The 72089-nt window shown below is 48.2% G+C and overlaps 2 long non-coding RNA genes across 2 annotated transcripts; both read right to left on the reverse strand.

Moving 5' to 3' along the window:
* Positions 1-37796: 37796 nt before the first annotated feature.
* On the reverse strand, positions 37797-53565 carry LOC116969664. Its single transcript, XR_004410888.1, has 3 exons — positions 53555-53565; positions 52512-52515; positions 37797-37960 (listed from the first exon to the last, which is right to left on the reverse strand). It is a non-coding gene; the product is annotated as an uncharacterized LOC116969664 (long non-coding RNA).
* LOC116969663 lies at positions 39811-45726 on the reverse strand. Its single transcript, XR_004410887.1, has 3 exons — positions 45664-45726; positions 40938-41037; positions 39811-40034 (listed from the first exon to the last, which is right to left on the reverse strand). It is a non-coding gene; the product is annotated as an uncharacterized LOC116969663 (long non-coding RNA).
* Positions 53566-72089: the final 18524 nt, after the last annotated feature.

Raw genomic sequence — 72089 nt, forward strand, 5'->3', positions numbered from 1 at the left:
GCAGCTTTCCACTCAGGTGATGCAGAGGCCTACAGAACAGCAAGGTCCAGTCTGAGGAAGGGCATCAGGGAAGCAAAGCACCGCTACACGAAGCGTATCGAGGAGCATTTTAACAGCTCAGACTCTCGACGCGTGTGGCAGGGCATCAGAACCATCACCGGCTACAACAGCTCCACACACGCACAAAGCTCATCCCTCCCTGACGACCTGAACTGTTTCTTTGCCAGGTTTGATTGCGCCGACAGCAGTGACAACACACGGGCACAGCAGGGACCCTCACCACCGGTGCTGACTCTGAGCCCCCACGACGTGAGACGGACCCTGCAGCACATCAACCCCAACAAGGCCACCGGACCTGACGGAGTACCAGGGCGGGTTCTGAAGCACTGCGCAGGGGAGCTGACTGCGGTGCTCACGGACCTGTTTAACACCTCCCTGCTGCAGGCCTCCGTCCCCACATGCCTCAAGACAGCCACAATCATCCCTGTGGCAAAACAATCAGCCATCAGGTCCCTCAACGACTATCGGCCAGTGGCGCTGACACCGGTGGTGATGAAGTGCTTCGAACGTCTGGTACTGGGACACTTGAAGAACAGCATCCCCCCCTCCTTAGACCACCACCAATTTGCCTATAGGGCAAACAGGTCGACGGAGGACGCAGTGTCACTTGCCGTCCACTCCACCCTGACACACCTTGACCAGCGGGACAGTTATGTGCGGATGCTATTCATAGATTATAGCTCCGCCTTTAACACCACCCCCCCCCATAAACTAGTCACTAAGCTGGACCACCTGGGCCTCAACACACACCTGAGCAGCTGGGTCCTGGACTTTCTCACCGGCCGACCACAGACTGTGCGCATGGGGAGGCAGGTCTCTTCCAGCATCACCCTGAACATCGGTGCACCACAGGCTGTGTGTTGAGCCCCTTCCTCTTCTCCCTCTACACTCTCGACTGAAAACCCACCCACGAGGCCAACACCATATTAAAGTTTGCAGATGACACCATCGTGGTAGGCAGGATCACGAGTAACAACGAGGCCGCCTACAGGACAGAGGTAGAGAACCTGGTGAGCTGGAGCCGTGAGAACAACCTGATCCTCAACGCAGCAAACACAAAGGAGATGATCCTGGACTTCAGGAGGAGACCGAAGACCTTCGTCCATCAGCCCGTCACCATTAACGGCGAGACAGTGGAGGCTGTGCAGAACATCAGGTACCTCGGGGTCAACATCAGCCACGACCTGACCTGGACCGTCAACATCACGGCGACGGCCAAGAAAGGACTTCAAAGGCTTCACTTCCTGAGGTGCTTGAAGAGGGCACGTCTCCCACAACAGCTGCTGGTGAGCTTCTACAGGTCAGCCATCGAGTCAGTTCTCACATACTGCATCACAGTATGGTACTCTGGCTGCACCGCAGAGAACAGGAAAGCTCTCCAACGCGTCATTAAAACTGCTGAGAGGATCACTGGCACCCAGCTCCCCAGACTGGAGGACATCTACCGGACTCGCAGCATCCGGAGGGTCAAGGGCATCATTAGAGACAGCACACACCCTGGACACTGCCTCTTCACCCTCCTGCCCTCAGGAAGACGATACAGGACACTGAGCGCCCGCACGACAAGACTGAAAAACAGCTTCTACCACAGAGCTGTGACGCTACTGAACTCTATCACCCTCCAACACTGTTCCCCCCCCCCCCTCTTTCTCACACACCCGCCCATACTCCTGTATGTTTATAGTCTAATTTTTTTATAGTTCTTTTTTTAAACGTATTTTTATACTCATATTCCTGTGCAGCTGGAGGACTGCTCCAACAAAATTTCGTTGTCTTGTACAATGACAATAAAGATTATTATTATTATTACACTAGTCCCACCCCGACCACCATGCCCTATCTACACTAGTCCCACCCAGACCAACATGCCCCATCGACACTAGTCCCATCCCGGCCACCATGCCCCATCTACACTAGTCCCACCTCGACCAACATGCCCCACCTACAGTAGTCCCACCCCAAACAAAATGCCCCATCTACACGAGTCCTACCCCGACCAACATGCCCCATCTACACTAGGCCCACTGCTACCAAAATGCTCAACCTACACTAGTCCCACCCCGACCAACATGCCCCATCTACAATAGTCCCACATCGACCAAAATGCTCAACCTACACTAGCCCCACCCCGACCAACATGCCCCATCGACACCAGTCCCACCCCAACCAACGTGCCCCATCTACACTAGTCCCACCCGACCAACATGCCCCAACTACACTAGTCCCACCCCGAACAACATGCCCCATCTACACTAGTCCCACCGCGACCAACATGCCCCATCTACACTAGTCCCACCCCGACCAACATGCCCCAACTACGCTTGTCCCATCCCGACCAACATGCCCCACCCACACTAGTCCCACCCCGACCAGCATGCCCCAGCTACACTAGTCCCACCCCGACCAACATGCCCAATCTACACTAGTCCCACCCCGACCAACATGCCCATACCTACACTAGTCCCACCCAGACCAACATGCCCCATCTACACTAGTCCCATCCCCACCAACATGCCCCATCCACACTAGTCCCACCCCGACCAACATGCCCCAACTGCACTAGTCCCACCCCGACCAACATGTCCCATCTGCACTAGTCCCACCCCGACCAACATGCCCTATCTACACTAGGCCCACTCGTACCAACATGCCCCAACTACACTAGTCCCACAGCGACCAACATGCCCCATCTACACTAGGCCCACCGCGACCAACATGCCCCATCTACACTAGTCCCACCCCGACCAACATGCCCCATCTACGCTTGTCGCACCCCGACCAACATGCCCCATCCACACTAGTTCAACCCCGAGCAGCATGCCCCATCTACACCAGTCCCACCCCGACCAACGTGCCCAATCTATACTAGTCCCAACCCGACCAACATGCCCATAACTACACTAGTCCCACCCCGACCAACATGCCCCATCTACTCTAGTCCCAACCCGACCAACATGCCGCATCTGCACTAGTCCTACTTCGACCAACATGCCCCACCTGCACTAGTCCTACCCCGACCAACATGCCCCATCTACACTGGTCCCACCCGGATCAACATGCCCGAACTACACTAGTCCCACCCAGACCAACGTGCCCCATCTACACCAGTCCCACCCCGACCAACATGCCCTATCTACACAAATCCCACCCCGACCAACATGCCCCATCTACCAGACCAGAGGGAACAATATCTTGGACCAGGTCTACTGCAACATTGCCAAGAGCTACAAAGCGTCCCCCTGCCTTCATCTTGGCCGATCCGATCACATCAGTCTGTACTTAACACCTGCATACAGACCCCTCATTGCAAGGACAAAGCCAACAGTTCGCACCATCATGGTCTGGCCAGAAGGAGCCATGGACAGGCTACAGAACTGCTTTGAGTACACTGATTGGGACATCTTTAAACAGGCTGCCACTCACAACAACCACACAGACCTCAACACCTACACCTCATCAGTATTGGAATACATCACCTTCTGTATGAACAGTGTCACCACACAGAGGACAATACTGACACTCCCCAACCATAAGCCATGGATGAATGGCATTGTAACTGGTCTGCTGAAGGCCCGGGATGCAGCTTTCCACTCAGGTGATGCAGAGGCCTACAGAACAGCAAGGTCCAGTCTGAGGAAGGGCATCAGGGAAGCAAAGCACCGCTACACGAAGCGTATCGAGGAGCATTTTAACAGCCCAGACTCTCGACGCGTGTGGCAGGGCATCAGAACCATCACCGGCTACAACAGCTCCACACACGCACAAAGCTCATCCCTCCCTGACGACCTGAACTGTTTTTTTGCCAGGTTTGATTGCGCTGACAGCAGTGACAACATACGGGCACAGCAGGGACCCTCACCACCGGTGCTGACTCTGAGCCCCCACGACGTGAGACGGACCCTGCAGCACATCAACCCCAACAAGGCCACCGGACCTGACGGAGTACCAGGGCGGGTTCTGAAGCACTGCGCAGGGGAGCTGACTGCGGTGCTCACGGACCTGTTTAACACCTACCTGCTGCAGGCCTCCGTCCCCACATGCCTCAAGACAGCCACAATCATCCCTGTGCCAAAACAATCAGCCATCAGGTCCCTCAACGACTATCGGCCAGTGGCGCTGACACCGGTGGTGATGAAGTGCTTCGAACGTCTGGTACTGGGACACTTGAAGAACAGCATCCCCCCCTCCTTAGACCACCACCAATTTGCCTATAGGGCAAACAGGTCGACGGAGGACGTAGTGTCACTGGCCCTCCACTCCACCCTGACACACCTTGACCAGCGGGACAGTTGTGTGCGGATGCTATTCATAGATTAAAGCTCCGCCTTTAACACCACCCCCCCCCCATAAACTAGTCACCAAGCTGGACCACCTGGGCCTCAACACACACCTGAGCAGCTGGATCCTGGACTTTCTCACCGGCCGACCACAGACTGTGCGCATGGGGAGGCAGGTCTCCTCCAGCATCACCCTGAACATCGGTGCACCACAGGCTGTGTGTTGAGCCCCTTCCTCTTCTCCCTCTACACTCTCGACTGCAAACCCACCCACGAGGCCAACACCATATTAAAGTTTGCAGATGACACCATCGTGGTAGGCAGGATCACGAGTAACAACGAGGCCGCCTACAGGACAGAGGTAGAGAACCTGGTGAGCTGGAGCCGTGAGAACAACCTGATCCTCAACGCAGCAAAAACAAAGGAGATGATCCTGGACTTCAGGAGGAGACCGAAGACCTTCGTCCATCAGCCCATCACCATTAACGGCGAGACAGCGGAGGCTGTGCAGAACATCAGGTACCTCGGGGTCAACATCAGCCACGACCTGACCTGGACCGTCAACATCACGGCGACGGCCAAGAAAGGACTTCAAAGGCTTCACTTCCTGAGGTGCTTGAAGAGGGCACGTCTCCCACAACAGCTGCTGGTGAGCTTCTACAGGTCAGCCATCGAGTCAGTTCTCACATACTGCATCACAGTATGGTACTCTGGCTGCACCGCAGAGAACAGGAAAGCTCTCCAACGCGTCATTAAAACTGCTGAGAGGATCACTGGCACCCAGCTCCCCAGACTGGAGGACATCTACCGGACACGCTGCATCCGGAGGGTCAAGGGCATCATTAGAGACAGCACACACCCTGGACACTGCCTCTTCACCCTCCTGCCCTCAGGAAGACGATACAGGACACTGAGCGCCCGCACGACAAGACTGAAAAACAGCTTCTACCATAGAGCTGTGACGCTACTGAACTCTATCCCCCTCCCACACTGATCCCCCCCTCTCTCTCACACACCCGCCCATACTCCTGTATGTTTATAGTCTAATTTTTTAATAGTTCTTTTTTTAAACGTATTTTTATACTCATATTCCTGTGCAGCTGGAGGACTGCTCCAACAAAATTTCGTTGTCCTGTACAATGACAATAAAGATTATTATTATTATTACACTAGTCCCACCCCGACCACCATGCCCTATCTACACTAGTCCCACCCAGACCAACATGCCCCATCGACACTAGTCCCATCCCGGCCACCATGCCCCATCTACACTGGTCCCATCCGGATCAACATGCCCGAACTACACTAGTCCCACCCACACCAACGTGCCCCATCCACACCAGTCCCAACCCGACCAACATGCCCCATCTACACTAATCCCACCCCGACCTACATGCCCCATCTACACTAGTCCCATCCCGGCCACCATGCCCCATCTACACTAGTCCCACCTCGACCAACATGCCCCACCTACAGTAGTCCCACCCCAAAGAAAATGCCCCATCTACACGAGTCCTACCCCGACCAACATGCCCCATCTACACTAGGCCCACTGCTACCAAAATGCTCAACCTACACTAGTCCCACCCCGACCAACATGCCCCATCTACAATAGTCCCACAGCGACCAAAATGCCCCATCTACACTAGTCCCACCCCGACCAACATGCCCCATCTCCATTAGTCCCACCCCGACCAACATGCCCCATCTACAGTAGTCCCAACCCGACCAACATGCCCCATCTACACTAGGCCCACCCCGACCAACATGCCCCATCTACAATAGTCCCACAGCGACCAACATGCCCCATCTACACTAGTCCCACCCCGACCAACATGCCCCTTCTACACTAGTCCCACCCAGACCAACATGCCCCATCCACACTAGTCCCACCCCGACTAACATGCCCCATCTACACTGGTGCCACCCAGACAAACGTGCCCCATCTACAGCAGTCCCACCCCGACCAACATGCCCCATCTACTCTAGTCCCACCCCGACCAACATGCCCCATCTACTCTAGTCCCACCCCGACCAACATGCCCCATCTACACTAATCCCACCCAGACTGACATGCCCCTACTACACCAGTCCCACCCAGACCAACGTGCCCCATCTACACCAGTCCCACCCCAACCAACGTGCCCCATCTACAACAGTCTCACCCGACCAACATGCCCCAACTACACAAGTCCCACCCCGACCAACATGCCCCAGCTACACTAGTCCCACCGCGACCAACATGCCCCATCTACACTAGTCCCAACCCGACCAACATGCCCATACCTACACCAGTCCCACCCCGACCAACATGCCCCATCTACACTAGTCCCATCCCGACCAACATGCCCCATCCACACTAGTCCCACCCCGACCAATATGCACCATCTACATTTGTCCCACCTCGACCAACATGCCCCATCCACACTAGTCCCACCCCGACCAACATGCCCCATCTACAATAGTCCCAACCCGACCAACATGCCCCATCTACACTGGTCCCATCCGGATCAACATGCCCGAACTACACTAGTCCCACCCAGACCAACGTGCCCCATCCACACAAGTCCCACCCCGACCAACATGCTCTATCTACACTAATCCCACCCGGACCAACATGCCCCATCTACACTAGTCCCACCCCGACCACCATGCCCTATCTACACTAGTCCCACCCAGACCAACATGCCCCATCGACACTAGACCCATCCCGGCCACCATGCCCCATCTACACTAGTCCCACCCCGACCAACATGCCCCATCTACAGTAGTCCCACCCCAAACAAAATGCCCCATCTACACGAGTCCCACCCCGACCAACATGCCCCATCTACACTAGGCCCACTGCTACCAAAATGCTCAACCTACACTAGTCCCACCCCGACCAACATGACCCATCTACAATAGTCCCACAGCGACCAACATGCCCCATCTACATAAGTCCCACCCCTACCAACATGCCCCATCTACATTAGTCCCACCCCGACCAACATGCCCCATCTACACTAGTCCCACCCCGACCAACATGCCCCATCTACACTAGTCCCACCCTGACCAACATGCCCCATCTGCACTAGTTCCACCCCGACCAACATGCCCCACCTGCACTAGTCCCACCCCCACCAACCTGCCCAACCTACACTAGTTCCACCCTGACCAACATGCCCATACCTACACTAATCCCACCCTGACCAACATGCCCCATTTGCACTAGTCCCAACCCGACCAACATGCCCCATCTACACTAGGCCCACCCCTATAAACATGCCCCATCTACACTAGTCCCACCCCGACCAACATGCCCCATCTACACTAGTCCCACCCCGACCAACATGCCCCATCTACACAAGTCCCACCCGGACTGACATGCCCCTGCTACACTAGTCCCACCCAGACCAACGTGCACCATCTACACCAGTCCCACCCCAACCAACGTGCCCCATCTACACTAGTCCCTCCCGACCAACATGCCCCAACTACACAAGTCTCACCCCGACCAACATGCCCCATCTACACAAGTCCCACCGCGACCAACATGCCCCATCTACACTAGTCCCACCCCGACCAACATGCCCCATCTACGCTTATCCCACCCCGACCAACATGCCCCATCCACACTAGTCCCACCCCGGCCAGCATGCCCCATCTACACTAGTCCCACCCCGACCAACATGCCCAATCTACACTAGTCCCACCCCGACAAACATGCCCCATTTACAATAGTCCCACAGCGACCAACATGCCCCATCTACACTAGTCCCACCCCGACCAACATGCCCCATCTACTTTAGTCCCACCCCGACCAACATGCCCCATCTACACTAGTCCCACCCCGACCAACATGACACACCTTGACCAGCGGGACAGTTATATGCGGATGCTATTCATAGATTATAGCTCCGCCTTTAACACCATCCCCCCCCATAAACTAGTCACTAAGCTGGACCACCTGGGCCTCAACACACACCTGAGCAGCTGGGTCCTGGAGTTTCTCACCGGCCGACCACATACTGTGCGCATGGGGAGGCAGGTCTCTTCCAGCATCACCCTGAACATCGGTGCACCACAGGGCTGTGTGTTGAGCCCCTTCCTCTTCTCCCTCTGCACTCTCGACTGCAAACCCACCCACGAGGCCAACACCATATTAAAGTTTGCAGATGACACCATCGTGGTAGGCAGGATCACGAGTAACAACGAGGCCGCCTACAGGACAGAGGTAGAGAACCTGGTGAGCTGGAGCCGTGAGAACAACCTGATCCTCAACGCAGCAAAAACAAAGGAGATGATCCTGGACTTCAGGAGGAGACCGAAGACCTTCATCCATCAGCCCATCACCATTAACGGCGAGACAGTGGAGGCTGTGCAGAACATCAGGTACCTCGGGGTCAACATCAGCCACGACCTGACCTGGACCGTCAACATCACGGCGACGGCCAAGAAAGGACTTCAAAGGCTTCACTTCCTGAGGTGCTTGAAGAGGGCACGTCTCCCACCCGGACCAACATGCCCCATCTACACTAGTCCCACCCCGACCACCATGCCCTATCTACACTAGTCCCACCCAGACCAACATGCCCCATCGACACTAGACCCATCCCGGCCACCATGCCCCATCTACACTAGTCCCACCCCGACCAACATGCCCCATCTACAGTAGTCCCACCCCAAACAAAATGCCCCATCTACACTAGTCCCACCCCAAACAAAATGCCCCATCTACACTAGGCCCACTCCTACCAACATGCTCAATCTACACTAGTCCCACCCCGACCAACATGCCCCATCTACACTATTCCCACAGCGACCAACATGCCCCATCTACACTAGTCCCACCCTGACCAACATGCCCCATCTACATTAGTCCCACCCCGACCAACATGCCCCATCTACACTAGTCCCACCCCGACCAACATGCCCCATCTACACTAGTCCCACCCCGACCAACATGCCCCATCTGCACTAGTCCCACCCCGACCAACATGCCCCACCTGCACTAGTCCCACCCCCACCAACCTGCCCCACCTACACTAGTTCCACCCCAACAACCATGCCCATACCTACACTAGTCCCACCCTGACCAACATGCCCCATCTGCACTAGTCCCAACCCGACCAACATGCCCCATCTACACTAGGCCCACCCCTATCAACATGCCCCATCTACACTAGTCCCACCCCGACCAACATGCCCCATCTACACAAGTCCCACCCCGACCAACATGCCCCATCTACACAAGTCCCACCCAGACCGACATGCCCCTGCTACACTAGTCCCACCCCGACCAACGTGCACCATCTACACCAGTCCCACCCCAACCAACGTGCCCCATCTACACTAGTCCCTCCCGACCAACATGCCCCAACTACACCAGTCTCACCCCGACCAACATGCCCCATCTACACAAGTCCCACCGCGACCAACATGCCCCATCTACACTAGTCCCACCCCGACCAACATGCCCCATCTACGCTTATCCCACCCCGACCAACATGCCCCATCCACACTAGTCCCACCCCGGCCAGCATGCCCCATCTACACTAGTCCCACCCCGACCAACATGCCCAATCTACACAAGTCCCACCCCGACAAACATGCCCCATTTACACTAGTCCCACCCCGACCAACATGCCCCATCTACACAAGTCCCACCCCGACCAACATGCCCCATCTACACTAGTCCCACCCCGACCAACATGCCCCATCTACACTAGTCCCACCCTGACCAACATGCCCCATCTGCACTAGTCCCTCCCCGACCAACATGCCACACCTGCACTAGTCCCACCCCCACCAACCTGCCCCACCTACACTAGTTCCACTCCGACCAATATGCCCATACCTACACTATTCCCACCCTGACCAACATGCCCCATCTGCACTAGTCCCAACCCGACCAACATGCCCCATCTACACTAGGCCCACCCCTATCAACATGCCCCATCTACACTAGTCCCACCCCGACCAACATGCCCCATCTACACAAGTCCCACCCCGACCAACATGCCCCATCTACACAAGTCCCACCCGGACTGACATGCCCCTGCTACACTAGTCCCACCCAGACCAACGTGCACCATCTACACCAGTCCCACCCCAACCAACGTGCCCCATCTACACTAGTCCCTCCCGACCAACATGCCCCAACTACACCAGTCTCACCCCGACCAACATGCCCCATCTACACAAGTCCCACCCCGACCAACATGCCCCATCTACACTAGTCCCACCCCGACCAACATGCCCCATCTACGCTTATCCCACCCCGACCAACATGCCCCATCCACACTAGTCCCACCCCGGCCAGCATGCCCCATCTACACTAGTCCCACCCCGACCAACATGCCCAATCTACACAAGTCCCACCCCGACAAACATGCCCCATTTACAATAGTCCCACAGCGACCAACATGCCCCATCTACACTAGTCCCACCCCGACCAACATGCCCCATCTACTTTAGTCCCACCCCGACCAACATGCCCCATCTACACTAGTCCCACCCCGACCAACATGACACACCTTGACCAGCGGGACAGTTATGTGCGGATGCTATTCATAGATTATAGCTCCGCCTTTAACACCATCCCCCCCATAAACTAGTCACTAAGCTGGACCACCTGGGCCTCAACACACACCTGAGCAGCTGGGTCCTGGACTTTCTCACCGGCCGACCACATACTGTGCGCATGGGGAGGCAGGTCTCTTCCAGCATCACCCTGAACATCGGTGCACCACAGGGCTGTGTGTTGAGCCCCTTCCTCTTCTCCCTCTACACTCTCGACTGCAAACCCACCCACGAGGCCAACACCATATTAAAGTTTGCAGATGACACCATCGTGGTAGGCAGGATCACGAGTAACAACGAGGCCGCCTACAGGACAGAGGTAGAGAACCTGGTGAGCTGGAGCCGTGAGAACAACCTGATCCTCAACGCAGCAAAAACAAAGGAGATGATCCTGGACTTCAGGAGGAGACCGAAGACCTTCATCCATCAGCCCATCACCATTAACGGCGAGACAGTGGAGGCTGTGCAGAACATCAGGTACCTCGGGGTCAACATCAGCCACGACCTGACCTGGACATCACGGCGACGGCCAAGAAAGGACTTCAAAGGCTTCACTTCCTGAGGTGCTTGAAGAGGGCACGTCTCCCACCCCGACCAACATGCCCCATCTACACTAGAAACATAGAAACATAGAAAGTAGGTGCGAGAGTAGACCACCAGGTCCGTCGAGCCCGCACCGCCATTCGCTCATGGCTGAACACTAAACAGACACACTTACCCACAAACAGTAGACACAAGACACAGAACACAAGACACTACCCTCCCCTTTATACCGCTATCACCCCTCTCCACCCCAAGAACCTCGTGATCTCCTGGGGGAGGCAAAAAAACGGATAAAAACCCAGGTCCAATTCGGGAAAAAAATCCGGGAAATTCCTCTCCGACCCCAATCCAGGCGATCGACACTTGTCCAGGAGATCACTCGGGTCTTACTATACTAACCATACCTAGGTCCATATCCCTGCCCTCTCCCCGTAGCCCCTTATCCCCTTGGCAGCTAAAAAACCATCTATTTTATACTTAAATATATTTAACGTTTCTGCTTCCACTGCTCCCTGGGGCAGTGAATTCCATAAATTAACCACCCTCTGGGTGAAGAAGTTCTTCCTCATCTCAGTTTTAAAAGAGCCCCCCCTTATTCTGCAACTATGTCCCCTAGTTCTAGTTTCCCCGATCATTGGGAACATCCTCGGTGCATCCACCCGATCAAGGCCCCTCACGATCTTATATGTTTCAATGAGATCGCCTCTCATTCTTCTAAACTCCAAAGAGTAGAGTTCCAGCCTACTTAACCTTTCCTCATATGTCAATCCCCTCATTGCAGGAATTAATCTTGTAAACCTTCGCTGCACTGCCTCCAGGGCTAGTACATCCTTTCTTAAGTATGGACCCCAGAACTGTACACAGTATTCCAAATGTGGTCTCACTAATACTGTGTACAGCTGCAGCAAGACCTCCGTGTTTTTATACTCAATCCCCCTAGCAATAAAGGCCAAAACTCCATTGGCCTTCCTGATTGCTTGCTGCACCTGCATACTAACTTTTAGTGATTCATGTACTAATACCCCTAGATCCCTTTGCGTTGCATTACAACGCAGCTCCTCCTCATTTAGAAAATAACTTGCCCTATCATTTTTTTCCCCAAAGTGAATGACTTCACATTTATTAGTATTAAATTTCATCTGCCAAGTTGTTGCCCACTCACCTAGCTTATCTATATCCTTTTGCAGACTCTTCCTATCCTCCTCATCCCCTACTTTTCCTCCCATTTTTGTATCGTCCGCAAATTTTGATATATTACACTTGGTTCCCTCCTCCAAATCATTTATATAAATTGTGAACAACTGGGGTCCCAGCACCGACCCTTGTGGAACCCCGCTAGTTACCGGTTGCCATCCCGAGTATGAACCATTTATCCCCACTCTCTGCTTCCTATTTGTTAGCCAATCCTCTACCCATGCTAATATATTACCCCCAATCCCATAATTTTTTATTTTTAGCAATAGTCTCTTATGTGGCACCTTGTCAAAAGCCTTTTGGAAGTCCAAGTATACCACATCCACCGGTTCCCCTTTATCCACCCGGGTTGTTACTTCCTCAAAGAATTCGAGCAGATTCGTTAAACAGGACTTCCCCTTCACAAAACCATGCTGGTTCTGTCCGATGAAGTCATGTTTATCCAAGTGCCCCGTTAGTGTTTCTTTAATAATTGTCTCTAACATTTTACCCACCACCGATGTTAGACTAACCGGTCTATAGTTACCCGCCTTCTGTTTACTTCCTTTTTTAAATATAGGTGTTACATTGGCCATTTTCCAATCCACTGGGACCGTTCCTGCCCCCAGAGAGTTTTGGAAAATTATCACCAATGCATCCACAATCCCCACCGCTATCTCCCTCAAGACCCTTGGATGTAATCCATCAGGCCCAGGGGATTTATCCTCCTTCAGTCTCATTAATTTCCCTAATACCACCTCCTTGGTGATCTTAATAGTATTTAGCTCCTCCATTCCTACCGCCCCCTGTTTATCCAGCGTTGGAATATTTTTTGTGTCTTCTATGGTGAAGACTGATACAAAATACTCGTTTAATGCCTTTGCCATTTCCATGTTCCCCACCATACAACTCTCCAGTCTCACCCTCCAATGGACCAACGTTCACCTTAGCCACCCTTTTTCTTTTTATATAGCTATAAAAACTCTTACTATTAGTTTTTATGTTGTTCGCTAAATTCCTTTCATAGTCTATTTTCCCCGTCTTAATTAATCTCTTAGTTATTTTTTGCTGACCTTTAAATGCTTCCCAATCCTCTACCCTCCCACTATCTCTGGCTACCTTATATGCCCTTGCCTTCAGCCGAATACTATCCTTTATAGTTTTACTGAGCCATGGCTGACTGTTCTTACCCTTACCCCTTTTTTTCTTCATAGGAATAAATTTTTCTTGAAGGTTATACAGTAGATCCTTAAACGTACACCACTGCTCATGTACCGTCTTATTCTTGAGTCTGCTATCCCAGTCAACTTTGATCAGCTCAGTCCTCATACCTTCATAATCCCCCTTATTTAGACTAAGCACCCTAGCCTGAGTTTCAACCTGCTCCCCTTCTATTTGAATATGGAATTCGACCATATTGTGGTCACTTGTTCCCAACGAGTCCCTAACTATGACATTTTTAATTAATCCTGCTTCATTACACAGGACCAGATCCAAGATTGCCTCCCCCCTTGTCGGTTCTGTGACATACTGTTCTAGGAACCCGTCTCTAATACATTCTATAAACTATTCCTCTAGTCTACCCTGCCCAGTTTGGTTTGCCCAATTAATATGAAAATTGAAGTCCCCCATGATTACAGCAGTTCCCTTTTTACATGCGTCAACTATTTGCAGATTTATGTTCTGACTAACAGCGTCACAGCTATTTGGAGGTCTATAAATTACACCCAATAGTGTTTTTTTCCCCTTGTTATTCTCTATCTGTACCCAAGCCGTTTCACTATCCTGATCCTTCAACGCAATATCCTTCCTCTCTATTGCCGTTATTCCCTCCCTTATTAAAAGGGCCACCCCTCCTCCCTTTCTTTCCTGTCTATCTTTTCTAATTGTCGAGTACCCCTCTATATTTAACTCCCAGTCCTGATCCCCTTGCAGCCATGTCTCCGTAATGGCCACGATATCATAACTATATGTACTCAATTGCACCGTTAATTCATTTATCTTATTTCGAATTCTCCGTGCATTTAGATAAAGCACTTTCAGATGATTTTACTACCCTTCCTTTCCGTTTTTGCCCCTTTTACATCTAGAGCTTTATCTTCACACATTCTGGATCCTCCAGTCACATTTTGATTTTCCGCTTCCCCACTGATACCCTGCTCTATTTCCTCTACCCCTGCCGTTATTACCCCCCTTGATACCTCCCCCCCGCTACTTACTTTAAAGACCTCTCTACTGCCCTAGTTATATGATTTGCCAGGACCCCAGTCCCAGCACCGTTCAGGTGAAGTCCGTCCTTACAGAACAGATCCCCCTGTCCCAGTACTGGTGCCAGTGGCCCAAGAAACCAAACCCATTTTTCCCACACCAGTCTTTGAGCCACGCATTCAGCTTTTTAATTTTACGTACCCTCGCCGATTTGGCCCGTGGCTCAGGTAGCAATCCGGAGATCAGTACCCTCGAGGTTCTGCTTTTTAATTTATTCCCTAACTGCTCAAACTCCTTCAGCAGATCCTCCTTCCTCGTCCTTCCTATGTCATTGGTCCCCACATGGACCACGACCACTGGATCCTCCCCCTCCCTCTGCAAATTTCTCTCCAGCATCGCAGAGATATCCTTAACCCTAGCACCGGGTAGGCAACACAGCCTTCGGGACATGTTCTGCTGGCCGCAGAGAACCTTATCTACCCCCCGAATAATACTATCCCCTATCACAACGGCATTTCTTCTAACTCCCCCCTCTTGAATGGCCCCCTGATCCACGGTGCTGCAGCAGGTTGCTCCTCCCTCCCTCAGCCCCTGATCCCGTCCTCACATTGAGTAAGAGCCTCGGTCATGCTCGTCAGGGACAAGGGCTGTGGCTCCTGCCGCATCTCTCCTGGTTCCCCCTACCTGCCTCGCTTATGGCCACACCTTCCTTTCCTTGCTCACTAACTACTGAATTAGTTAAACTGGTCGGTGTGACCATCCCCTGGCACAAAACATCCAGGTAATACTCCCCCTCCCTGATGTACCGCAGCGTATGAAGTTGGGTCTCCAGCTCATCAATGCGGAGCTCGAGTTCCGCTAGCCTCAAACACTTACTGCAGCTGTAGGGATCATCTACATCAATGGTGTCGACAAATTCCCACATCTCACAGTATTGGCACATCTCCTGGCCGCCCATCTTATATAAGTAATTAACTGGTCCTATTTAAGAATCCCCTACCCGGATTACTGTATTGATACACCCCTTATTTATATAATCCTACCTCCTATAAATGGGAAAGTACTCACCCCAGCCGTAAATTACCTACTGGTTTGGCTGTCTAGTGGTAATTCCGTCCGTCTTCCTGTCTGGTCCACTGCTCCCTTGCAGTGCGTGGCAAACCTCTTAGCCTCTGTTAGCCTCTCGAGCCGCGGCTCCGTCCGTCCTCCCTCGGCGACAGCCCGGGCCGCACCTGTGGCACCGTCCCACCCCGACCAACATGCCCCATCTACATTAGTCCCACCCCGACCAACATGCCCCATCTACACTAGTCCCACCCCGACCAACATGCCCCATCTACACTAGTTCCACCCTGACCAACATGCCCATACCTACACTATTCCACCCTGACCAACATGTCCCATCTGCACTAGTCCCATCCCGACCAACATGCCCCATCTACACTAGGCCCACCCCTATCAACATGTCCCATCTACACTAGTCCCACCCCGACCAACATGCCCCATTTACACTAGTCCCACCCCGACCAACATACCCCATCTACAGTAGTCCCACCCAGACCAACATGCCCCATCTACACGAGTCCCACCCCGACCAACATGTCCCATCTGCACTGGTTCCACCTCGACCAACATGCCCCACCTGCACTAGTCCCACTGCCACCAACCAGCCCCACCTACACTAGTTCCACCCTGACCAACATGCCCATACCTACACTAATCCCACCCTGCCCAACATGCCCCATCTGCACTAGTCCCAACCCGACCAACATGCCCCATCTACACTAGTCCCACCCCGACCAACATGCCCCATCTACACTAGTCCCACCCCGACCAACATTGCCCCCATCTACATATGTCCCACCCCGACCAACATGCCCCATCTACACTAGTCCCACCCCGACAACATGCCCCATCTACACTAGTCCCACCCCGACCAACAGTGCCCATCTACACCAGTCCACCCCGACCAACATGCCCCATCTACCTAGTCCCACCCCGCCAACATGCGCCAACTACACTAGTCCCCACCCCGACCAACAGTGCCCCATCTACAACTAGTCCCACCCCGACCAACATGCCCCACTACACTAGTCCCACCCGACCCAAACATGCCCCATCTACACTAGTCCCACCCCGACCAACATGCCCATCTACACTAGTCCCACCCCGACCCACATGGCCCCATCTACACTAGTCCCACCCCGACCAACATGCCCCATCTACACTAGTCCCACCCCGACCAACATGCCCCTCTACATCTAGTACCACCTCCGACCAACATGCCACCCCGTCTACAGTATCCCATCCCGCCAAACATGCCACATCTATCACTAGTCCACCGCCGACCAACATGCCCCACATCTACACTACTCCCACCGCCGACCAACTGCCCCATCTACACTAGTCCCACCCGACCAACATGCCCCTACTACACTAGTCCCACCCCGACCAACATGCCCCATCTACACTAGTCCCACCCCGACCAACATGCCCCATCTACACTAGTCCCACCCCGACCAACATGCCCATCTACACTAGTCCCACCCCGACCAACATGCCCCATCTACACTAGTCCCACCCCGACCAACATGCCCCATCTACACTAGTCCCACTCCGACCAACATGCCCCATCTACACAGTCCCACCCCGACCAACATGCCCATCTACACTAGTCCCACCCCGACCAACATGCCCATCTACACTAGTCCCACCCCGACCAACATGCCCCATCTACACTAGTCCCACCCCGACCAACAGCCCCATCTACACATAGTCCCACCGCGAATAACATGCCCATCTACACTAGTCCCACCCTGACAACATGCCCATCTACGCTTGTCCCACCCCGACCAACATGCCCCATCTACACTAGGCCCACCCTATCAACATGCCCCATCTACACTAGTCCCACCCGACCAACATGCCCCATCTACACTGGTCCCACCGACCAACATGCCCATCTACACTAGTCCACCAGGGACTGACATGCCCTACTACACTAGTCCACCCAGACTAACGTGCCCCATCTACACTAGTCCCACCCCAACCAACGTGCCCATCTACACTAGTCCCTCCCGGCCAAACATGCCAAATTCACTAGTCCCCCCCCGACCAACAACATGCCCCACCTGCACGTCCCCCCCAACCAAACTGCCCCACACTACACCAGTCCACCCTGACCAACATGGCCCATACCTACACTAAACCCGCCCTGACCACATGTCCCATCTGCACTAGTCCCACCCGACCAACATGCCCCATCTACACTAGTCCCACCCCGACCAACATGCCCATCTACACTAGTCCCACCCCGACCAACATGCCCCATCTACACTAGTCCCACCCGACCAACATGCCCCATCTACACTAGTCCCACCCCGACCAACATGCCCCCATCTACACTAGTCCCACCCCGACCAACATGCCCCATCTACACTAGTCCCACCCCGACCAACATGCCCCATCTACACTAGTCCACCCCGACCAACATGCCCCATCTACCACCAGTCCCACCCCGACCAACATGCCCCATCTACACTAGTCCCACCCCGACCAACATGCCCAATCTACACTAGTCCCACCCCCGACCAACATGCCCCATACTACACTAGTCCCACCCCGACCAACATGCCCCATCTACACTAGTCCCACCCCGACCAACATGCCCATCTACACTAGTCCCACCCCGACCAACATGCCCCACCTACACTAGTCCCACCCCGACCAACATGCCCCATCTACACTAGTCCCAACCCCGACCAACATGTCCCCATCTACACTAGTCCCACCCCGATCCAACATGCCCCAATCTACACCTAGTCTCCACCCGACCAACATGGCCCCATCTACACTAGTCCCACCCCGACCAACAGTGGCCCATCTACACTAGTCACCCCCGACTGAACATGCCCCATACTACACTTAGTCCCACCCAGACCAACATGTCCCAGTCTACACCTAGTCCCACCCCGACCAACATGCCCCATCTAACACTAGCCCACCCCGACCACATGCCCCACTACACGTAGTCCCCACCCGACCAACCTGCCCTCATCCTACCACTAGTCCTACCCCTGACCAAACATGGCCCCATTTCTACACTAGTCCCACCCTGACCAACATGTCCCACCTACACTCGTCCCTCCCGACCAACATGCCCCATCTACAACTAGTCCCACCCCTATCAAACAGTGTCCCACTATTACCACTATCCCACCCCGACCAACATGCCCCATCTACACCAGTCCCACCCCGACCAACATGCCCCAACTACACAAGAGTCCCACCGCGACTAACATGCCCCATCTACACTAGTCCCACCCTGACCAACATGCCCCATCTACGCTTGTCCCACCCCGACCAACATGCCCCATCTACACTAGGCCCACCCCTATCAACATGCCCCATCTACACTAGTCCCATCCCGACCAACATGCCCCATCTACACTGGTCCCACCCCGACCAACATGCCCCATCTACACTAGTCCCACCCGGACTGACATGCCCCTACTACACTAGTCCCACCCAGACCAACGTGCCCCATCTACACCAGTCCCACCCCGACCAACGTGCCCCATCTACACTAGTCCCACCCGACCAACATGTCCCAACTACACTAGTCCCACCCCGACCAACATGCCCCAACTACACTAGCCCCACCGCGACTAACATGCCCCATCTACACGAGTCCCACCCTGACCAACATGCCCCATCTACGCTTGTCCCACCCCGACCAACATGCCCCATCCACACTAGTCCCACCCCGACCAGCATGCCCCATCTACACTAGTCCCAACCCGACCAACATGCCCCATCTACACTAGGCCAACCCCTATCAACATGCCCCATCTACACTAGTCCCACCCTGACCAACATGCCCCATCTACACTAGTCCCACCCCGACCAACATGCCCCATCTACACTAGTCCCACCCGGACTGACATGCCCCTACTACACTTGTCGCACCCAGACCAACGTGTCCTATCTACACCAGTCCCACCCCAACCAACGTGCCCCATCTACACTAGTCCCACCCGACCAACATGCCCCAACTACACCAGTCCCACCCCAACCAACCTGCCCCACCTACACGAGTTCCACCCTGACCAACATGCCCATTCCTACACTATTCCCACCCTGACCAACATGTCCCATCTGCACCAGTCCCATCCCGACCAACATGCCCCATCTACACTTGGCCCACCCCTATCAACATGTCCCATCTACACTAGTCCCACCCCGACCAACATGCCCCATCTACACTAGTCCCACCCCGACCAACATGCCCCATCTGCACTAGTTCCACCCCGACCAACATGCCCCACCTGCACTAGTCCCACCCCCACCAACCTGCCCCACCTACACTAGTTCCACCCTGACCAACATGCCCATACCTACACTAATCCGACCCTGCCCAACATGCCCCATCTGCACTAGTCCCAACCCGACCAACATGGCCCCATCTACACTAGTCCCACCCCGACCAACATGCCCATCTTACACTAGTCCACCCCGGACTGACATGCCCTACTAACACTAGTCCCCACCCGACTAACGTGCCCCATCTACACCAGTCCCACCCCGACGAACTATGCCCCTCTACACTAGTCCCACCGCACTAACATGCCCCATATACACTGTCCCACCCTGACCACACATGCCCCATCTACGACTTGTCCCACCCCGACCACATGCCCCATCTACACTAGGCCCACCCCTATCAACATGCCCCATCTACACTAGTCCCATCCCGACCAACATGCCCCATCTACACTGGTCCCACCCCGACCAACATGCCCCATCTACACTAGTCCCACCAGGACTGACATGCCCCTACTACACTAGTCCCACCCAGACTAACGTGCCCCATCTACACTAGTCCCACCCCAACCAACGTGCCCCATCTACACTAGTCCCACCCGACCAACATGCCCCAACTACACTAGTCCCACCCCGACCAACATGCCCCACCAGTCCCCCCCCCACCAACCTGCCCCACCTACACCAGTTCCACCCTGACCAACATGCCCATACCTACACTAATCCCACCCTGACCAACATGTCCCATCTGCACCAGTCCCAACCCGACCAACATGCGCCAGCTACACCAGGCCCACCCCTATCAACATGTCCCATCTACATTAGTCCCACCCCGACCAACATGCTCCATTTACACTATTCCCACCCCGCCCAACATGCCCCATCTACACTAGTCCCACCCCGACCAACATGCCCCATCTACAGTAGTCCCACCCGGACTGACATCACCCTACTACACTAGTCCCACCCAGACCAACGTGCCCCATCTACACCAGTCCCACCCCAACCAACGTGCCCCATCTACACTAGTCCCACCCGACCAACATGCCCCAACTACACAAGTCCCTGCCCGACCAACATGCCCCATCTACACTAGTCCCACCGCGACTAACATGTCCCACCTACACTAGTCCCACCCCGACCAACATGCCCCATTTACACTAGTCCCACCCCGACCAACATGCCCCATTTACACTAGTCCCACCCCGACCAACATGCCCCATCTACACTAGCCCCACTCCGACCAACATGCCCCATCTACAGTAGTCCCACCCAGACCAACATGCCCCATCTACACGAGTCCCACCCCGACCAACATGCCCCATCTACACTAGTCCCACCCCGACCAACATGCCCCATCTGCACTAGTTCCACCCGACCAACATGCCCCACCTGCACCAGTCCCACCCCCACCAACCTGCCCCACCTACACTAGTTCCACCCTGACCAACATGCCCATACCTACACTATTCCCACCCTGACCAACATGTCCCACCTGCACTAGTCCCAACCCGACCAACATGCGCCATCTACACTAGGCCCACCCCTATCAACATGTCCCATCTACACTAGTCCCACCCCGACCAACATGCTCCATTTACACTAGTCCCACCCCGACCAACATGCCCCAACTACACTAGTCCCACCCCGACCAACATGCCCCAACTACAGTAGTCCCAACCAGACCAACATGCCCCATCTACACGAGTCCCACCCCGACCAACATGCCCCAGCTACACTAGTCCCACACCGACCACCATGCCCCATCTACCCTAGTCCAACCCGGACCGACATGCCCCAACTACACTAGTCCCACCCAGACCAACGTTCCCCATCTACACCAGTCCTACCCCGACCAACGTGCCCCATCTACACTAATCCCACCCGACCAACATGCCCCATCCATACTAGTCCCACCCCGACCAGCATGCCCCATCTACACTAGTCCCACCCCGAGCAACATGCCCAATCTTCACTAGTCCCACCCAGACCAACATGCCCATTCCTACACTAGTCCCACCCTGACCAACATGCCCCATCTGCACTAGTCCCAACCCGGCCAACATGCCCCATCTACACTAGTCCCACTCCTACCAACATGCCCCATCTACACTAGTCCCACAGCGACCAACATGCCCCATCTACAATAGTCCCACCCAGACCAACATGCCCCATCTGCACCAGTCCCACCCCGACCAACATGCCCCGACTGCACAAGTCCCACCCCGACCAACATGCCCCATCTACACTAGGCCCACCCCTACCAACATGCCCCATCTACACTAGTCCCACAGCGAACAACATGCCCCATTTACTATAGTCCCACCCCGACCAACACGCCGCATCTGCACTAGTTCCACCCCGACCAACATGCCCCATCTGCATTAGTCCCACCCCGACCAACATGCCCCACCTGCACTAGTCCCACCCCGACCAACATGCCCCATCTACACTAGTCCCACCCGGATCAACATGCCCCAACTACACTAGTCCCACCCAGACCAACATGCTCCATCTACACCAGTCCCACCCCGACCAACATGCCCCAGCTACACTAGTCCCACCCCGACCACCATGCCCCATCGCCACTAGTCCCACCCCGACCACCATGCCCCACCTACACTAGTCCCACCTCGACCAAACTGCCCCATCTACAGTAGTCCCACCCCAAACAAAATGCCCCAACTACACTAGTCCCACCCCGACCAACATGCCCCATCTATACTAGTCCACCCCGACCAACATACCCCATCTGCATTAGTCCCAACCCGACCAACCTGCCCCACCTACACTAGTCCCACCCCGACCAACATGCCCATACCTACACTATTCCCACCCTGACCAACATGCCCCATCTACACTAGTCCCAACCCGACCAACATGCCCCATCTACACTAGGCCCACCCCTATCAACATGCCCCATTCACACTAGTCCCACCCAGACCAACATGCCCCATCTACAATAGTCCCACCCCGCATAACATGCCCCATCTACACTAGTCCCACCCAGACCAACGTGCCCCATCTACACCAGTCCCACCCCGACCAACATGCCCCACCTACACTAGTCCCACCCCGACCACCATGCCCAACTACACCAGTCCCACCGCGACCAACATACCCCATCTACACCAGTCTTACCCCGACCAACAAGCCCCATCTACACTAGTCCCACCCCGACCAACATGCCCCATCGACACTAGTCCCATCCCGACCACCATGCCCCACCGACACTAGTCCCACCCCGACCAAAATGCCCCATCTACAGTAGTCCCACCCTAAACAAAATGCCCCAACTACACTAGTCCCACCCGACCAACATGCCCCATCTACACTAGTCCACCCCGACCAACAGGCCCCATCTGCACTAGTCCCAACACGACCAACATGCCCCATCTACACTTGACCCACCCCTATCAACATGCCCCATCCACACTAGTCCCACCCAGACCAACGTGCCCCATCTACACCAGTCCCACCGCGACCAACATGCCCAATCTACACTAGTCCCACCCCGACCAACATGCCCATCTACACTAGTCCCACCCCCGACCAACATGCCCCGTCTACACTAGTCCCACCCCGACCAACATGCCCCATCTACACCAGTCCCACCCCGACCAACATGCCCCATCTACCCTAGTCCCACCCCGACCAACATGCCCCCCCCACACTAGTCCCACCCCGACCAACATGCCCCATCTACACTAGTCCCACCCCGACCAACATGCCCCATCTACACTAGTCCCACCCCGACCAACATGCCCCATCTACACTAGTCCCACCCCGACCAACATGCCCCATCTACACTAGTCCCAACCGACCAACATGCCCCATCTACACTAGTCCCACCCCGACCAACATGCCCCATCTACACTAGTCCCACCCCGACCAACATGCCCCATCTACACTAGTCCCACCCGGACCAACATGCCCCAATCTACACTAGTCCCACCCCGACCAACATGCCCCATCTACACTAGTCCCACCCCGACCAACATGCCCCATCTTCACTAGTCCCACCCCGACCAACATGCCCCATCTACACTAGTCCCACCCGACCAACATGCCCCATCTACACTAGTCCCACCCCGACCAACATGCCCCATCTTTTACAGTCACACCCCGGCCAGCATGCCCCATCTACATTAATCCCACCCCGACCAACATGCCCATCTACACTAGTCCCACCCCGACCAACATGCCCCATCTACACTAGTCCCACCCCGACCAACATGCCCCATCTACACTAGTCCCACCCCAGACCAACATGCCCCATCTACACTAGGTCCCACCCCGACCAACATGCCCACATCTACACTAGTCCCACCCCGACCAACATGCCCCATCTACACTATTCCCACCTAGATCAACATGCCCCATCTACACTATTCCCACCTAGATCAACATGCCCCATCTACATGACTCACACCCCGACCAACATGCCCCATCTACACTAGTCCCACAGCAGCCAACATGCCCATATACACTAGTCCCACTCCGACGCACATGCCCCATCTACACTAGTCCCACCCCGACCAACATGCCCCATCTACATTAGTCCCACCACGGCCAACATGCTCCATCTACACTAATCGCACCCCGACCAACATACCCCATCTACACTAGTCCCACCCCGACCAACATGCCCCATCTACACTAGTCCCACCCCGACCAACATGCCCCATCTACACTAGTCCCACCCCGACCAACATGCCCCATCTACACTAGTCCCACCCCGACCAACATGCCCCATCTACACTAGTCCCACCCCGACCAACATGCCCCATCTACACTAGTCCCACCCCGACCAACATGCCCCATCTACACTAGTCCCACCCCGACCAACATGCCCCATCTACACTAGTCCCACCCCGACCAACATGCCCCATCTACACTAGTCCCACCCTGACCAACATGCCCCATCTACACTAGTCCCACCCCGACCAACATGCCCCATCTACACTAGTCCCACCCCCGACCAACATGCCCCATCTACACTAGTCCCACCCCGACCAACATGCCCCATCTACACTAGTCCCACCCCGACCAACATGCCCCATCTACACTAGTCCCACCCCGACCAACATGCCCCAGTTACACTAGTCCCACCCCGACCAACATGCCACATCTACACTAGTCCCACCCCGACCAACATGCCCCATCTACACTAGTCCCAACCCCGACCAACATGCCCCATCTACACTAGTCCCACCCCGACAACATGCCCCATCTACACTAGTCCCCCCCCGACCAACATGCCCCATCTACACTAGTCCCTCCCCGGACCAACATGCCCCATCTACACTATCCGCACCCCGACCAACATGCCCCATCTACACTAGTCCCACCCCGACCAACATGCCCCATCTACAACAGGCCCACCCGACCACCATGCCCCATCTACACTAGTCCCACCCCGACCAACATGCCCCATCTACACTAGTCCCACCCCGACCACACATTGCCCCATTACACTAGTCCCCACCCCGACCAACATGCCCCATCTACACTAGTCCCACCAGACCAACATGCCCTATCTACACTAGTCCCACCCCGACCAAAATTCCCCATCTATTCCAGTCCCACCCCGATCAACATGCCCCATCTACACTAGTCCCACCCCGACCAACATGCCCCAACTACACTAGTCCCACCCCGACCAACATGCCCCATCTGCACTAGTCCCACCCCGACCAACATGCCCCATCTTCACTAGTCCCACCCAGACCAACATGCCCCATCTACACTAGTCCCACCCCGACCAACATGCCCCATCTACACTAGTCCCACCCGACCAACATGCCCCATCTACACTAGTCCCACGCCGACCAACATGCCCCATCTACACTAGTCCCACCCGACCAACATGCCCCATCTACACTAGTCCCACCCCGACCAACATGCTCCAACTACACTGGTCCCAACCCGACCAACATGCCCCACTACACTAGCTCCACCCCGACCAACGTGCCCCATCTCCATTAGTCCCACCCCGACCAACATGCCCCATCTACAACAGTCCCACCCGACCAACATGCCCCATCTACACTAGTCCCACCCGACCAACATGCCCCACTACACTAGTTCCACCCCGACCAACATGCCCCATCTACACTAGTCCCACCCGGACCAACATGCCCCATCTACACTAGTCCCACCCCGACCAACATGCCCCATCTACATTAATCCCACCTGCCCGCGTTTGGCCCAAGTCCCTCCAAACCTGTCTTATCCAAGTGTCTCTTAAACCTTGAGATAGTCCCTGCCTCAACGACCTCCTCTGGCAGCTCAGTCCATACACCCACCACCCTCTGTGTGGAAAAGGTGCCCCTCAGATTGACATTATTAATGTGAACCATTTGTACACAACTCTGCTGGTGTGAGTAATAAATGAAATGAAAGATTGTGGTGGAGCGGTAGAGTTGCTGCCTCACAGCGCCAGAGACCCGGGTTCCATCCTGAATACGGGTGCTGTCTGTACGGAGTTTGCACGTTCTGCCCGTGACCTGCGTGGGTTTTCTCCGGGTGCTCCAAAGACCTGCTGGTTTGTAGGTTAATTGGCTTCTGTAAAATTGTCCCTAATCTGTGTATGATGGAGCTTGTATACGGGGTGATCACTGGTCGACCATGACTCGATGGGCCGAAGGGCCTGTTTCCGTGCAGTATCTCTAAAATCTAAACAATACCCGGTGACTTGGCCTCCACCGCCCTCTGTGACAATGAATTCCACAGATTCACCACCCTCCGGCTAAAGAAATCCTCCTCATCTCCTTTCTAAAGGCGTGAGTGGGAAAGGCAGAGAGGGTGAGGGGCCAGACGTGGGCATGTGGGACTAGCCTCGATAGGCATAGCTGTGTGTTTCTGTGCTGTGGGACTGACTGACGGGGCTCAACAGGGTAGTAGTTTGATGCTTCAGCCTGCAGCAACCCAGGAGAACTGTGTTCCAGATGCTTCATTAGTTTGTTGTTCTGTACATCGATCGGGAGGCGATGAAATCTCCCGTTCACACGCAGCCGCCAGAGCAAACAGTGTACATACAGTGATGACAAACGCAATATCCAGTGCAGAACAGTGTACATACAGTGATGAAAAATGCTGTAATAAATGCAATATCCAGTGCAGAACAGCGTGCATACAGTGGTGACAAACGCTGTAATAAATGCGATATACAGAGCAAATAGTGTGCATACAGTGATGACAAATGCTGTAATAAATGCAATATCCAGTACAGAACAGTGCAAGATTGTGTTGCAGAAAGTCCGGGGTAGCACGGACGAGAGGGGCCGAAGGGCCTGTGTCTGGGCAGGGCGACCACCGACGCTGTCCGTGTGGAGTTTACACGCTTCCCCCTCCGTGGTGGACCTGATGTGGGTCGGGGCATGGGAGGCGAGCTCAGCCTTCCAAGCCTCAATCCAAGCTCAGCCTTCCTCTCGTGCATCCTAGCCCCGACGGGCTGAGTGCCGTCTCCATCCTCCCGTGCATCCTAGCCCCGACGGGCCGAGTGTCTCCTCCAGCCTCCCGTGCATCCTAGCCCCGACGGGCCGAATGCCGTATCCTTCCTCCCGCGCATCCTGGCCCCGATGGGCCGAGTGCCGTCTCCTTACTTCCGTGCATCCTAGCCCCGACGGGCCGAGTGCCACCTCCCGTGCATCCTAGCCCAGACGGACCGAGTGCCGCCTCCTTCCTCCCCAGACAACAACTGAGAGGAAAAACACAGACAAAACCTCTCCCAACCACCCGAATCCCTCAGGGAATGCTCCTGTCCTGTCTTTGAAATCAAACCGTCACAATTGTGCACGATCTGTCAGCATTATCCTTGTTTTAATAAATAGACAAAAGCTGATCTAGTTCAAGTTGGAATTTATTGTCACATGCACCAATTAAGGTCCAGTAATATTTGAGTTACCATACAGCCACACTGAGTAAAAAGCAACAAGACACACAGCCACATAAAATAAAATCTAACATCAACATCCACCACAGCGGAATCTACATTCCTCACTGTGATGGAAGGTAATAAAGTTCAATCATCTTCCCCTTTTCTTCACCCGTGGTCGGGGCTGTTGAACCCTCCGCAGTCTCCGCTCACTCACTGCCGATACACGACATAAAAGTCCCTTTGAACTTCCATGATCCAAAGACATCCTCATGAAGAAGGCCCACGCTTGCACAGCTATCCAGCCAGAAGCTGCAAAAACATTGCGGGAGTTTGCGATATTTCATACGTATGAAAGAAATGACCACCCTCTTAGACCACATGCAAGAAATGAATGTTGTCAGCAATATGAAAATGATCACTCTAAAACTGCCCTGTAGACTTAGAGAAAAGATAAAGCTGGTCTGTTAGAGGAAAATGAGAATGGAGAGGCCATGCTTCCTGATCTGGGGAACTTCATAGAAAAGGGAGTACGGTTCATGTCAAATTTACACTATGGGAGTATTCAAGATCCTAAACCAATCGCAACTGTCAAAGGTTTTACCTTTACTAAAACAAAAGGAAGATCAGGACCTGAGGGAAGTAGTTTTGTTTCCGCTGTAAATACCTGCAGAAACGAAAGGCCAAAAGGAAGAAGATACATCTACTGTTAAACCAAGATGGTTCTGCTTGCCATCCAGTGAGAAGATACATCTACTGTTAAACCAAGATGGTTCTGCTTGCCATCCAGCGAGAAGAAGACAGAGGAATGACAAAGAGATGGCCCACGAGGGAAGGGAAGGGGGGGCTGTCGATGACTGGTCAGCTCAGACCTTGCATCTCATCCCAAGTATGGACACCACATTCTCAACAGGGCCAAGGAGAGCTTGTAATAGGAACACTTCTCCATCCGTTTCCCACCACGGATGGCTGACCTGCTGAGTTCTACCGGCACTTTGGAGGGGAATGGACAGGTGACGTGTCGGGTCTGGACCCTTCTTTGGACTGATGGAGTTGGGGGAGAAAGCTGGAAAAAAGAGATGGGGTTGGGACAGACTCCAGGACTTGATTAGGAGGGGGGAGTCTCCTTAATTTGGGGTCTGCGTACAAGACAGACTTACGACAGTTCGGAGAGATGACAACCAAACAAGCACAAAGCAAATGCACAATAAACCCACAAATCTATTTCCAAATTATCTGTTCGGTCTCAATATTTTTGTAGGAATACATATTTCCTTGGACATGAGCCTGATGGGCTGAACGGCCTCTTCTGCGCTGGGTCGTTCATTCTGATCCCTCAGATCTGGGTCAGAGTTCAGGGTCTGCAATGCGACAGCTTCGTTTGAATTGTTTGTGACATTTCCTGTAACTTCCCGTGGATTTCTGCAGCTGTATCAAACAAGTGCAACAAATATGTTTTAAATAAGGAGTTTATCCTGCAATGATAAACAATAGGCTGGAAGTGATAGGTAAGAGGGAGTTTGGAGACAAAGTTGGTAACATTTACATGGCCATTTCATGTAAACATAAACACTCATTAGGAAAACGAGGAGTTCTGTAGCCCCATTAAAGGAAGGATGTGAAGGCTTTGGAGAAGAAGCAGAAGAGGTTTACCAGGATGTCGTCTGCATTTGAGTGGGGAAAAAATGCAACATCTATGAAGTTTTATGAAGGGTTGTGGTAGAAACAGCTCTGAGAGTGGCATTTAAGAGGTTTCTAGATAGTTAGTTAGGCTCATTAATATGCAGGGAATGAGAGGTTTGGATCATGAGTAGGTTTTTAGATAGTTAGATAGGCACATTATTTAGATAGGTACATTAATAAGCAGGTGGTGGAGAGGTTTGGATCATGATTTCATAGCAAAAGGATTTGAGTATAAATGCAGGGAGGTTCTACTTCAGTTGTACAGGGTCTTGGTGAGACCACACCTGGAGTATTGCGTACAGTTTTGGTCTCCTAATCTGAGGAAAGGCATTCTTGCCATAGAGGGAGTACAGCGAAGGTTCACCAGACAGGTTCATGGGATGGCAGGACTTTCATATGAAGAAAGACTGGATAGACTCGGCTTGTACACGCTGGAATTCAGAAGATTGGGGGGGGGGGGGGGTCTTATAGAAACTTACAAAATTCTTAAGGGGTTGGACAGGCTAGATGCAGGAAGTTTGTTCCCGATGTTGGGGAAGTCCAGAACTAGGGGTCACAGTTTAAGGATAAGAGGGAAGTCTTTTAGGACCGATATGAGAAAATCATTTTTTACACAGAGAGTGGTGAATCTGTGGAATTCTCTGCCACAGAAGGTAGTTGAGGCCAGTTCATTGGCCATATTTAAGAAGGAGTTAGATGTGTCCCTTGTGGCTAAAGGGATCAGGGGTATGGAGAGAAGGCATGGATGGGATACTGAGTTGGATGATCAGCCATGATCATATCGAGTGGCGGTGCAGGCTCGAAGGGCCGAATGGCCTACTCCTGCACCTATTTTCTATGTTTCTATGTTTCTATGAGTAGGTAAAAGGAATTAGTTTAAGAGGTTTTTAGATAGGCTCATTAATATGCAGGGAATGGAGAGATTTAGATCATGAGTAGGCAAAAGGATTAGTTTAAATTAGCTTCATGACCAACATCGACATTATGGGCCAAAAGGGGCCTAATTCTGTGGTACCCGGATGTGGCATTGAAGGACGATTATTCGATTATTTGGCGTTTCAGCTTTGTTTCCATTCGGTTATTTGTCTTCGACTTCTTTGCTTCAGATTCTCGTCCTTCGATGCCACGTCCACACACTATTTCTGTGCTGCACTGTTCGATACAAAACACTAAAATACAGATTGTCATCACTCTAATATGTTCTGTGAACAGCCATTGCCTCAATGCCAGAGACAGCCCGCCATTGGTTTCTGATATATTGAAAAGCTCATGAAATTCTCACCCTGTTCATCCTCCACGTGCAGCAAATTAGTCCAAGAGCAACGGCCAGTTTAATCACCAAGTAGCCCAGAACTATGATGATCCTAATGTCCGTGGAGGACGAAATGTCTAATGATCCTGTGAAGGACAACATTGACATTTTAATTTCCTTTCTCCACAGTGTTTCATAATTAAATACTCCTGTCTGTGATGTGACAACATTCTGAATTAGACACTGGGACACAGTGAGAAATATTTGTGCCACGTCTAAGTCTAGGGTACCTTTTATTTCGTGTCCATAACATCTGAGTACTTCTGGTTGATAGTTTCTGCTTCATTACTTTTGGAACATTGTGAATATGTTTTGGGTTTGAATATACACAAAATAGGTTGATTCATTATCTAAACTGATGTCAACCAGGTGTCTACACAAGAGGGCGTGGATACAGATTCACAGCTGAGACTCTACAGGATCTGAATTCTTACTCTGGGCCGTATTGCCTGAGGAGCTAATAGGGTCATAGAGTGATACAGTGTGGAAACAAATCTTTCAGCCCAACTTACATGTCCCAGTTACACTAGTCCCACCTCCCCCACGCTTGGTCCATATCCCTACAAACCTGTTCTATCCATTACCCAGTGAGGTGTGAGAGGCATGGCTCATTCACTTGGGTTTATTTAAAGAGATGTCCATTTTATAAAGGTGTAATCTTGCTTCAATGTCACCCCCATGTATGGGTTTGAAAGATCTGTGTTTCTGTAACATGTAAACACAAAATACTTCATATTTGTTGTTGCTTTATTCACTGATATAACATTATGCCAGCAATTGGCAGGCTCCAGTGAAGTGACACTTTAATCTGTAGCATTGGGCATTGATGGAAATATGGGAGACTTTGAGAGAAATTGTTTTATTTAGGATTATACAGGAAAAAGGGGTGGAAGTTTGCAACCTTCACGTGGTCCGCCCTGTTTCAACTAATGCAATCAACTCGACGTGTACAAACGGAAGATCAAATAGAACAAGTTGTCCAACAACTTTAGGCTGTGCACGCCACACGCAATACGAAGAAGATACAGGAAGAGGTATAATTAATATTCCAGCTGTGGTTGAAGGTTGTTATTGGTCCTTGTGAAATCTGCAGTTAGAATTTTGTTTGGAAATGCCTTTAATGTCAAGTATTTACTACAGTCAAGGTACAACTATATTCCCCTATCAAATGTCAGGACATCAAAATTCAATCGTGACTCTAAGTATGAAGAACAAACCCTTATCACTTACCACGGGGCTCCTGATAGTTCGGGACAAAAAGCCGGGGTAGGTCTTGATCAAACAAAACACATCTCCAGTTCCCTCTGCCTCTCTCAGCTTTCTGAATAACCAGACTCAGTGATGTCTCTTCCTCAGTCAGTGTCTTTTCTCCAACACGTTTGCCATCGCCATTGATCCAAACCAGTCTCATTGACCCAGTGTCATGAGACACAGAGCAGGTCAGGGTAACGTTGTCTCCCTCAGTCACTGCATCAGACGGTTCAGCTGTGACTGTGGAAACAAGCAGGTTGTTTACGTTTTAAACAATAAGTTCATCAGTAAACTCAGTGGCAATATTCTGACTCCTACCTTTCACTGTGATTAGATCAATGGTGGGAAATCGATTTCCCTCCAGATCACAGGCGTAAAGTCCGGCATCTTGAAACACAACGGGGACAATCCTCACACTGAAATCCTTGCCATCGTAGAGTTTCCCTGAGGTCACCAGTCGATTCACGAAGTTGTTCCCATTGACATTGATGATGATGGGCTGAGAACGTGCTGCAGATGTTATTACTTTCAGCGGTTGAAGGTGACGAGGTGACCAGGTCCACTCAGCACGGGAATAGCTATCACCATAACTCCCAGAACAAACCAGGTGAAGTTCACTGTGACCGGTGCTGGAGCGGTAAAGTATGTATCCCCCATTATGTAAATCTGTATCAGAGAGACAGAGGATAACTCCTTTCAGTATTACAGTTACTGTGCCATACACAGATTCTCAACCGTATTCTTATAAACATTCGTGGTATTTTGTTCAACTGATCAATTTTCAAATGTAACATCTTTCATGAATGCTGCACTAAACTCACCAGATCATTATAAAATACAATGTGCTGTACGGCAGTAAGTTGCAGTGAAGTTTGGATATTCCACTCTACATTTCAACATGAGGTTGGCCCCCACACCCGGACTGTCCGGGACTGTCCCGGGATGGAATGAAACCTCCCGGAGACTCCCGAGAGCGGTGTGGCAGGTGAATGTCTCTGTCAGTCTGCAGGAGGTGGTTCAGGTTCAGGTTCAGGTTCGGGTTCGGGTTCGGGTTCAGGTTCAGGTTCGGGTTCGGGTTCGGGTTCAGGTTCGGGTTCGGGTTCAGGTTCAGGTTCGGGTTCAGGTTCGGGTTCAGGTTCAGGTTCAGGTTCGGGTTCAGGTTCAGGTTCGGGTTCAGGTTCGGGTTCGGGTTCAGGTTCAGGTTCAGGTTCGGGTTCAGGTTCAGGCTGTGGACAGAAGAAGCCCAGAGGATGCCTGCACGGGGACTGACCCGGACACGTTGGCACTTCAAGTGGATCGGCACATTACCATTAATCCCACCATCCATCTCCCATTCACCCCCATTGATTCCCTGTCCTTCCCTGTTCCCGGGTCCTGCTCCCAGCTGAATGCTGATCCCAAGCCCGAGTCTGCAGCAGCTGGAAACACTTCAAGCAACACCAGACATGGAGAGAAGGGTCAGTGTGGGGAGAGGGGATGGATTGTTGTTCATTGTTGATGCGTGGGTCGGGACCCCCAGTGTGTGTGTGAGCAGCAAGTGCTGGTGACTACACTTTCTATCTGACACTTTGACGTGAGTCCTGTATCAGTATCTCAGTCTCAGATACTGGAGCATTGATGGCAAGATGAGTCCTGTATCTGTATCTCAGTCTCAGATACTGGAGCATTGATGGCAAGATAAACTGACAAAATACTTTACTGAACAATGGTTACAGACAGACATCGCCCTCCTGTGCTGTGTGTCTGTCACGTAGAGACAAGCAGGCAGCTGCTCCACACAGAGACTTTCTGGAAACTTCTCCCTGATCATTGCAGCATTTTATACTGGAGAGCAGTTGGTCACTGCCACAGTTCTTCACGGAGCGCACATATAATATTACAAGAAGCACCGTGATACAAGTGTCTACTCAATTTGAGAAGGAGAAGGTTAAATCAGAAATGGCAGTGATGCAGTTGAACAAAGGGGACTATGAAGGCATGAGAGAGGAGCTGGCCAAGGTAGACTGGAAAGGGATCCTAGAATTTCTGGGCATAATCCGGAAGATGCAGGATCATTTCAATCCAAAAAGGAAGAAGTAAGGGGAGTAGGAGGCAACCGTGGCTGACAAGAGAAGTTAGGGATAGAATAAAACTAAAAGTATAGATGTATAACACAGCAAAGAGTAGCCGGAAGCCAGAGGATTGGGAAACTTTCATGGGACAACAGAAGGAAACAAAACGGGCAATACAGGCTGAAAAGATGAAGTACGAAGGGAAGCTGGCCAGGAATATAAAGGACAGTAAACGCTTCTTTAGATATATAAGGGGAAAAGAGTAGCAAAGTTAAATGTGGGTCCCTTGAAGGCTGACACGGGTGAAATTATTATAGAAACATAGAAACATAGAAATTAGGTGCAGGAGTAGGCCATTCGGCCCTTCGAGCCTGCACCGCCATTCAATACGATCATGGCTGATCATCCAACTCAGTATCCCGTACCTGCCTTCTCTCCATACCCTCTGATCCCCTTAGCCACAAGGGCCACATCTAACTCCCTCTTAAATGTAGTCAATGAACTGGCCTCGACTACCCTCTGTGGCAGAGAGTTCCAGAGATTCACCACTCTCTGTGTGAAAAAAGTTCTTCTCATCTCGGTTTTAAACGATTTCCCCCTTATTCTTAAGCTGCGACCCCTTGTCCTGGACTTCCCCAACATCGGGAGCAATCTTCCTGCATCTAGCCTGTCCAACCCCTTAAGAATTTTGTAAGTTTCTATAAGATCCCCTCTCAATCTCCTAAATGCTAGAGAATATAAACCAAGTCTATCCAGTCTTTCTTCATAAGACAGTTCTGACATCCCAGGAATCAGTCTGGTGAACCTTCTCTGTACTCCCTCTATGGCAATAATGTCCTTCCTCAGATTTGGAGACCAAAACTGTACGCAATACTCCAGGTGTGGTCTCACCAAGACCCTGTACAACTGCAGTAGAACCTCCCTGCTCCTATACTCAAATCCTTTTGCTATGAAAGCTAACATACCATTCGCTTTCTTCACTGCCTGCTGCACCTGCATGCCTACTTTCAATGACTGGTGTACCATGACACCCATGTCTCGCTGCATCTCCCCTTTTCCTAATCGGCCACCATTTAGATAAAGTCTGCTTTCCTGTTTTTGCCACCAAAATGGATAACCTCACATTTATCCACATTATTCTGCATCTGCCAAACATTTGCCCACTCACCCAGCCTATCCAAGTCACCTTGCAGCCTCCTAGCATCCTCCTCACAGCTAACACTGCCCCCCAGCTTAGTGTCATCCGCAAACTTGGAGATATTGCCTTCAATTCCCTCATCCAGATCATTAATATATATTGTAAATAGCTGGGGTCCCAGCACTGAGCCTTGCGGTACCCCACTAGTCACTGCCTGTCATTGTGAAAAGGACCCGTTTACTCCTACTCTTTGCTTCCTGTTTGGCAGCCAGTTCTCTATCCACATCAATACTGAATCCTCAATGCCGTGTGCTTTAAATTTGTATACTAATCTCTTATGTGGGACCTTGTCGAAAGCCTTCTGGAAGTCCAGATACACCACATCCACTGGTTCTCCCCTATCCACGCTACTAGTTACATCCTCGAAAAATTCTATAAGATTCGTCAGGCATGATTTACCTTTTGTAAATCCATGCTGACTTTGTCCAATGATTTCACCACTTTCCAAATGTGCTACTATCCCATCTTTAATAACTGACTCTAGCAGTTTCCCCACTACCGATGTTAGACTAACTGGTCTGTAATTCCCCGTTTTCTCTCTCCCTCCCTTCTTAAAATGTGGGGTTACGTTTGCTACCCGCTAATCCTCAGGAACTACTCCAGAATCTAAAGAGTTTTGAAAGATTATTACTAATGCATCCACTATTTCTGGAGCTACTTCCTTAAGTACTCTGGGATGCAGCCTATCTGGCCCTGGGGATTTATCGGCCTTTAATCCATTCAATTTACCCAACATCACTTCCCGGCTAACCTGGATTTCACTCAATTTCTCCAACTCCTTTGACCCGCGGTCCCCTGCTATTTCCGGCAGATTATTTATGTCTTCCTTAGTGAAGACGGAACCAAAGTAGTTATTCAATTGGTCCGCCATATCCTTGTTCCCCATGATCAACTCACCTGTTTCTGACTGCAAGGGACCTACGTTTGTTTTAACTAATCTCTTTCTTTTCACATATCTATAAAAACTTTTGCAGTCAGTTTTTATGTTCCCTGCCAGTTTTCTTTCATAATCTATTTTTCCTTTCCTAATTAAGCCCTTGTCCTCCTCTGCTGGTCTCTGAATTTCTCCCAGTCCTCCGGTATGCTGCTTTTTCTGGCTAATTTGTACGCATCATCCTTCGCTTTGATACTATCCCTGATTTCCCTTGTTATCCACGGATGCACTACCTTCCCTGATTTATTCTTTTGAAAAACTGGGATGAACAATTTTTGTAGTTCATCCATGCAGTCTTTAAATGTCTTCCATTGCATATTCACCGTCAACCCTTTTAGAATTAATTGCCAGTCAATCTTGGCCAATTCACGTCTCATACCCTCAAAGTTACCTTTCTTTAAGTTCAGAACCATTGTTTCTGAATTAACAATGTCACTCTCCATCCTAATGAAGAACTCAACCATATTATGGTCACTCTTGCCCAAGGGGGCACGTACAACAAGACTGCTAACTAACCCTTCCTCATTACTCAATACCCAGTCTAAAATAGCCTGCTCTCTCGTTGGTTCCTCTACATGTTGATTTAGATAACTATCCCGCATACATTACAAGAAATCCTCTTCCTCAGCACCCCTGCCAATTTGATTTACCCAATCTATATGTAGATTGAAGTCACCCATTATAACTGTTTTGCCTTTGTCGCACGCATTTCTAATTTCCTGTTTGATACCATCTCCAACTTCACTACTACTGTTAGGTGGCCTGTACACAACACACACCAGCGTTTTATTCCCCTTAGTGTTTCGCAGCTCTTCCCATACCGATTATGGGCAACACTGCAATGGCAGAAGAGTTGAACAGGTACTTCGGATCTGTCTTCACTAAGGAAGACACAAACAATCTCCCAGGTGTACTGGAGGACAGAGGATCTAAGGGGGTGGAAGAATTGAAATAAATTTTCATTAGGCGAGAAATAGTATTGGGTAGGCTAATGGGACTGAAGGATGATAAATCCCCTGGGCCTGATGGTCTACATCCCAGGGTCCTCAGGGAGGTGGCTCTAGAAATAGTGGACGCATTGGTGATCATTTTACAATGTTCAATAGATTCAGGATCAGTTCCTGTGGAGTCAAGGGATATAGGGAGAAGGCAGGCACAGGTTATTGATTGGGGACGATCAGCCATGATCACAATGAATGGCGGTGCTGGCTCGAAGGGCCGAATGGCCTCCTCCTGCACCTGTTTTCTATGTTTCTATATCCAATGGGAGGTGTGCACACTCACCGTTCTCTACAGTAAAATCTCCGTTACTTGTGTGAAGAATGGTTCCGTTTCCCCGCACTTCACACACATACAGCTTCCCATCCTCCACTGTAACGTGTTGAACCATCAGATAGACCGTGTTATCCAGGCGGATGTAATCAGTGTTGCTCCTGTTCTGCTGGGATGAGTCCATGGGTCTCCACTGAAGACTGACTGTATCTGAGAGTCTGGAGATGGTGCAGCTGAGTGTAATGTCACTGCCCAGCAGAGGCCTCTGTGGACTTGCTTCAACTATGAAAAACATATCAATGAGATTCAGAGTGAGTAGTGGTTTGTACAAGTCAAGTCCCAGATAGGACAATGACATTCTTGCTTGCTGCAACACAACAGAATATTGTAGTCATCAATACAGAACAGATCAGTGTGTCCATATACCATAGAATATTTATATATACACACATAAATAAACAGATAAAGTACAATAGGCTGTTATAGTTTAGAGTTTGTTTGAAGTTGTGTTTAATAGTCTGATGGCTGTGGGGAAGTAGCTGTTCCTGAACCTGGATGTTACAGATTTCAGGCTCTTGTACCTTCTACCTGATGGTAGCGGAGAGATGAGTGTGTGGCCAGGATGGTGTGGGTCTTTGATGATGCTGCTAGCCTGTTTGAGGCAGCGACTGTGATAGATCCCCTCGATGGAAGAGAGGTCAGAGCAGATGATGGACTGGGCAGTGTTTACTACTTTTTGCAGCCTTTTCTGCTCCAGGGCGCTCAAGTTGCCGAACCAAGCCACGATGCAACTGGTCAGCATGCTCTCTACTGTGCACATGTAGATGTTAGAGAGAGTCCTCCTTGACAAACCGCATCTCCGTAATCTTCTCAGGAAGTAGAGGAGCTGATGAGCTTTCTTTATAGTTGCATCAGTGTTCTGGGACCAGGAGAGATCTTTGGAAAGATGCACGTCCTGAAATTTGAAGCTCTTGACCCTTTCCACCATCGACCCGATGATATAAACGGGGCTGTGGGTCCCCATCCTACCCTTTCCAAAGTCCACAATCAGTTCCTTGGTTTTGCTGGTATTGAGGGCCAGGTTATGGTGCTGGCACCATATGGACAGTTGCTCGATCTCTCTTCTATACTGTGACTCATCCCCATCAGTGATACGTCCCACAACAGTGGTGTCGTCAGCGAACTTGATGATGGAGCTCGCACTATGACCGGCTACGCAGTCATGAGTATAGAGTGAGTACAGCAGGGGGCTGAGCACGCAGCCTTGAGGTGCTCCCGTGCTGATTGTTATTGAGGCTGACACATTTCCACTAATACGAACAGACTGTGGTCTGTGAATGAGGAAGTCGAGGATCCAATTGCAGAGGGATGCGCAGAGACCCAGTTCTGTGAGTTTGGTAAGCAGCTTGGAGGGGATTATTGTGTTAAATGCCGGCTGTTCACCGTGGGACTGCAGTTGAAACCGGCAACATACAGGCATTGTTGGATTTACACATGCTCTGTTTCAAATATTCACAAACTGTTGAAAATGCACCTATTTCCACTCCTAGGTGTATCTGATTGGTCTCAAGAGGCGAACTCTATGGCAGAGCTCATGTTCCACAGGTGATGAATGGACTTCCATCCACCTGGTCACAGGGTAACATTAAATAGCAGTGTTACCCCGGGACCACTACACGGACACATTGGTTCCATACCACCTTGCTTGCCGCGATCACCTTACCGTGTGCCGGCAAGAAGACCATGGTATTCGCTGCGGCTAGATTCATTGATTTGCTGTTCCCAGTGAAGTCATCAAACTATTATCACCCATCCCTGCTGATCATTACAGAATCAATGAACAAAATCACTTCCCCAGCTATTTGACTTTTCACCGGGTGGAAGAAGTCTCACAATTCCCGCCATCTCTCATCATTCATTAGAGGTGACAATATTTACAGAGATTAATTCAACATTATTGATCCTTATCGCACCCACTCACCTTTCATCCCAAATATTTCATATTGTTTCAGGATTTGCTTTCTCGGTTCTGAGTCAAAGTGAAAATTCCCGCCAATTTAAATGTGGGTTTATCAATTGTTAGATCAAGGGTATAGGAATTCACTTTCATCTCCGGGTACAATTTGCCAGCGGCGTTATCTTTGATCCAAGAGTTCCTCATTCTTCTAAAAGTCGACAATTTTCCGATTTCCTTCCCTGAGTGTGGTTTCCATTCCCAGACAACAACAGCGTCTTTCTCAGCATTGTCCGGTCCGTTTAACACAATGTCATCTCCATTATCCAAGAAATACATTCGATTTCTGTTTTCTGTTGCGAATACTAACAATGAAGAATTAACATTTTAAACACATTTTCCCCACCCACCCCATATCTGTAATCATTAATTTTGAACTGCATTTAATTCCAGACAGTTGTGATCTTCCTTGGAAACCCCAGCGAGGAAGTCACGGTTTGTGAAGAGATGTGTGTGTGGAATAACCTGGCCTGATTGATGCAGGGATATTTCATCACATGAGTGAGTGAGTGAGTGAGCGGGGGAGGGGGAGGGAGGTGGGGATAGGTGGTTGTGTTGGGGTTAGTGGAGGAACTACACCTGGTTTTGAAGGGACTTTGTGGGAGCGTGAAGTGAAGACATTGCGTCTGGTTCTCGGGCTGCGACTGGATCGATAAGTCAAGGGAAGTTCCACCCACATGGACTGTGGTGAGGAGATGTTTGGGGAGGATGGTGTGGACAACCGTGGCAAAGGCTGCAGAGGCTGAGCGGGATGAGGAGGGAGAGTTTAACTCTGCTACAAGTTCACAGGAGGCCATTTCTGACTTTGATAAGGACCGTGTCGGTGCAGGAGAAGGAGAGGGAGTTGATGGGATGGGCTCATAAATGGAGGTCCAGCAAGGATGGGGTGGATTTGTGAAACAGCAACACATAGAGGGATGTGGAATGGAGGTCCAGCAAGGATGGTGTGGATTGGTGAGGCAGCAACACATACAGGGATGTGGAATGGAGGTCCAGCAAGGATGGCGTGGGTTTGTGAGGCAGCAACACATTCAGGGATGTGGAATGGAGGTCCAGCAAGGATGGCGTGGGTTTGTGAAGCAGCAACACATTCAGGGATGTGGAGAGGAAAGTGAGATTGACAATGGAGTGCGGGTTTACACGGACAATGATAACTAATGCAAGGTGATTGTGACCGGTGAAGAGAAAGTACTTACTCTGTGTGGAAACTGGTCGAAGCAGGAAAACCAAGAAACCCAACATCAAACCAGCTGGCAAACTGTTGCAGAGAAACCTCGGCCTCATTTTGTACATTCTCTGTTTTGAAACAAGGCGCACTTTTAGACTAAGGATCAGTAAATTGGTAGTTGGCAAATGTTGTATTGAGTACAGCCAGTTTGAAACTCCTGACCCTGGGGCGTTTTAGAATTGGCCGCACACAATTACATTCACTAGGTGGATTCTGCTGCTGGAATATTGTCACTTCAGTAATCTGGGATGTCTGGGTATGTGTGTGTCAATTTTTCTTCAGATGCGTTTTCATTTTGTACGTAAAAACCCAATTGAGAACCAGGGGCGATTCATTAAAAAAAATACAGCCAGATTTATCACTTCTGAAACTTTTTAGATGCCAAAGGAATCAAGAAAAAACACAAATAATGCCTCAGTTGATGAAATGTAGTGAGCAAACGGCCAATGTTCGCTAAGCACTCTGTCTGTTGTCCCTTTAGTTCTCACTTATATCGAACGTAATTTCTCCTCACTTTTGGAATTCTGAAGTAGGTGAATGTCTCACATGGTCATCCCGATTTCCATAATTATTTGCAGCGCAAAAATTGACATTTTCGGCGGGTTTTAACGGATCCGCTACGTTCAGATTCAGATTCAGATTTAACTTTAATTGTCGTTGTCAGTGTACAGTACAGAGACAATGAAATGCGGTTAGCATCTCCCTGGAAGATGTAGTTGGAAACAATGGTCAGTGCCTACCTGCAGTACATCGCGTGTAATCCATTTGGTGCAGTGTCGGAACCGTACGGTTCATGGGTCGTGACCCGACTGCCGTGAAACCTCCCTCTGTGTGTGTGTGTGAATATTTACGTGTGTGTGTGTGTGTGTGAATATGTGTGTGAGTGAATATGTGTGTGTGCGCTTATATATGTGTGTGTGTGTGTGTGTGTGTGTGAGTGTGTGTGTGTGTGTGCGTGTGTGTGTGTGTGTGTGTGTGTGTGTGTGTGTGTGTGTGTGTGTGTGTGTGTGTGTGTGCGTGATTATATGTGTGTGTGTGTGAATATGAGTGTGTGTGCATATGTGTGTGAGTGCATGTGAATATATGTGTGTGTGAAATAGTATAATATTTCGTAGTTCAGAGCTTATTTGTTAAGTTTAATAGTGTGATGGATGTCAGGAAGAAGCTGTTCCTCAATGTAGATGTTAGTTTTCAGTACATAAGTCGGACGTGACTCCAGAAGTCGGGCATCAGTCAGTCCACAAGCTATGAGAGTCAGTCCAAAGGCCATGAGTTGATCCCAAGGCAGTGAGTCCACAGGTCATGAGTAAATCGCTCACTGCCCCTCTCCTCCACTGACACCTCAAGACGCTGCCCTCAGCCTGGCTATAGGATGCACCCCCTACTGAAGCCGTCCACATCCCCTGCATGAGGACACCCCCCACCCCCCCCCCCCTTATCATCAGGTCACGACAATCCCCGCCTGAAGCGGTTCTTCGCTGCACGACATTTACCACCCATAGGGCAGTCTTGAGGTGGGGGTTAAGTCTGTATATATGTGTGTGAGTGAGTGAGTCCGTGTGTATCAGTGTGTGTGTGTGTATGAGTATGTGTGTGTGTGGGTCTTTGTGTGAATGTGAGTGTCATTGAGTTTGTGTGTGCGTGAATGAGTCTGTTTGTGAATATGTGTATGAGAATGTGTGTGAGTGTGTGAATATGTGTGTGTATGTGTGAGAATGTGTGTGTGTGTGTGTGTGTGTGTGTGAATATGTGCGTGTGTGTGTGAAGATGTGTGTGTACGTGTGTGTGTGTCTGAATGTGTGTGCGTGTGTGTGAATATGTGTGTGTGTACGTGTGTGTGTCTGAATATGTGTGTGAGTGAATGTGTGTGTGTGTGTATGAATATATGTGTGTGAGTACGTGTGAATATATATGTGTGTGTGTGTGAAATAATATAGTATTTCGTAGTTCAGAGCTTATTTGTTAAGTTTTATAGCGTGATGGCTGTCAGGAAGAAACTGTTCCTCAATGTAGATGTTACCGTTTTCAGTTTACAAAAGTCGGACGTGACTCCAGAAGTCGGGCATCAGTCAGTCCACAAGCCGTGAGAGTCAGTCAATCTAAAGGGCACGAGTCAATCCCAAGGCAGTGAGTGAGTCCACAGGTCATGAGTAAATCGCTCACTGCCCCCTCTCCTCCACTGACATGCCTCACTTCCGCCTGGCTATAGGATGCACCCCCTACTGAAGCCGCCCTCATCCCCTGCATGAGCCCCCCCCCCCCCATTTCTCATCAGCTCACGAGAACCCCCATCTGAAGCTGTGCCCCTCCCTTGGCTGCACAATGTTTACCACCCCCCACCCCACCCTGACAGCCTCTACCTCAAAAAAATGTTTTGCACAAAATCTTCAGTGTTCATTAACAACTGAAATTGTCTTTGGGCTGCTTTTTCAATATCATGTCAGGAAATGTTAGAGGTCAAGGTGATGTGGCTATTGCTGTAGTATCCTCTAGGATAGCAGCTACATTTCTGCCTGGTGGAAGAACTACACATTCTCGATTCAAAATACCCATCCAAGTGGCCGAGGATACATTGTGCAACTTGGAGAAGAACTCTAAGACGGCACATTTCACGAGGCAAGTGAAAGTCATTGTTTGCGATGAATGTCCAATGGTTATGAGAGAATGCTTTGAAGTTGTGGACAGAACTCTTCCAGATGTCTTCAGCACCACCAAGCATTTTGGTGCCCCCCTGCCAGTACAGGCCTCAGTGACTGAGCTGCCAGCCCTCAGTGACTGAGCTGCCAGCCCAAAAATCCATTCCGCCCACAAACTCCATACTAGCCCTCTGGAAACCAGTACCTTTGGCCCAACATACTAGCTCAACAGAAATATGAAGGGAAATGTCAAAGGTTTCCTGAAGGATGGAACATCGCCCAAGAATGTTGTCATTAATAGCGTGCTTCGTTGAATTATGACTTCTGAGATATTCTCAGATTTTCCTTCTTAAAATTTGACCGCTGACTTTCTCTGTATTAAAATTGTCTCTTTTTATCAACAGGAAATAGTCATCAAGAGGCAGTGAGCAGCAGAACACAACAAGACGCAACAAGACACAACAAGTAAAAACTTAATAAATCTCATCATTAAAATTTAAATTGTTCTTATATTTTAGGAGTCATTCACATTTTAAACTTTAATAAAACCTTTTTGCACTTTTAATGCTGTGTGTTCTTCATCACAATAGAACCTAATAGGCAGGAATGGCTGCTCTGTAGGAGAGCCACTAAGAGTGCATCGGGGGGGGGAGGTTGTTTGGAGATGCACTGAATGTGTGGGTGGGAGGGGAATGGCAAGGTGCAGAGTGGGGGGGGGGGGGGCTGAAGGTAGGTGGGATGACTGAGTGAACTGCCAGCGTACCAGGCGTGAGTTACTGCACTGCCAGTCCACGAGCCGTGATTTAGTGAACTGCCAGCCCAATAATCCATTAAGTCCACCCTCTCCCCCTTCTCTATCTTACTGTCTGTCACCTGTTTTGGGCAGAATTTCTGGCAGTTTCTCAGCCGCCATCGTGCCAGGTCCGAGTGATTGTACTGCCAGCCCTCAGTTACTGAGCTGCCAGCCCAAAAATCCATTCGGCCCACAAACTCCGTACTAGCCCTCTGGAAATCAGTACCTTCGGCCCACAACACTCATACTAGCGCAACAGAAAGCCCCCTTCCCATTGGCCAGCAATATTGGAATTGCTGCAGAGGTGGAATATTGTGTTGGGTGTCCAGCCCTCTCGTGTGAGGCCGGGACCCAACGGGTCCCACTTAGTCTAGTAGACTATATTACTCAAAAACTAAAATAAGTAAACTTTTTCCAAATGTCTCCCCCATCTGTGATAAATGTCTATCCCAAGAAGCAACTGTACCTTTGTTTTTTGTAGAAAAGTCCAAACATTTTGGAATGAAATCTTTGAAATGTTTACAAAATTATTTAAAATAAAACTGAAACCGAACTCAGAATTGATTATTTTTGGAACAATGGAATCAGCCCTGAGCTAACTGTGTCCCAAAAGAGCCGATTTAATTACTGTTTAATAATGGGGAAAAAACTCATACTTAAATTCTGGATAAACGCCACAACACCAACAATAAATATGTGGATTTCAAATATGTTCGAAACGTTACACCTGGAAGATATGAGATTCCTTCTAGCAGGCAAACCAGACCATTTCCAAAAGCTTTGGTCTCCATTTATCGACTTACTACAAGTACAAGGTGCAACAGAATTCTGAAATTAAATGGTTTCAGGACCTGGTGAGGGGGGAGGAAAAATATAAAGTTGGTTTATCCCTTTTAGCTCTTTTTTCTACTTTTATAATATATCTTCTGTTTTCTTTTTCTCTTTTTCTTTTTCTATGGCTTGCTTCTTAACTCTTTTTCGAACTTTTCATGTCTAAGGGTCTCTTTTGATCACTCTTTCACACACTTACTATCCTATTTAACTCTCTTTACTTTTCTTCTTTTCAAAGTTTAAAATATAAAGTGGTACAGGAAAGGTATTATGTTATTTTTGGCATATTATTGTAATGTACACTACTAATAAATAAAATTATATTTAAAAAATAAATAAATACAAAAAAGAAAGTATTGAACACGGAGTTCCGTTTCCAGATTCCAGTTAAACCACACCTTTACCTGAAGTGAACCTGTAGTAAGGTCGCCTACCTTGTGGGAAGAGACTGATGGTGAACGAGTCCAGAGACTGGGCAGCAAAGCTCCAAGCACGGTGACACACTGACTTCCCCAGTCTCACGCTGTGTCTTATGAAACTACAGGACCTTCCTCTTCCTCTTCAGCTCAGGGTTTAGACATCACTTCTGTTTAAAGTGTTTGTGTCAGTGTAAAACACATCTTGTCAAACCTTATTCGGCAAAGGAAAATGGGAATTTACTGAGCTCAAACATGCATTGGATGCGTTGATACATGGAACCTCATCTTTCTAAATGGGAAGGGGAGAAAGGGGAAGTACAACGGGATCTGGGGGTCCTTGTTCATCAGTCTATGAAAGTAAGCATGCAGGTACAGCAGGCAGTGAAGAAAGCCAATGGCACGTTGGCTTTATAACAAGATGATTCAAATATAGGAGCAAAGAGGTCCTTCTGCAGTTGTACAGAGCCCTGGTGAGACCACACCTGGAGTATTGTGTGCAGTTTTGGTCCCCTAAGTTGAGGAAGGACATTCTTGCTGTTGAGGGAGCCCAGCGTAGGTTCGCCAGGTTAATTCCCGGGATGGCGGGACTGTTATATGCTGAGAGAATGGAGCGGCTGGGCTTGTACACTCTGGAGTTTAGGATGAGAGGGCATCCCATTGAAACATATAAGATTGTTAAGGGTATGTACACGCTAGAGGCAGGAAATATGTTTCCGATGTTGGGGGAGTCCAGAACCAGGGGCCACAGTTTAAGAATAAGGAGTAAGCCATTTAGAACAGAGACCAGGAAACACCTTTTCTCACAGAGAGTGGTGAGTCTGTGCAATTCTCTGCCTCAGTGGGCGGTGGAGGCAGGTTCTCTGGATGCTTTCAAGAGAGAGCTAAATAGGGCTCTTAAAGATAGCGGAGTCAGGGATATGGGGAGAAGGCAGGAACGGGATACTGATTGGGGATGATCAGCCATGATCACATTGAATGGCGGTGCAGGCTCGAAGGGCCGAATGGCCTCTACTCCTGCACCTGTTGTCTATTGTCTAAAGGATATTGGAGGATAACAAATGTCAAGGGCATTGGGGAATGAGAGTATCTATTGTTGTGTAATGATGAGTATGTGTCAATCTTCTTGTATCTGTAGTGATTTTCTGATTGAGTTTAGTTTTGAGACACAGCATGGAAACTTGCCCTTCAGCCCTCTGTCCATGCCGACCACTGATCACCCGTTCACACTCGTTCTGTTCTCTCACTTTCCCATCCGCTCCCTACACACTACAGGCAATTTATGGAGGTCCAGTTACCCTACATCCCCACTCATTCGTGGCCACAGGGAGCGTGCTATCTCCACCCAGAGAGCACCCGAGGTAGGTCAGGATGGAACCCTGATCACCGACACTGTGAGGCAGCAGCTCTAACACCTGTGTCACTGTGATTTGGGTGGTTTGGCTGTTTAAAACGATGTGAGTTTTGGGTTGAGGAGAACACAAACCAGTAGATGTGATAATAAAATGCTGTATTTACTCAGTTATTCCAATATTGAGTGTAATTATCTCCTGAGTTTCACACAAGGTAAACGCACCAGTCACCAGTCTCATCATCATCCAATTTCTTCTGCAACTTTCAGTTTTCTCCAAATCAAACGGCACAGTTGCACCAAGACCTTCACAACCTCTGGGAATAAATCACGTCCCTTCCAGTTCAATTCAGTTTAGTTCAGTGTCACGTTCGTGAGGAAAAGAGAAAAGCTTTTGCAGATTGCTAACCAGCCTGGAGAAAGACAAGTATAATTAATGCTATTCACAACTGAAGTTAGAATAGTTTCCAGTAACACATATTCAAGCAGATGACTGTGTAATGTTTGAAATATCTGTGATAATGGCAAATGACAGAATCTGTTGTTTTGTAATGAATGGAACGGTGAATATTCTTGCCTGTTCATGCTGTAGTTGGTCCGATAGATCAAGCTAATATTCATTGCATCAGATCATGGTGGAGGTTGGACTTAGGAGGTCACCAATCAGCTGCATATGATCATCAAACTAGTACAATTTTACAAATAAATCCAATATTGAGAGCACATTTCTCCTCAGTTCTGAATTTCACTCAAGGTAGAACCTCCAGCAAACATCTTCACAATCACTAGTTTTTCCCTCTGTCATTTGGTGTTCTCCAAGCCCAACCTCACAGAGTTGCACCAAGATCTTCACAGCCTAGAGATATAGACACGAGAGATACATTGTGTTCCAGGTGTACACTGGCCCTATCCCCGAACTCTATCCCCATTACATTGATGACTGCATCGATGCTAGAAAATATATCCACAATATGCAAACACACTCCATACCCAGAATTGTTTGGTCATGTTAGTGGAGTGGCACAAATTGACCCAGTTAGTCACCATCATAACTTGGAAATACATTGCTGATCCTTCGTTATTTGTGGGGCCTACTTCTATCATTTACACCATTTACTAAACACATCCATCAGTGGTGGAATAAGGATGGCCACATCCTCATGGGTTAAAACTGGAAGCCTAAACACTGAGGCCCACATCCAAAAACATAGATATATCAGCAAAACATCCGGAGGGAATCACAACGTGCAGCTCATCATCAGCTCAGGAGTTAGTGTCGTCCTCATTGTGACAAGAAATCTAATCAGGCTCGTTCCTTAATCCGGGTTAACAACTCATTTCCCCCATATTGTGTGAATTCTGCAGAGAAATACAATTCATTTTTATTGCTGCTCAGCCTCTGTTTTAAATATTTTCCCCCAGTTCCTGAATCTTTCTCTTCGTAATTCATCTCATCTCCCCGTCCACCCCACACTGTCCGTCACTCTCACATTCTAAACATAGAAACATAGACAATAGGTGCAGGATTAGAGGCCATTCGGCCCTTCGAGCCTGCACCATTTGCCATTCAACATGATCATGGCTGATCATCCAACTCAGTATCCTGTACATGCCTTCTCTCCATACTCCCTGATCCCTTTAGCCACAAGGGCCACATCTAACTCCCCCTTAAATATAGCCAATGCACTGGCCTCAACTACCTTCTGTGGCAGAGAATTCCACAGATTCACCACTCTCTGTGTAAAAAAATGTCTTCTCATCCCGGTCCTAAAAGACTTCCCCCTTATCCTTAAACTTTGACCCCTTGTCCTGGACTGCCCGAACATCGGGAACAATCTTCCTGAATTTAGCCTGTCCAACCCCTTAATAATTTTGTGAGTTTCTATAAGATCCCCCCTCAATCTTCTAAATTCTAGCGAGTACAAGCCAAGTCTATCCAGTCTTTCTTCATATGAAAGTCCTGACATCCCAGGAATCAGTCTGGTGAACCTTCTCTGTACTCCCTCAACTCCCTCCAGGGCCTAACACAAGGTCCTTCCTCTTTTACGCTGACGTTATCTCTCTTTACCCTTTACATTTTAAAGTAATTCCGTATAATTCTATTTATGTAATTTTTTTAAATACATGAGAACAGAACATGGGGCATGTGTGTTGAGGATGCATTTATTATAAGGATAATAACTAACTATTGTATTGTTGGTGTCTTGACCAAAAAGCGTAATATTTAAAATTATTGTTGCTTCTTCCCACTGATTAAAAATAAAATAACAGTGTTTCTATTTAGTAAATGTTGCTCTATATTCATTAAAACTTATTTCAATCTCCAACCTGGTTTGGTGTTTCCGGGTTCCAAAACAGTGTTTGGATATTTAAAATAATTTATGCGATAAGACAATGTATTTTTGAATGTATGTAAGTGAAATCATGGTAAACAAATCTATTGTAGATGATGGTGATGTACCGTGTAGAATAGAAAAGGGAGAAGTTGTGGAGACACAAGAGTTTGTAGATTCTGGAAACACGAGCAAAGAGCAAATTGCTGAAGGGAATTTGTGGATCAGGAATCATCTGTGGAAGTAAATGGACAAATGACCATTCGCAACTGAAGAAGGGTCACGATACACAGGGTCATCTGTACATTTACCTCGACAGACGCTGCCTGACCCATTGAGTCCATCCAGTAGATTGTTCTTGTTTGTTTCAGGTAGAACAAGTCGATGTGTCCAATTTTCAGAAGGTCTTTGAATTTTTAAATATGTGGATTAGGCAATGTTAAACAGGCATGAATTGAAAATTATTTGGCAGACAGGAAAGAGAGAGGAGACTTTGTTATGGTGGCAGGTGGTGATGAATGATCCAGCATCAAGCCAGTTCTTGAGTCTGTTATTTTCAATGTTCATCAATGGTATTGACAATGAAACAAATTTAATGTTTCTAAGTTTGATGACATGAAATTGAGAGTAAATAGGAGAAGCAAAGAGGATGCAAAGGGGTTTCCAGGTGATGTCAGTCAGTTGAGTTACCTGCCAAATATAAACAGATGCAGCAGAGAGTCATAGAGCTGTAGAGCATGGAAATAGACACATCAACCCAACACACACATGCTGACCAAGATGTCCAACTGACCCCATCACAATTGGCTACGCATGGCCTATGTCTCTCCAAACATGTCTTTGTGCTCTCCTTACCGGAGAAAGGGTTTTTCAGCCACACATGTAATGCAGCCAAGGCTGACTAGACTGATTCCTGGAATGGCAGGACTAATGTGTAAGGACAGGAGGAGCTGACTGAGCCAGTAGTCACTGGAATTTGGAAGACTTAAACATGACCTCTCTAAATTAAACAACATTCAAAGCAGAGCTAGCAGACTCGATGCACAAAGATATTTCCAGTGACTGTAGGATCTGGAACAAGGGGTTTTGGACTCAAGATAAGAGGTGAAACATTTAGGGCTGAGACATTTCTTCATTGTGAATATGGTGAGCCATTGAAATTCACTCCACAGAAAATGGTAGATGGCAGGTCACTGAATCTTGTTCAGTAGGGGATAGATTTATTTGACATAAAATGCATCAACCCTTATCGGGAGAGAATTGGAATATGAGAATGTTTTGAATGATTGAACAGGCTCAAAGTGACAAATAATTCACCCCTGATTCTCTTTTGCATGTTTCAATAGGTTTTGGGATAGATTGATGTTGTCTTAGTCCTTCACACTTCTGATGTTTATTTACACATTGTGAAATTTAGTCAGATAAAAAACAGGAAGTGAAACAACCCAGAGCTGAGAATAGACGAATCATTGTGGTTAAATTGCAACAGATCTTCCTGCAGTCTTGACCATTGCTCTGAATTTTGCATCATATCCTGAATCATTCAGAGCAATGGTCAAAGCTGCAGGAAGATCTGTTGCAATTTAACCACAATGATTCGTCTATTCTCAGCTATGGGTTGTTTCACTTCCTGTTTTTTATCTGACTAATTTTCACAATGTGTAAATAAACATCAGAAGTGTGAAGGACAAAGACAACATCAAACTATCCCAAAACCTATTGAAACATGCAAAAGAGAATCAGGGGTGAATTATTTGTCACTTTGAGCCTGTTCGATCATTCAAAACATTGTCATATTCCAATTCTCTCCCGATAAGTGTTGATGCATTTTATGTCAAATAAATCTATCCCCTACTTAACAAGATTCAGTGACCTGCCATCTACCATTTTCTGTGGAGTGAATTTCAATGGCTCACCATATTCACAATGAAGAAATGTCTCAGCCCTAAATGTTTCACCCCTTATCTTGAGTCCAACCCCCTTCTTCCGGATCCTACAGTCACTGGTAATATCTTTATGTATCGAGTCTGTCTATCTCTGCTTTGAATTATGTTTAATTTAGAGAGGTCATGTTTATGTCTTCCAGACTCCAGTGACTACTGGCTCAGTCAGCTCCTCCTCTCCTTACACATTAGTCCTGCCATTCCAGGAATCAGCCTGGTCAGCCCTGGCTGCATTAAATGTGTGGCTGAAAAACCCTTTCTCCGGTAAGGAGAGCACAAAGACATGTTTAGAGAGACATGGGCCAGGCGTAGCCAATTGTGATGGGGTCAGTTGGACATATTGGTCAGCATGTGTGTGTTGGGTTGATGTGTCTATTTCCATGCTCTACAGCTCTATGACTCTCTGCTGCATCTGTGTATAATTGGCAAGTAACTCAACTGACTGACATCACCTGGAAACCTCTTTGCATCCTCTTAGCTTCTCCTAATTACTCTCAGTTTCATGTCATCAAACTTAGAAACATTAAATTTGTTTTCTTGTCAATACCATTGATGGACATTGAAAATAACAGACTCAAGAACTGGCTTGATGCTGGATCATTCATCACCACCTGCCACCCTAACAGAGTCTCCTCTCTGTTTCCTGTCTGCCAAATAATTTTCAATTTTACTTCGGAGTCACGCGAGTGACTACGTGAAGAACCCCGCCAGGCCGCATGCGCGTGTTATCGCTTTCACGCTTGCGAAACGACAGGCGGGGTGGAGCATTCCCCCGCAGCGGTAAGTTTGAAACCGCGATCTGCAGGTAAGTGACTTACTCTGCGGTAGTGTTTGTCCCCACGCTGTTTTTACACAGGGGGGGGGGGGGGGAAGCTGGACAAAATAGTGTCCACAAGTGCTGCGAGTGAAGCTGGCTGGGGAGGACCGCGAAGTTGCGGGAGCCAGCAGCAGCTGAAGGCACAAGCCCCGTAAGGGATCAGCTGTGGCGACTTTTGGTCCCGCGCCGGCCAGAACACCACGGCCACAGAATGGGGCCGTCGACTTTGACAAGTCGAAACGGCAGGAGGCGGGGTGGAACGACGTTACCTCCTAGCGACAGTTTAAACCTGGACCTGCAGGTAAGTGAAACTGCGGTCTTTATTCTCCCCATACTGTTTCACAGGTGGGGAAACATGGAGAACTGTGCAAACAACGGCAAGCGGCACAGGAATCACCCGTAAGGGAACAGCTGTGCCCGACATCGCTCCCGCACCGGCCAGATTAAACACCATGGCTGGGCGGAAGCCAATACATAACGGAGCCGTTGGCTTTAACAAGTCAAAACGGCTGGAGGAGGGGTGGAAGGACGTTCCCCCTTAACAGCAAGTTTTAAGCCTGGACCTGCAGGTAAATGATACTGCGGTCTTTATTGTTCCCATACTGTTCTACAGGTGGGGGAAACTTGCACAAGGCAAAGAAGTCAACCAGAGCTGCGACAAAGCTGGCGGGGGAAGACCGCGGAGTTGCGGACGCCAGCAGCGGCCGGCGGCACAGGAATCACCCGTAAGGGAACAGCTGTGCCCGACTTCGCCCCCGCACCGGCCAGATTAAACACTACGTCTGGGCGGGAGGGCAAGAAGAAAACCAAAAGAGTCGTTGACTGATGAGTCCGACTTTGAGCAGCCGCGAGCGGCCAGCGACCGAGAGCGCTGGAGCCGGTTGGAGCGGCTTATGGAGCAGAGCTCCAACATGACAGACTCCGGGAGATGGAGTCTAGTCACTGTGGGCAATATGTAAAACCCACAGCAGCACCTCTTGTAGGGCTGCACAGTGCATCTCCTTCGTCAGAGGGGAGTACTGGGGGGTCAATTCTGGGCTGACCCTGAAGAGGGGTTTGACGAACAAAACTACAAGTGCGCAGGAGTGCAGGAAGGCAAAATCTACTGGTCATGGTGTCCAAATACATACAGCCAGACCACGATGGACACCACTGCAAAAATACTTGGGAACAGGAAACTGCGCATCCCTGAATGTTCCAGTCGTGGAAATAGCATCTGGAAACATGTCGGAGCAGGACTTAGGAAAGCCCTGGGGCTCATAAAGGCGACAACATTAAGGATCTCCTACAGCCAAAGACAGCACCCTTATGCACCCACCAGCAGAACAAGAGAAGCTGGTGAAAGCTCAAAGGCCAGGCATACAGAACAGCGGTATTTTAGACCATAGCCCAGACAGGCCTTTCTGGATGATTCGCAAACCCCCAACCCAAAAACAAACCCAGACACCGGCGCCTCAACCTCGACGAAGACCACACAGAAGAAGCAAACTTCCACTGGTAACAATGGAGGTAGGTGGGTCTGGTCCCTTACAAATTATTGGAAGAGTGGATAATACACACATTGGTGGAGATTACACTCATTTGGACACATGGTGTATATTAACTGCAGACACTTATATCCTAAGCAGTATCCAGGGATATACCATTGAATTGTGCAAAAGGGGTAATGGGTAAACCGAACACGATTGGCTGGAATTTGTGTCTTATATCTTTACCAAAATAAAATAGATGATGCCAGTCGCATCATCATCGAATTGACCAAATTGAATACATTGTACTATATATTCAGTACAAAATGGGATCTGGTAACTGCTAAAGGACTGATTTCCAAAGGCTACTCCATGGCTGGCATCGATCTAAAAGATGCTTACTATTCAGTGCCTAAACGGACTGATCACAAACGTTATTTAAAAAAATTCAACTGGATGGGGCTGCTCTGGCAGTATAGAGCTCTACCAAATACATAATCATATGATCATACTAATTGTGGGCATAACTTTGGAGTTAGCCTAACTAGCTGTAACAGCCATCATACAATTGAGTGAAAACTGGGGTTATCATCCATCCAGTTAAATCTAAACTAACGCCTATCAACATAATGGATTATTTGTGGTTCACTATTGACAGCTCACATGTCGGTTACTTTACCAAAGGACAAGGCTACAGTCTTAACTGAGGCCTGCAACAACCCCACTGACATCAGTGAATCGTCTATCAGATTGGTAGCAAGTGTAATTGGCATATAGTGTCTGCCTATCCAGCCACACAATTTGGACCTTTGTATTACCAAAAATCTACAAAGGGCAAAAATACAAACACTCAAAGTTAATACTGGTCATTTCGACAGACCAATAAGCCACCAATCAAAGCTTATGGAATTAAGAAGGTGGAGGGATAACATTTGGCATTAGTCCAACCCTATCGTTATCAGCAAACCCTTAGTGGTGCTACAAACTGATGCCAATGCGCTTGGTTGGGGTACTACCAATTTCCATCTCCATCTGTGGAGATAGATGAAAGGCACAGGAGGAATCATTATCACAGACACTAGGCATAAACTACCTGGAAATGTGGGGTGCGTTCTATGGCCTAAAGTCATACTGCTCTGGGATAAATCACCAGCATGTTAGACTACAGAGTGACAATCTGACTAATACAATTTGATAATGGTGTATCCAGAGAAATATTGGAATATCAGCTACTTACCTACCAGGTAATCCAAAATTCAGTGACAGACATCAGGTCACACAAATTCAATAAAATAAGACTTAATCACCAGTTACCAACCTGTGTTTCTTGGGAACCAGACCCTGGGACAGCAGGGACAGATGCTTTTCACTGCATTGAGGGGGCAATTGTTTATCTAGCATTCTCTCCTTTTCTGCATCATCAGTCGGGTATTAAGAAAACTATAACAAGACTCAGCGTCTGTTAATTGGTAGTGCCGATTGGCCTACTTAACCATGGTTCCCTGTGATACTCAACATGGGTTTTAACCATGCATCACGATCATGAAACAACCAGATTATTGGTTCATCCCGTAACAGGAGAACCCATCCATGTCAAAAACAACAAACCTATCAATGTGTAGAGTCTAAAGAAACCTCTACTGCAACTGGGACTGGCGGACCGAACATTGAACATTATCTCAGCGGGCCACAGACAGTACACCAAAAAACTATATCTGGTATACATCAGGAAATGGGAGAAATATTGTCACAGAAACAACATCACCTACAGTTTGATGAACATAACGTCTGTTCTCGATTTCCTGGCAGGCCTCCATTATGATGAGGGGCTCAGTTACAGTGCCATTAACGGCGCCAGAAGTGCCATTTCAACATATCTATGGCGAGGATCAGAACGTCATTCTGTTGGGACTCACCCCTGGTAACCAAACTTATGAGGGGAATTTTTAATATCAATCCCCCAAGAAGCAGGTACTCTCTAAATGGGATATGAGTATTGCCCTAACGTTGCTAAGGAATTGGTCTCCAGCAACAGCTCTGTCCCTGCAAAGACTAACGCACAAAACAGTCATGCTGATAGAAACATAGAAACATAGAAACATCAGGAAATGGGAGAAATATTGTCACAGAAACAACATCACCTACATCACCATGGCTTTGGTCATGGCACTAAGGGTACAGTCGTACCTAAGTTAAGGCTGGACTATATGACTTCTTCAAGAGGAATATAACGTTTCATATTACGAATTAGTCAAACAGAACAGACCGGGATCATCAGGCCTCAAAATAGAATTTAGGGATTACCCTACAGATATCGTCTCTGTATAATAAGACAATTATTGTTCTATATGGAGAACACCAAAAACATCTGAGGCTATGAGATGGCACTACTAATCAGCCACAAACAAACCCACAAAAATAGTGTCGGTTCAAACTATTTCCAGATGGCTGAATCAGGTTTTAACAGCAGCTGGGGTGGATACTAACATATTCAAATCTTATTCCACCAGGGCGGCAACTACATCGACAGCTATGGAGTTGGATGTACCAATTAACCAAATCCTCGAGACAGCAGGGTGGATCAGGGGAAAATGTTCCAACTATTCTACCACAAACCAGTAGTTAAACTGGAACTTTGCAGAGCCAATTTTAAGTTCTGTAGTATAATTTCACCCCATAAATTGGGGCTATAATTTGTTAACAATTTATCATGGATTTCAATGTTGGTTTCATGTCTAAACCTGTTAACACAATTCCTCCCACAGTCAATTAAGGCAGATGTGATGCATGGACTCGTTTCCACGGCATGAAATCACAGAGCTTTGAAATCTTCACGTAGTCACTCGCGTGACTCCGAAGTAAAATAGTAAGATTAAACGAGAATTTACCAGTTCGAAGTTTGATCGTTATTTTATGAGGAGTACGTTGAGGGAATACGTGCCCTCCGCTCCCACCCATGATCATATACTCAACTGGTATTTACTTCTCTAATCTTACTATGTTCAGTCATTACAGTTATCTGTGATTTCACACCGCTGCTTTGAAGAATCACACGCATGCGTCCTTGCGGGGTTCTTCACGTATTCCCTCAACGTACTCCTCATAAAATAACGATCAAACTTCGAACTGGTAAGTTCTCGTTTAATCTTACTATTCATGCCTGTTTAACATTGCCTAATCCACATATTTAAAAATCAAAGACCTTCTGAAAATTGGACATATCGACTTGTTCTCCCTGAAACAAACACAAACAATCTGCTGGAGGGACTCAGTGGGTCAGGCAGCATCTGTCTGATGTACAGATGACCCTGTGTATCGTGACCCTTCTTCAGTTGCGAATGGTCATCTGTCCATTTACTTCCACAGATGATTCCTGATCCACAAATTCCCTCCAGCAGTTTGCTCTTTGCTCCTGTTTCCAGAATCTACAAACTCTTGTGTCTCCACATCTTCTCCCTTATCTATTCTACACGGTACATCACCATCATCTACAATAGATTTGTTTGCCATGATTTCACTTACATACATTCAAAAATACATTGTCTTATCGCATAAATTATTTTAAATATCCAAACACTGTTTTGGAACCCGGAAACACCAAACCAGGTTGGAGATTGAAATAGGTTTTAATGAATAAAGAGCAACATTTACTAGAGAGAAACACCACTATTTTATTTTTTAATCAGTGGGAAGTAGCAACAATAAATTTAAAAATTACGCTTTTTGTTCAAGACACCAACAATGCAATAGTTAGTTACTATCCTTATAATAAATGCATCCTCATCACACATGCCCCATGTTCTGTTCTCATGTATTAAAAAAAATAACATAAATAGAATTATACGTAATTACTTTTAAATGTAAAGAGTAAAGAGAGATAACGTCAGTGTAAAAGAGGAAGGATCTGTGTTAGGCCCTGGAGGGAGTTGAGGGAGTACAGAGAAGGTTCACCAGACTGATTCCTGGGATGGCAAGACTTTCATATGAAGAAAGACTGGATAGGCTCGACTTGTACTCGCTAGAATTTACAAGATTGAGGGGGGATCTTATAGAAACTTACAAAATTCTTAAGGGGTTGGACAGGCTAGATGCAGGAAGATTGTTACCGATGTTGGTGAAGTCCAGAACAAGTGGCCACACACAGTTTAAGGATAAGGGGGAAGACTTTTAGGACCGAGATGAGAAAAACATATTTTACACAAAGGGTGGTGAATGTGTGTAATTATCTGCCACAGAAGGTAGTTGAAGCCACAGTTCATTGGCTATATTTAAGAGGGAGTTAGATGTGGCCCTTTTGGCTAAAGGAATCAGGGGGTATGGAGAGAAGGCAGGTACAGAATACTGAGTTGGATGATCAGCCATGATCATATTGAATGGTGAATGGTGCAGGCTCGAAGGGACGAATGGCCTCTACTCCTGCACCTATAGTCTATCTTTCTATGTTTAGAATGTGAGAGTGACGGACAGTGCGGGATGGAGGGGGAGATGAGATGAATTACGAAGAGAAAGATTCAGGAACTGGGGAAAAATATCTAAAACAGAGGCTGAGCAGCAATAAAAATGAATTGTATTTCTCTGCAGAATTCACACAATATGGGGAGATGAGTTGTTAACCCGGATTAAGGAAGGAGCCTGATTAGATTTCTTGTCACAATGAGGACGACACTAACTCCTGAGCTGATGATGAGCTGCACGTTGTGATTCCCTCCAGATGTTTTGCTGATAAATCTATGTTTTTGGATGTGGGCCTCAGTGTTTAGGCTTCCAGTTTTAACCCATGAGGATGTGACCATCCTTATTCCATCACTGATGGATGTGTTTAGTAAATGATGTAAATGATAGGAGTAGGCCCCACAAATAACGAAGGACCAGCAATGTATTTCCAAGTTATGATGGTGACTAACTGGGTCAATTTGTGCCACTCCACTAACATGACCAAACAATTCTGGGTATGGATTGTGTTTGCATATTGTGGATATATTTTCTAGCATCGATGCAGTCATCAATGTAATGGGGATAGAGTTCGGGGATAGGGCCAGTGTACACCTGAAACACAATGTATCTCTCGTGTCTATATTTCTAGGCTGTGAAGATCTTGGTGCAATTCTGTGAGGTTGTGCTTGGAGAACACCAAATGACAGAGGGAAAAACTAGTGATTGTGAAGATGTTTGCTTGAGGTTCTACCTTGAGTGAAATTCAGAACTGAGGAGAAATCTGCTCTCAATATTGGACTTACTTTGACAAATTGTAGTAGCGATGATCATATGCAGCTGATTGGTGACCTCCTAAGTCCAACCTTCACCATGATCTGATGCAATGAATATTAGTTTGAACTATCGGACCAACTACAGCATGAATAGGCAAGAATATCGACCGTTCCCTTTATTACAAAACAACAGATTCTGTCATTTGCCATTATCATAGACATTTCAAACATCACACAGTCATCTGCTTGCATATGTGTTACTGGAAACAATTCTAACTTCAGTTGTGAATAGAATTAATTATACTTTTCTTTCTCCAGGCTTGTTAGCACTGGACTAAACTGAATTGAACTGGAAGGAACGTGATTTATTCCCAGAGGTTGTGAAGGTCTTGGTGCAAACTGTGCGGTTTGATTTGGAGAAAACTGAAAGTTGCAGAAAGAAAATTGATGGTAATGACTGGTGGGTTTACCTTGTGTGAAACACAGGAGATAATTACACTCAATATTGGAATAACTGAGTAAATTCAGCATTTTATTATCACATCTACCGGTTTGTGTTCTCCTCAACCCAAAACTCACATAGGTTTAAACAGCCAAACCATCCAAATCACAGTGACACAGATGTTAGAGCTGCTGCCTCACAGTGCCGGAGATCAGGGTTCCATCCTGGCCTCGGGTGCTCTCCGGGTGGAGATAGCACACCCCCTGTGGCCAAGAATGAGTGGGGATGTAGGTAACTGGACCTCCATAAATTGCCTGTACTGTGTAGATAAATACTTTATTAATCCCCTTATTCGGGGGAAATTAGGGATCAGATGGGAAAGTGAGAGAACAGAACGAGTGTGAACGGGTGATCCGTGGTCGGCACAGACAGAGGGCTGAAGGGCAAGTTTCCATGCTGTGTCTCAAAACTAAACTCAATAAGAAGATTGACACATACTCATCATTACACAACAATAGATACTCTCATTCCCCAAATCCATTAACATTTGTTATCCTCCAATAACCTTTAGACAATAGACAATAGGTGCAGGAATAGAGGCCATTCGGCCCTTCCAGCCAGCGCCGCCATTCAATGTGATCATAGCTGATCATCCCCAATTAGTACTCCGTTCCTGCCTTCTCCCCATATCCCCTGACTCCGAGGCAGAGAATTCCACAGGCTCACAACTCTCTGTGAGAAAAAGTGTTTCCTGGTCTCTGTTCTTACTCCTTATTCTTAAACTATGGCCCCTGGTTCTGGACTCCCCCAACATCGGCAACATGTTTCCTGCCTCTAGCGTGTACATACCCTTAACAATCTTATATGTTTCAAAGAGATGCCCTCTCATCCTTCTAAACTTCAGAGTATACAAGCCCAGCCGCTCCATTCTCTCAGCATATGGCAGTCCCGCCATCCCGGGAATTAACCTGGTGAACCTATGCTGGGCTCCCTCAATAACAAGAATATCCTTCCTCAAATTAGGGGACTAAAACTACCCACAATAATCCAGGTGTGGTCTCACCAGGGCTCTGTACAACTGCATAAGGACCTCTTTGCTCCTAGATTCAACTCATCTTCTTATATTGGCTTTCTTCACTGCCTGCTTGCTTACTTTCATAGACTGATGAACAAGGACCCCCAGATCCCGTTGTACTTCCCCTTTTCCCCCTTCCCATTTAGAAATATGAGGTTCCATGTATCAACGCATCCAATGCATGTTTGATCTCAGTAAATTCCCATTTTCCTTTGCCGAATAAGGTTTGACAAGATGTGTTTTACACTGACACAAACACTTTCAACAGAAGTGATGTCTAAACCCTGAGCATAAGAGGAAGAGGAAGGTTCTGTAGTTTCATAAGACACAGCGTGAGACTGGGGAAGTCAGTGTGTCACCGTGCTTGGAGCTTTGCTGCCCAGTCTCTGGACTCGTTCACCATCAGCCTCTTCCCACAAGGTAGGCGACCTTACTACAGGTTCACTTCAGGTAAAGGTGTGGTTTAAATGGGATATAGAAACGGAACTCCGTGTTCAATACTTTCTTTTTTTAATTTATTCATTTTTCAAATATAATTTTATTTATTAGTAGTGTACATTACAATAATATAAGCCAAAAATGTCCTGTACCACTTTATATTTTAAACTTTGAAAAGAAGAAAAGTAAAGAGAGTTAAACAGGATAGTAAATGTGTGAAAGAGTGATCAAAAGAGACCCTTAGACATGAAAATTTCGAAAAAGAGTTAAGAAGCAAGCCATAGAAAAAGAAAAAGAGAAAAAGAAAACAGAAGATATATCAAAAGTTTTTTAAAAAAGAGCTAAAATGGATAAACCAACTTTGTATTTTTCCTCCCCCCTCACCAGGTCCTGAAACCATTTATTTTCAGAATTCTGTTACATAGAAACATAGAAACATAGAAAATATGTGCAGGAGTAGGCCATTCGGCCCTTTGAGCCTGCACAGCCATTCAATATTATCATGGCTGATCATCCAACTCAGTATCCTGTACCTGCCTTCTCTCCATACCCCCTGATCCCTTTAGCCACAAGGGCCACATCTAACTCCCTCCTTGTTGCACCCTATACTTGTTGCACCTTTTACTTGTTGCACCTTATACTGTTGCACCTTATACTTGTAGTAAGTCGATAAATGGAGACCAAATCTTTTGGAAATGGTCTGGTTTGCCTGATAGAAGGAATCTCATATTTTCCAGTTGTAACGTTTCGAACATATTTGAAATCCACATATTTATTGTTGGTGTTGGGGCGTTTTTCCAGAATTTAAGTATGAGTTTTTTTCCCATTATTAAACCCGTAATTAAGTCGGCTCTTTTGGGACGCAGTTAGCTCAGGGCTGCCTTCCATTGTTCCAAAAATAATCAATTCTGCGTTCGTTTTCAGTTTTATTATAAATAATTTTGTAAAAAAAGGAATGTTGCTTCATGGGATAGACATTTATCACAGATGGGGGAGACATTTGGAAAAAGTTTACTTATTTTATTTTTTGAGTAATATAGTCTATGTAAGGTTTTAAATTTCTAACGTGTGATATTCCACTCCTACAACCATTTATTAGACTGTACCAGTCTGTTCTGCTTTAGGTTTTACAAGGACATAGAAACGTAATGAATAATGAAGAGAGACACAAAATGCTGGAGTAATTCAGCGGGACAGGCAGCATCTGGAGAGAAAGAATGGGTGATGTTTCGGGTCGAGACCCTTCTTCAGACCCAGACTTCTTTGACCCGAAATGTCACCCATTCCTTCTCTCCAGAGATGCTGCCTGCCCCGCCCAGTTACTCCCGCCCAGTTACCTTTGTGTCTATATTCGGTGTAAAGCAGCATCTACAGTTCCTTCCAACATGAAACTTTATCAATGTATTTCTGTCTCCAATGTTTCCACTTAATGAAATTAAATTATCAGCTTCTGCCATTTTACCCATTTGGGCTTTCTGGTCAATCTAATGTATCCATGCTCATGTGGATTTTATTTTTCCCATTTCTCCGGCAATCCTCTGGGACTGATTGAGGATGTTCAACGTCCTCGCCATTCTGTTGCCCACTCGTCACCACTTCAAATGGTGACGTTTGTTTTTGCAGAAATGCAAGATGGTTATGTGGGTTATGCTCAGAGGCTGTGAAGGTCTTGGTGCACTCTGTGATGTTGAACTTGGAGAAAACTGCAAGATGCAGGAACTATTTGGATGCTAATGAAAATATTGGCTGCATGTTCCTCCTTGAGTGAAATTAAAAGCTCGGGAGAAAATTGCATTCAATATTGTACTGTTTGAAAATAATGTATGATCCTGATTCTCAAATGCACCTCATTTGTAACCCCCTAAACCCACCGTGATCTGATACATTTGGATATAGATTTAAACTGCTATAATGGCATTTGGACATATAATGGTATATGGACACACTGATCTGTTTTGTAGCCAATGCCTATGTTCTGTTGTGCTGAAGCAAAGCAAGAATTGCATTGTCCTATCAGGGACACATGACAATAAACTCACTTGAACTTGAACTTGAGCTAAAGCTCTAACATAGCTGCAAGGCGTGAATATTGACCATGTTCTCATATAACCATATAACCATATAACAATTACAGCACGGAAACAGGCCACCTCGACCCTTCTAGTCCGTGCCGAACACGTATTCTCCCCTAGTCCCATATACCTGCGCTCAGACCATAACCCTCCATTCCTTTCCCGTCCATATAACTATCCAATTTATTTTTAAATGATAAAAACGAACCTGCCTCCACCACCTTCACTGGAAGCGCATTCCACACAGCCACTGGCCTCCAACCTGACAAACAACCATCCACCATTACCCTCTGGCATCTCCCATTCAGCCACTGTTGAATCCATCTTGCTACTCCACCATTAATACCCAACCATTGAACCTTCTTAACCAACCTTCCGCGAGGAACCTTCTCAAATGCCTTACTGAAGTCCATATATACAACATCCACTGCTTTACCCTCATCAATTTCTCAAGTAACCTCTTCAAAAAATTCAAGAAGATTAGTCAAACATGACCTTCCAGGCACAAATCCATGTTGACTGTTCCTAATCAGACCCTGTTTATCCAGATGCTTATATATATTATCTCTATGTATCCTTTCCATTAATTTGCCCACCACTGACGTCAAACTAACAGGTCTATAATTGTTACAAAACAGCAAATTCCCTCGTTTGCCATTATCTTAGACATTTGCCACCCACTAATAGCATTTAATATAAGGAGGTTCCACGTCTAAACTTATCCAATGTATTTGTGACCTCGGGAAATTCCCGATTTGTTTTGTCCAAATTAGCTTTTACAAGATTCAATTCAATTCACCTTTATTGTCATTGCACAAATACGAGTATAGGTACAACGAAATGCAGTTTAGCGTCATGTCATAGTGCAAGATAGTAGAAGTAAAAATAAAAATACAAAATAAGCATACAATAAAAATAAATAAAAATACTGGTTAACAATGGGTGGATTGTGGATGAATTAAAACTGATACATAGGCAAATAACTGTATACAAATGGGAGAGTCTAAAGATAGCTAGCGACGGGACTCTGAGTTCAGCAGTGTAATGGTGTTATTGAAAAAGCTGTTCCTCAGCCTGCTTGTGCGAGACCTGAGGCTCATGTACCGCTTCCCTGATGGGAGGAGGGCAAATTGTCCAAGGTTAGGGTGAGAGGGGTCCTTCATGATTTTCCCGGCCCGTCTCAGACACCATTTTCGGTGGAGGGCATCCATGGCAGGGAGCGGGGCACCGATGATGTGCTGAGCGGTTTTCACCACCCGTTGCAGTGCCTTCCTGTCAGCTGTGGTGCAACTGCTGTACCATACCGTGAAGCAGGTGGTCAGGATGCTTTCGATGGTACAGCGGTAAAGATTGGACAGGATCTGGGGGGACAGGTGCACTTTCTTAAGCCTCCTCAGAAAGTAAAAGCGCTGTTGGTCCCTCAATTTGGTGGTATTGAGGGACCAGGACAGATCCTCTGAGTGGTGTACCCTGATTAATTTGTAGTTGGATACGCGCTCCACCTCACTCCCGTTTATGTGGATGGGGGTATGTCTGCCACCTCTGGTCTTCCTGAAGTCAACGATGATTTCCTTCGTCTGCTTGGAGTTGAGGACGAGGTTATTGTTGGTACACCAGGCTGCCAGGTTCTGGACCTCCAAAAAAGATGATTTTTAATCTGACGCAAACATTATCAACACAAATGGTGTGTGAATCCTGAGCTGGATAGAAAGAGGAAGGGTGTTTGCCCTTCCAAAGAAACTGTGTGAGACACAAGGTAGGTGACTTAACTGCAGTCTCACTTCATGTCAAAGAGTAGTTTAACAGGTATCCACAAACTGAACAATGTTGGATGTCCTGTAAACTGTGATTTATCACTCATTCAATCAGCTTTTTCCAATTTAGATTTGACAAGGGCATACAAACACTATTAATTTCGTTTTGTCTGCTTTATTTCCCACAGCTAAATGACCAGCATATGCCATTTTCCTACTGGTGTCAATAGACAATAGACAACAGGTTCTGGAGTCGAAGCCATTCGGCCCTTCCAGCCAGCGCCGCCATTCAATGTGATCATGGCTGATCATCCCCAATCTGTTTCCCGTACCTGCCTTCTCCCCATATCCCCTGACTCCGCTATCTTTAAGAGCCCTATCTAGCTCTCTCTTGAAAGCATCCAGATAACCTGCCTCCACCGCCCTCTGAGGCAGTGAATTCCACACTCACAACTCTCTGTGAGAAAAAGTGTTTCCTCGTCTCCGTTTCCTAGTCAATCTAAATTGAACACTTTTGTTCCCGTTTCGCCGGCAACGTCCTGGGACCGTTTGAGAATATTGAATGTTCCTTGCCATTGTGTTGTCTTCTCTGTTCATTAACTCACTAGCGAGGTCTGATTTAGTTGACAACATTTTACCAGTGGTCGGAGGTAATTGAGTCAAACATTAAAGAGGCGGAGTACAGATGAATGATTTGGGACAATAGCGGTTGAATATGGTGGTGAAATCCCAGATTATTGAAGTGACAGTATTCCAGCTGCAGAGTCCACCAAGTGAATGTATTTCCCCCGTGTAATTGTGTGCGGCCAATTCTAAAATGCCCCAGGGTCAGGTGTTTGAAACTGGCTGTACTCAATACAACATTTGCCAACTACCAATTTACTGATCCTTAGTCTAAAACTGCACCTTGTTTCCAAACAGAAAATGTACAAAATGAGGCAGAGGTTTCTCTCCAAACAGTTTGCCAGCTGGTTTGATGTTGGGTTTCTTTGTTTTCCTGCTAAGACCAGTTTCCACGCAGCGTAAGTACTTTCTCTTCACCGGTCACAATCACCTTGCATTAATTATCATTGTCCGTGTAAACCCGCTCCCTATTGCCAATCTCTCTTTCCTCTCCACATCCCTGTATGTGTTGCTCCTTCACAAACCCACGCCATCCTTGCTGGACCTCCATTCCACACCCCTGAATGTGTTGCTGCTTCACAAATCCACACCATCCTTGCTGGACCTCCATTCCACATCCCTGTATGTGTTGCTGCCTCACCAATCCACACCATCCTTGCTCGACCTCCATTCCACATCCCTGAATGTGTTGCTGCCTCACAAATCCACGCCATCCTTGCTGGGCCTCCATTTCTGAGCCCATCCCATCAACTCTCTCTCCTTCTCCTGCACCGACACGGTCCTTATCAAAGTCAGAAATGGCCTCCTGTGAACTTGTTGCAGAATTAAACTCTCCCTCCTCATCCCGCTCAGCCACCGCAGCCTTTGACACGGTTGTCCACACTATCCTCCCCAACATCTCCTCACCACAGTCCATGTGGGTGGAACCGCCCTCGACTTATCGATCCAGTCGCAGCCCGAGAACCAGACGCAATGTCTTCACTTCACGCTCCCACAAAGTCCCTTCAAAACCAGGTGTAGTTCCTCCACTAACCCCAACACAACCCCCTATCCCCACCTCCGTCTCCCTACCTCTCTTCCACCCACTCTCTCACTTCTCTCATGTGATGAAATATCCCTGCATCAATCAGGCCAGGTTATTCCACACACACATCTCTTCACAAACCCTGACTTCCTCGCTGGGGTTTCCAAGGAAGATCACAACTGTCTGGAATTAAATTCTGATCAAAATTAATGATTACGGATATGGGGTGGGTGGAGAAAAATGTGTTTTAAATGTTAATTCTTCATTGTTCGTATTCGCAACAGAAAACAGAAATTGAATGTATTTCTTGGATAATGGAGATGACATTGTGTTAAACGAACCGCACAATGCTGAGAAAGACACTGTTGTTGTCTGGGAATGGAAACCACACTCAGGGAAGGAAATCGGAAAATTGTCGACTTTTAGAAGAATGAGGAACTATTGGATCAAAGATAACGCCGCTGGCTGTGCTACTTTTGGATGGTTAGCCAAAATCCTATTGAAAGGCGTGCTGGCTCAAAGGGACGAATGGCCTACTCCTGCACCTATTTTCTATGTTTCTACGTCATGATGAGTCCAGCACTCGTTGACGTCTGGTCCTGAAAACGGGTCCTGAACCAAAACGTCACCCACTCATGTTCTCCAGAGATGCTGCTCAACCCGCTGAGTTACTCCAGCACAACAAATATTAAATCTCAAGTGTTTTCATTTTGAGGTACAGTGTGGCAACGGGCCCTTGGGCCCACCGAGCCCACGCCGACCAGTATTCACCTCTACACCCGCTCTATCCTACACATTGGGGACTTTTTACCAAAGCCAATTAACCTACAAACCTGCACGTCGTTTGAGTGTGGGAGGAAACCGGAGCACCCGTAGAAAACCCACGCGGGTCACGAGGAGAACATACAAACTCTGTGCAGACAGCACCTGGGTCACCGGCGCTGTGAGGCAGCAACTCTACTGCTGAGCCACACTGGGGGAAAATACTTAAAAGCAGCAGAATATTTTTGACATTTGCCAAATGAGAGTTGTCTATAGTCAAAGTGTGTGTGGTTTTTTCCTGGCGCCAAAATACTTCTGCTTTATCAGTTTCACGCTTAACTCTATAAACCTAAAGACTCCATTGTTGGAATGCAATATTTGACAAATCTGAACACCTTAACAGACAGATATAAAGCACACAGAGAGATTACTGGAGTACATTTTCCCTATGTAGCCCCTGAGAAATCAGTGGCTGTGGCAGAGGGATGTTCTGATGTTCTAAGCAATGCCAATCCAGATATGATTGAATGACGGAGAGGACTTGATGTGCCAAATGGAGAAGGAACATCTAATTGGGTTTTAAAGTCTGCAGAGGGCTGACTTACAACTTCGTTAGCATCAAGTGAATTGATCAGCATGGTGGCGCAGCGATAGACTAAGAGTTGCTGCCTTACAATGCCAGTGACCCGGGTTCGATCCTGACTACGTGTGCTTGTAGTTTGTACGTTCTCCCTGTGTCCCACGTGGGTTTCCTTCGGGTGTTCTGGTTTCCTCCCACATTCTAGAGATGTGCCGGTGTGTAGGTTAATTGACGTCTGTAAATTGCCCCTAGTGTGAAGGGTTATAGGACTAGTGTACAGGTGATCGTTGTTTGGCGTGGACTCGGTGGGCGGAAAGGCCAGTTTTCACGCCATCTCTCTAAAACAAACTATTGCCGTTACCTCGTTGGTCTCAGTTTAACAATCCTTGTGAAAGTCAGCAAAGCGCAATATTCTTTCTATAGCCCACAGACCAGTGAGCCCATGTGTTCACATCTTTAACCGGACAGTCAGAACCATTTTTAGTTTAGTTTAGAGATACAGCACAGAATGAGGCCCTTCAGCCCACCGCGTCCACGTCAACCAGCGATACCGGTGCATTAAACTACCCCGCGCACACTAGGGACAATTTACATTCATACCAAATTAACCTACTCTCTAGACTGACATCTTCAACCTGTCACATGCCCAAGCAGTTGTCCCCACGTGCCTTAAAAGCACCTCCATCGTGCCGGTGCCAAAACACTCCACTGCGGCAAGCCTCAACGACTTCCGCCAAGTTGCACTTACTCCCATCATCACCAAGTGCTTCGAGAGGCTGGTCCTGGCACACCTCAAAGTCTGCCTACCTCCCACACTGGACCCCTATCAGTTTGCCTCCCGCAAGAACAGGAGTACGGAGGATGCCATCTCAACGGCACTTCAATCCGCCCTCTCCCACCTCGACAACAGTGACACCTACGTGAGAATGCTGTTCACCTCAGCATTTAACACCATTATCCCCTCAAAACTGACCACCAAACTCAGCGACTTGGGCATCGACGCCTCCCTCTGCAACTGGATACTGGACTTTCTAACCAACAGACCCCAGTCTGTTAGGTCAGACAACCATACCTCTTCAACCCTCACCCTGAACACCGGCGTTCCACAGGGCTGTGTGCTGAGCCCTCTCCTCTACTCCCTCTTCACCTACGACTGCAAACCTGTACATGGTACTAACACCATCATCAAGTATGCAGATGATACAACGGTGATTGGCCTCATCAGCGACAACGATGAGTCGGCCTATAGGGAGGAGGCCCAGCTCCTAGCAGCATGGTGGGCTGACAACAACCTGGCCTGTAACTACAAGAAGACCAAGGAGCTCATTGTGGACTACAGAAGGTCTAGGGGTGGCACGCACACCCCCATCCACATCAACGGGACGGAGGTGGAACGTGTTCCCAGCTTCAGGTTTCTGGGGGTCAACATTTCTGATGACTTCTCTTGGACCCACAATATCTCAACTCTGGTCAAGAAGGCTCACCAGCGTCCCTTCTTCCTGAGGAGACTAAAGAATGTCCATCTGTCTCCTCAGATTCTGGTAAACCTCTACCGCTGCACCATCGAGAGCATCCTTACCAACTGTATCACAGTATGGTATGGCAACTGTCTCCGACCGGAAAGCACTGCGGAGGGTGGTGAAAACTGCCCAACGCATCACCGGTTCCTCACTCCCCTCCATTGAGTCTGTCCAAAGCAAGCAATGTCTGCGAAGGGCGCGCAGCATCGTCAAGTACTGCTCTCACCCCAACCACAGACTGTTTACCCTCCTCCCATCCGGGAGGCGCTGCAGGTCTCTCCGTTGCCGGATCAGCAGGTTCAGGAACAACTTCTTCCTTGCGGCTGTCACTCAACTTAACTCTGCACCTTGCTGATTGCCAGTCACCCATCCCGGACACGCCTTCCCCCAGAAAAATTGCACTACCCAAAAATTGTATGTACGTATATATATATATATCTTGCTGTTCCATTATTCTATGTTCGCTCTTCTGGGTGAGATGCTAATTGTATTTCGCTGTCTCTGTACTGTACACTGCACAATGACAATAAAGATTGATTCTGAATCTGAAACCTACATGTCTTTGGATTGTGGGAGAAAACTGAAGATCTCGGAAAAAACCCACGCGGGTCAAGGAGAAAATGTACAAATCTGTACTGACAGCACCCGTATTCAGGATCGAACCCGGGTCTCTGGCACTGCAAGCAGTGTAAGCCAGGAACTCTACCGCTGCGCCACCGTGCCCGCCCCTTTTCCCCAGGACAGAGATGGCATACTAGAGGGCATAGCTTTAACGAGAGAGGGGCAAAGTTTAAAGATGTGTGGAGCAAGTTATAAGAGGTTAGAGTTCACCTTGAGTGTGTTGCCAGGGGTGGTTGAGGCAGATACAACAGTGGCATTTAACAGGTTTTTGGATAGGCAAGGAATGGAGGGATAATGATAATGTGCAGACAGATAAGAGTTGGCAGTGGTGTCACTATTAGCACAGGTATTGTGGGCCGAAGGGGCGGTTCCTGTGTTGTACTGTTATATGTTTTATACCTCAGGTTATCAATCTTTATCTTTAACAAAGGGTTTGGTGGGGAAGGGAATGAGATGAGTTAAGACAAGCTGATTTAAACTTTAGCGATATAGAGCGGAAACAGGCCCTTCGGCCCACCGAGACCACACCGACCAGTGATCACCCCGTACGCTAGCACTACCCTACGCACTAGGGACAATTTACAAATTTTCCGAAGCCAATTAAACTTGAAATCCTGCAGGTCATAGAAACATAGAAAATAGGTGCAGGAGTAGGCCATTCGGCCCTTCAAACCTGAACCGCCATTCAATATGATCATATAACCATATAACAATTAAAGCACGGAAACAGGCCATCTCGACCGTTCTAGTCCGTGCCGAACACGTATTCTCCCCTAGTCCCATATACCTGCGCTCAGACCATAACCCTCCATTCCTTTCCCGTCCATATAACTATCCAATTTATTTTTATATGATAAAAACGAACCTGCCTCCACCACCTTCACTGGAAGCGCATTCCACACAGCCACTGGCCTCCAACCTGACAAACAACCATCCACCATTACTCTCTGGCATCTCCCATTCAGCCACTGTTGAATCCATCTTGCTACTCCACCATTAATACTCAACCATTGAACCTTCTTAACCAACCTTCCATGAGGAACCTTGTCAAAGGCCTTACTGTAGTCCATATATACAACATCCACTGCTTTACCCTCATCAATTTGCCGAGTAACCTCTTCAAAAAATTCAAGAAGCTTAGTCAAACATGACCTTCCAGGCACAAATCCATGTTGACTGTTCCTAATCAGACACTGTTTATCCAGATGCTTATATATATTATCTCTAAGTATCCTTTCCATTAATTTGCCCACCGCTGACGTCAAACTAACAGGTCTATAATTGCTAGGTTTACTCTTTGACCCCTTTTTGAACAATGGAACAACATGCGCAGTACGCCAATCCTCCGGCACTATTCCCGTTTCTAATGACATTTGAAATATTTCTGTCATAGCCCCTGCTATTTCTACACTAACTTCCCTCAATGTCCTAGGGAATATCCTGTCCGGACCTGGAGACTTATCTACTTTTATATTTCTCAAAAGTGTCAGTACTTCCTCTTCTTTGAATCTCAAAGTTTCCATAGCTACTCTACTTGTTCCCCTTACCTCTCATAATTCAATATCCTTCTCCTTGGTGAATACTGAAGAAAATAAATTGTTCAATATCTCCCCCATCTCGTTTGGCTCTGCAGATAGCTGTCCACTCTGACTCTCTAATGGACCAATTTTATCCCTAGTTATCCTTTTGCTATTAATATAGCTGTAGAAACCCTTTGGGTTTACTTTCACCCTACTTGCCAAAGCAACTGCATATCTTCTTTTAGCTTTTCTAATTTCTTTCTTAAGAGTCTTTTTACATTCTTTATACTCCTCAAGCACCTCATTTACTCCATGCTGCCTATAATTATTGTAGATCTCCCTCTTTTTCCGAACCAAGTGTCCAATTTCCCTTGAAAACCATGGCTCTTTCCGATTTTTACTATTTAACCGAACAGGGACATAAAGATTCAGTACTCTTAAAATTTCACCTTTAATTATACTCCATTTCTTTTCCACATCTTTCCCATAAAACAAAATGTCCCAATTTACTCCTTTTAAATCCTTTCGCATCTCCTCAAAGTTAGCCTTTCTCCAATCAAAAATCTCAACCCTAGGTCCAGTTCTGACCCTCTCCATAATTATATTGAAACTAATGGTATTGTGATCACTGGTCCCGAACTGTTACCCAACGCATACCTCTGCCACCTGACCCGTCTCATTTCCTAACAGGAGGTCCAGCACCGCCCCTTCTCTAGTAGGTACTACTATGTATTGCTGCAAAAAACTATCCTGCACACATTTTACAAACTCCAACCCATCCAGCCCATTTACAGAATGTGTTTCCCAGTCTATGTGTGGAAAATTGAAATCTCCCACAATCACTACTTTGTGCTTACTACTAATATCTGCAATCTCCTTACATATTTGCTCT

This window comes from Amblyraja radiata, unplaced genomic scaffold, assembly GCF_010909765.2.
Source record: "Amblyraja radiata isolate CabotCenter1 unplaced genomic scaffold, sAmbRad1.1.pri S97, whole genome shotgun sequence".
NCBI lineage: Eukaryota > Metazoa > Chordata > Chondrichthyes > Rajiformes > Rajidae > Amblyraja > Amblyraja radiata.